The sequence below is a fragment of the Narcine bancroftii genome, chromosome 2 (genome assembly GCF_036971445.1).
Source record: "Narcine bancroftii isolate sNarBan1 chromosome 2, sNarBan1.hap1, whole genome shotgun sequence".
Classification (NCBI taxonomy): Eukaryota; Metazoa; Chordata; class Chondrichthyes; order Torpediniformes; family Narcinidae; genus Narcine; species Narcine bancroftii.
In genome coordinates, this window is record NC_091470.1 from 337,420,078 (window position 1) to 337,485,702 (window position 65,625).

At 42.0% G+C, this 65,625-nt stretch overlaps 1 protein-coding gene across 1 annotated transcript; it reads left to right on the forward strand.

Moving 5' to 3' along the window:
- The first annotated feature begins 30,073 nt into the window (after positions 1 to 30,073).
- On the forward strand, positions 30,074 to 58,901 carry LOC138755714 (xin actin-binding repeat-containing protein 1-like). Its single transcript, XM_069922171.1, has 4 exons — positions 30,074 to 30,234; positions 42,332 to 42,464; positions 47,554 to 47,595; positions 50,347 to 58,901. Exons 3-4 carry the CDS (start codon positions 47,578 to 47,580, stop codon positions 58,144 to 58,146), a joined length of 7,818 nt encoding a protein of 2,605 aa, XP_069778272.1. The 5' UTR covers positions 30,074 to 30,234; positions 42,332 to 42,464; positions 47,554 to 47,577; the 3' UTR covers positions 58,147 to 58,901.
- The last annotated feature ends 6,724 nt before the right edge of the window (positions 58,902 to 65,625 follow it).

Sequence of the window (65,625 nt, forward strand, 5' to 3'; positions counted from 1 at the left end):
GCGAGGAATCAGAGCTGGGAAATCAGAGGCGGGGAAACTGAGTTGGGGAATCAGAGGCGGGGATTCAGAGATGGGGAATCAAATGCTGGGTATCAGAAATGGGGAATCAGAGGTGGGGAATCAGAGGTGGGGCATCAGGGGCGGGGAATCAGAATTGGGGAATCAGAGATGGGGAATTAGAGATGGGGAATCAGAGGCGTTGAATCAGAGTTGGTGAATCAGACGCGGGGAATCAGAGGTGGGGAATCAGAGGCCGGGAATCAGAGGCGGTGAATCAGAGGCAGGGAATCAGAGGTGCGGAATCAGAGGTGGAGAATCTGAGGTGGGGAATCAGAGGCAGGGAATCAGAGGCGGGGAATCAGAGGCCTGGAATCAGAGGCAGGGAAACAGAGGCGGAGAATCAGAGTTGGGGAATCAGAGACAGGGAATCGGCGATGGGGAATCAGAGGCAGGGAATCAGATGAGGCGAATCCAAGATGGGGAATCAGAGGTGGGGAATTCGAGGCGGGCAATCAGAGGTGGGGAATCAGAGGCTGGGAATCAGAGGCCGGGAATCAGAGGCCGGGGATCAAAGGCCGGGAATCAGAGGTGGGGTATCAGAGGCGGGGAATCAGAGGCGGGGAATCAGAGCTGGGAATTCAGAGTCGGGGAATCTGAGTTGGGGAATCAGAGGCGGGGAATCAGAGATGGGGAATCAGATGCTGGGTATCAGAAATGGGGAATCAGAGGTGGGGAATCAGAGGTGGGGCATCAGAGGTGGGGAATCAGACTTGGGGAATCAGAGATGGGGAATTAGAGATGGGGAATCAGAGGCGTTCAATCCGAGTTGGTGAAACAGACGCGGGGAATCAGAGGTGGGGAATCAGAGGCCGGGAATCATAGGTGGGGAATCAAAGGCAGGGAATCAGAGGTGCGGAATCAGAGGCGGGGAATCAGAGGCGGGGAATCAGAGGCAGGGAATCAGAGGCGGGGAATCAGAGGCGGGGAATCAGAGGCCGGGAATCAGAGGCCAGAAATTAGAGACCGGGAATCAGAGGCGGGGAATCAGAGGCGGGGAATCAGAGGCCGGGAATCAGAGGCCAGAAATTAGAGACCGGGAATCAGAGGAAGGGAATCAGAGGCGGGGAATCAGAGGTGGCGAATCAGAGGTGGGGAATTAGAGGCTGGGAATCGGAGATGGGGAATCAGTGGTGGAGAATCAGAGATGGGGAATCAGAAGCAGGGAATCAGAGGCGGGGAATCAGACGCGGGGAATCAGAGGCGTGGAATCAGAGCTGGGGAATCAGAGGTGGGGAATCAGGGGCGGGGAATCAGAGGCAGGGAAACAGAGGCGGTGAATTTGATATGGGGAATCAGAGGTGGGGATTCAGAGGCCGGGAATCAGAGGCCGGGAGTTAGAATTGGGGAATAGGGGAATCAGAGATGGGAAATCATAGGCGGCGAATCAGAGATGGGGAATCAGACACGGGGAATCAGAGGTTGTGAATCAGAGATGGGGAATCACAGGCAGGGAATCAGAGGCGGGGATTCAGATGCGGGGAATCAGAATTGGGGAATCAGAGATGGGGAATTAGAGATGGGGAATCAGAGGCAGGGAATTAGAGGCGGGGAATCAGAGGACTGGAATCAGAGCTGGGAAATCAGAGGCGGGGAATCAGAGGCGGGGAATCAGAGGCAGGGAATCAGAGATGGGGAATCAGAGGCAGGGAATCAGAGGTGCGGAATCAGAGGCGGGGAATCAGAGGCAGGGAATCAGAGGCGGGGAATCAGAGGCAGGGAAACAGAGGCGGAGAATTAGATATGGGGAATCAGAGGTGGGAAATCAGAGGCGGGGAATCAGAGTTGGGGAATCAGAGACAGGGAATCGGAGATGGGGAATCAGATGCAGGGAATCAGATGAGGGGAATCCAAGATGGGGAATCAGAGGTGGGGAATTCGAGGCGGGCAATCAGAGGTGGGGAATCAGAGGCTGGGAATCAGAGGCCGGGAATCTGAGGCCGGGGATCAAAGGCTGGGAATCAGAGGTGGGGAATCAGATGCGGGGAATCAGAGGCGGGGATTCAGACAGGGAATCAGAGGCGAGGAATCAGAGCTGGGAAATCAGAGGCGGGGAATCTGAGTTGGGGAATCAAAGGCGTGGAATCAGAGATGGGGAATCAGATGCTGGGTATCAGAAATGGGGAATCAGAGGTGGGGAATCAGAGGTGGGGCATCAGAGGTGGGGAATCAGAATTGGCGAATCAGAGATGGGGAATTAGAGATGGGAAATCAGAGGCGTTGAATCAGAGTTGGTGAATCAGACGCGGGGAATCAGAGGTGGGGAATCATAGGTGGGGAATCATAGGCGGGGAATCAGATGCAGGGAATCAGATGAGGGGAATCCAAGATGGGGAATCAGAGGTGGGGAATTCGAGGCGGGCAATCAGAGGTGGGGAATCAGAGGCTGGGAATCAGAGGCCGGGAATCAGAGGCCGGGGATCAAAGGCTGGGAATCAGAGGTGGGGAATCAGATGCGGGGAATCAGAGGCGGGGAATCAGACAGGGAATCAGAGGCGAGGAATCAGAGCTGGGAAATCAGAGGCGGGGAATCTGAGTTGGGGAATCAGAGGCGGGGATTCAGAGATGGGGAATCAAATGCTGGGTATCAGAAATGGGGAATCAGAGGTGGGGAATCAGAATTGGCGAATCAGAGATGGGGAATTAGAGATGGGGAATCAGAGGCGTTGAATCAGAGTTGGTGAATCAGACGCGGGGAATCAGAGGCCGGGAATCATAGGCGGGGAATCAGAGGCGGGGAATCAGAGGCGGGGAATCAGAGGCAGGGAATCAGAGGCGGGGAATCAGAGGCCTGGAATCAGAGCTGGGAATCAGAGGCGGGGAATCAGAGGCGGGGAATCAGAGGCAGGGAATCAGAGATGGGGAATCAGAGGCAGGGAATCAGAGGTGCGGAATCAGAGGCGGGGAATCAGAGGCGGGGAATCAGAGGCAGGGAATCAGAGGCGGTGAATCAGAGGCCTGGAATCAGAGGCCTGGAATCAGAGCTGAGGAATCAGAGGCGGGGAATCAGAGGCGTGGAATCAGAGGCAGGGAAACAGAAGCGGAGAATTAGATATGGGGAATCAGAGGTGGGAAATCAGAGGCGGGGAATCTGAGTTGGGGAATCAGAGGCGGGGAATCAGAGATGGGGAATCAGATGCTGGGTATCAGAAATGGGGAATCAGAGGTGGGGAATCAGAGGTGGGGCATCAGAGGTGGGGAATCAGAATTGGGGAATCAGAGATGGGGAATTAGAGATGGGGAATCAGAGGCGTTCAATCAGAGTTGGTGAATCAGACGCGGGGAATCAGAGGTGGGGAATCAGAGGCCGGGAATCATAGGCGGGGAATAAGTGGCTGGGAATCAGAGGTGGGGAATCAGAGATATGGAATCAGAGGCAGGGAATCAGAGGTGCGGAATCAGAGGCGGGGAATCAGAGGCGGGGAATCAGAGGCCGGGAATCAGAGGCCAGAAATTAGAGACAGGGAATCAGAGGTGGGGAATCAGAGGCGGGGAATCAGAGCTGGGGTATCTGTGGCGGTGAATCAGAGGCAGGGAGTCAGAGGCGGGGAATCAGAGGCGGGGAATCAGAGGTGGGGAATTAGAGGCTGGGAATCGGAGATGGGGAATCAGTGGTGGTGAATCAGAGATTGGGAATCAGAAGCGGGGAATCAGAGGCGGGGAATCAGACGCGGGGAATCAGAGGCGGGGAATCAGAGCTGGGGATTAAGAGGTGGGGAATCAGAGGCGGGGAATCAGAGGCAGGGAAACAGAGGCGGGGAATTTGATATGGGGAATCAGAGGTGGGGATTCAGAGGCTGGGAATCAGAGGCCGGGAGTTAGAATTGGGGAATAGGGGAATCAGAGATGGGGAATCATAGGCGGCGAATCAGAGATGGGGAATCAGACGCGGGGAATCAGAGGTTGTGAATCAGAGATGGGGAATCACAGGCAGGGAATCAGAGGCGGGGATTCAGATGCGGGGAATCAGAGTTGGGCAATCAGAGGCCGGGAATCAGATATGGAGAATCAGAGGCAGGGAATCAGAGATGGGGAATCAGAGGCAGGGAATCAGAAGCGGGGAATCAGAGAAGGGGAATCAGAGGTGGGGAATTCGAGGCGGGCAATCAGAGGTGGGGAATCAGAGGCTGGGAATCAGAGGCCGGGAACCAGAGGCCGGGGATCAGAGGCCGGGAATCAGAGGTGGGGAATCAGAGGTGGGGAATCAGAGGCGGTGAATCAGACGCAGGGAATCAGAGGCGAGGGATCAGAGCTGGGAAATCAGAGGCGGGGAATCTGAGTTGGGGAATCATAGGCGGGGAATCAGAGATCGGGTATCAGATGCTGGGTATCAGAAATGGGGAATCAGAGGTGGGGAATCAGAGGTGGGGCATCAGAGGCGGGGAATCAGAATTGTGGAATCAGAGATGGGGAATTAGAGATGGGGAATCAGAGGCGTTGAATCAGAGTTGGTGAATCAGACGCGGGGAATCAGAGGTGGGGAATCAGAGGCGGGGAATCAGAGGACTGGAATCAGAGCTGGGGAATCAGAGGCAGGGAAACAGAGGCGGAGAATTAGATATGGGGAATCAGTGGTGGGAAATCAGAGGCGGGGATTCAGAGTTGGGGAATCAGAGGCAGGGAATCAGATATGGAGAATCAGAGGCAGGGAATCAGAGATGGGGAATCAGAGGCAGGGAATCTGATGCGGGGACTCAGAGATGAGGAATCAGAGGTGGGTAATTCGAGGCGGGCAATCAGAGGTGGGGAATCAGAGGCTGGGAATCAGAGGCCGGGAATCAGAGGCCGGGGATCAGAGGCCGGGAATCAGAGGTGGGGAATCAGACGCAGGGAATCAGAGGCGAGGAATCAGAGCTGGGAAATCAGAGGCGGGGAATCTGAGTTGGGGAATCAGAGATGGGGAATCAGATGCTGGGTATCAGAAATTGGGAATCAGAGGTGGGGAATCAGAGGTGGGGCATCAGAGGTGGGGAATCAGAATTGGTGAATCAGAGATGGGGAATTAGAGATGGGGAATTAGAGGCGTTGAATCAGAGTTGGTGAATCAGACGCGGGGAATCAGAGGTGGGGAATCAGATGTGGGGAATCAGAGATGGGGAATCAGAGGCAGGGAATCAGAGGCGGGGAATCAGAGGCCTGGAATCAGAGCTGGGTATTCAGAGGCGGGGAATCAGAGGCGGGGAATCTGAGGCAGGGAAACAGAGGCGGGGAATTAGATATGGGGATTCAGAGGTGAGAAATCAGAGGCCGGGTATCAGAGGCCCGGAATTAGAATTGGGGAATCGGGGAATCAGAGATGGGGATTCATAGGCGGCGAATCAGAGATGGGGAATCAGATGCTGGGTATCAGAAATTGGGAATCAGAGGTGGGGAATCAGAGGTGGGGCATCAGAGGTGGGGAATCAGAATTGGTGAATCAGAGATGGGGAATTAGAGATGGGGAATTAGAGGCGTTGAATCAGAGTTGGTGAATCAGACGCGGGGAATAAGAGGCTGGGAATCAGAGGTGGGGAATCAGAGATGGGGAATCAGAGGCAGGGAATCAGAGGCGGGGAATCAGAGGCGGGGAATCTGAGGCAGGGAAACAGAGGCGGGGAATTAGATATGGGGAATCAGAGGTTAGAAATCAGAGGCCGGGTATCAGAGGCCCGGAATTAGAATTGGGGAATCGGGGAATCAGAGATGGGGATTCATAGGCGGCGAATCAGAGATGGGGAATCAGACGCGCGGAATCAGAGGTTGTGAATCAGAGATGGGGAATCAGAGGCGGGGAATCAAAGGCGGTGATTCAGACGCGGGGAATCAGAGGTGGGGAATCAGAGCTGGGGAATCAGAGGCGGGGAATCAGAGTTGGGGAATCAGAGGCAGGGAATCAGAGGCGGGGAATCAGAGGCAAGGAATCAAATGCAGGGAATCCGACAAGCTGATGCTGACATCAGTAACACTGAATCAATGCAGACCATACCAACTTTCCAGAGCCATGATGGATGTCCAGGTAAACGGCCGGCCCACTACCTGCCTATTTGACAGTGGGAGCATGGTGAGCTTCATTCACCCGAACACTGTTCTGCATTACTCCATTGGGGTGCAGCCCGAGAGGGAAAGTGTCTCCTGAGCCTCCCAATTCAAAGTTCGTGGGAGTTGTACTGTGACACTGACTATCCGAAGCACGGTATACTATGACGTCAAGCTCCTAGTACTGCCACAGCTCTGTGCATCTGTCCTTCTGGGGTTAGACTTCCAGTGCAACTTAAAGAGCATCACCATGGAGTACGACGAGCTCCACCCTCACCTCACAGTCTGTAAGGAGCAACTTATAGACCGCCCACCCTTCCCTCACCATGTGGCTGACCAGCAGCCCAAAACCCAATCTCCGCATCCACGCTCTAGATCCCCTCTCCCCTTATTCGCTAACCTCATCCCAGACTGTAAGCCCGTCGGCACTAAAATTTGGTGATATAGTGCCAGAGAAAGGGCATTTATTGTCACCTCCTCGCCGAGGGGGTGATAGAGCAGAGTACGAGCCCATGGAGAGCCCAAGTCATTGTAGTGAAGAGTGGGGAGAAACATCGGATGGTCATAGACTATTCTAAGATCATCAACTGCTTCACCCTGCTTGACGCATACCCCCTACCCCGCATTTCCGACATGGTGAACCAGATCACTCATTACGGGGTGTTCTCCACCATAGACTTTAAATCTGTTTATCACCAGCTCCTCATCTGCCCCGAGGACCAGCAGTACACTGCTTTTGAGGTGGCTGGTCAACTGTACCACTTTCTGAGAGTCCCTTTTGGGGTCACGAATGGCGTATCTGTTTTTCAAAGGGAGATGGATCGGATGGTGGACAAACACGAGCTGAGAGCTACTTTCCCATACCTTGATAACGTCGCAATCTGTGGCCATGACCAGCAGGACCATGACAAGAACCTCCAAAAATTCCTCCACACTGCAAAATGCCTCAATCTGACGTACAACATAGGGTAGTGTGTCTTCAACACACGTTGCCTGTCTATACTAGGCTGCGTTGTGGAGCATGGAGTCATCAGCCCGACCCTGACTGCATGCACCTCCTGTTAGAACTTCGACACCCCACTGCCTCAAAGGCCTGAAAAGGCATCTGGGCTTTTCCTCATTATGCTCAGTGGGATTCCAGCTATGCGGAGAAGCCTGACACCTCATCAGGGCCACCATTTAGCCCTGTTGGCAGAAGCCTGTGAGGCATTCGACCGTATCAAAGCCGACATCACAAAGGACGTAATGCAAGCAGTGGATGAATCCATCCCATTCCAGGTGGAGAGTGATGCGTCCGACTGTGCCCTGGCCACCACACTTAACCAGGAGGGCAGGTCAGTGGAATTTTTTACTTGCACCCTCCAAGGCCCCAAGATCGAGAAAGAGGCCCAAGCTATCATTGAAGTGGTATGGCAGTTGAGGCATAACTTCACCAGTAAGAATTTTACCCTGTTGACTGACCAACTGGTAGTCGCCTTCATGTTTAATAATCAGCAGTGGGGTAAAATCAAAAATGATCAAATCCCGAGGTGAAGAATCGAGCTCTCCACTTACAATTGCAACATATTGTACCAACCTGAAAGCTCAATGAGCTCGCAGATGCCCTGTCTTTGGGGATCGCCTGCAGGCACTGCATGATGCCCTCTGCCACCCAGGGATCACCTATTTTTTTCACTTTATCAATGCCCATAATCTCCCCTATTCCATCGAGGACATCAGGACACTGACCAAAAATTGCCGTTTCTGTGCAGAGTGCAAACTGTACTTCTACCAGCCAAACCGGTCACACCTGATCATGGCCACTCACCCCTTTGAATGTCTAAGTATAGACCTCAAAGGACCCTTCCCTCCATGATCTGCAACATATACTTCATCAACATCATTGATGAGTACTCATTGTTCCCCCTCCCATCCCCTGCCCGGACATGAATGCAGCTACTGTCATAAAGGCTCTGAACAACCTGTTCACCATTTTTAGATACCCCTGCTATGTCCACAGTGATATGGGTTCATGCTTCATGAGAGACGAGTTACACCAAATCCTACTGTCCAAGATCATCGTCTCTAGCCGGACCACCAGCTACAACCCCAAAGGGAACGGCCAGGTGGAGTAGGAGAATGGCACGGTCTGGAAGGCAGTCCTACTGGCCTTAAAGTCCAAAGGCCTCCCCATCCCCCACTGGCAAGGTCCTCCTAAAGGCCCTCCACGCTACCAGTTCCTCCTGTGTACGGCCATCAATGAGACACCTCATGAGAGAATCTTTACATTCCCCAGGAGATTGGCGTCAGAGACTACCTTACCCTCCTGGCTGACATCCCCAAGGCTAGTTTTACTCCCTAGGCACATGAGGACACATAAGTCTGACCCTCTGGTTGAGAGGGTCCAGCTGCTCCACACTAACTCACAGAACACCTACATGGAATTCCTGGATGGATGCGAGGACACAGTATCCATTCGAGACCTGACACACATGGGAGCATCTGGACCTCCCCCCTCAACCAGCTGACATATACAACCCCCCCCCCCAGCTCTCCAGGACCTCAGGTCCCTACCCCCACCACCACAGCCAACCCGCCAGCAGACACACACAAGCCCACCCTCCCTGCAGCTCAACCAAACACCCCAGCAGGCCCAACCGAGATGGGGTAGCCAATAGAGACGACCACAGATCCCCTGAAGGGGGGACACCGACAGAATGAGAAGAAGACGAAATGAACTGACCTAGTATGTAAAAGTAGATGACACAATTTTCTTGTTTACTTTCATTGTGTGATGACATTGTTTAATGGGTTTAATGTATCATATATGTTGAACGTTGAGTGGGTGGGGAGGGGGGGTGAAAGAGGGAGGGAAGGGAGGTAGAAAAGGGGAGAAAATGACACTGTATATTCAAGAGGAAAATGTTTGTGTGTATTTTGGTCAATATGGTTCATAGTGTGAAAAATAAAAAAAATTAAAAAAATCTTTACAAAATACGCATTGTAATTAACCAGTGATAATGAAATAAACCGGATCTTCATGATCCACATCAAATCCAAGTTGGAATTGTTGAAGTGGAGTAGTATAAATCCCAAACCGACAACAGATTTGGATTTTGAATTCTGTCGGATCATTCCACTGCTGTTAACTGGATCCATTTTATAATATCTTCCAGCATTTAGGCGGGGGAATTGATTCTCAGAATCTGACGTCGAATCAATAATCTTCTTTATTTCATTAGGTACTGTAAGGCAGCGAATATGAAAGTCAAGAAGTAAATTCCTTTCTTTGTTTAAATCAGTTTTTAATTAATTATGAATGTTTTACTCTTTTTAAAGCTATTTTTATCCTTTACATAGATTTTTAAATGTTCATGTCAATTCAAAAATTCCATTTGTTTACTTCATGTCTAAAATGTTTTTGAATGACAGGGATTGACTAATGATTAAAAATTGTTGGAGCCTTGAGAGCTGGCAAAGCTGTGGTGATGTCATTTCCAGATAGTAAAGGTTTCAGGGTTAATTTGTCAGTGGGACACCTTCAATGAATGTTGGTTTCCCGCTATAATTCAAGTCAAATTTCTGGAAGCTATTCTGAGACCAAAACAAACTAACCAACTTAGGGGACATGGAAATATTACATATGTTGATATTACAATATACTTGGCCAAACTTTGACTTACATCCCTCACAACATTGTGTGACTGCTGGTTTTGATCTTTGACCCCACGAATATGCTTTGTTTTTGCTTATTTTGCCATACTTTGATAAAGGGCTCCAACACAAAACATTGGTTATATATTTCATCTTTGCTACATAAAGTACACTGTTTGACCTGCTGAATTTCTCCAGCAGTGTGTTTTTACCTCATTCACGGTGGCTGCAGTTTTCGTGTTTTATTCAATATACTTGACCAGCTTGCATTGTGAAGACACAATATTCAAATAGCATTCCCACATTGATTGACACATTTCTGGCATGAGGTACGGCCTCTGGAATAGTCTCTTGAAATGAACCCTGAGATTAATGCATCACTAGGCCTTTTCACTCTGTTGTGTAAAATGGGGATCCCAGGGAAATTTTCCTGGGAACCCTCCCATGAACCAGCGGTGTGAAAATATCAGCCTATGAAAATTACCCAGGCTATTTCCCCAGGCCACCCTCTCCCTGCGATGTAAAAAGGCAAATGGCTGAGTAGGGGAAGAGTTGTGATGTCAGTGCTTCAAATGCTAGGCTGGTGTTCATTGACTTCAGTTCGGCGTTTAATACAATCATTCCCTAGAGGGTGGTGGAGAAGCTGTCCTCACTGGGATGCAAAATTTCTCTACGTAATTGGATCTTAGACTTCCTGATGGAAACACCACAGTTTGTCCGGATCAATAGCAGAATGTTTTCATTTTAGGGGATGGAGGTCCTAGGCATGCTCTCTCCATATATGTTCCATATATGGTTCCCAAATTTGTTCAAACATTGTGACTTTGTTTTTTAAATTATATGTTATCTTTTCCATTGCTGTACTCTCAGGCTCTCTTCCATTTTCCAAGTTGACATTATACATTTTTTTGCTACTGCTAAGGCTATTATAATGAATTTTTTTTTAATGCTTTGTCCAATTTAAGGCCTAATTCTTTACTTCTTATGTTATTTAAAAGAAATATCTCTGTTTTTTTTGGTATGCTATTTTTTATAATTTTATTTAGTATCTGGTTTAGTTCTTCCCAAAACGTATTTACCTTCGCACATGTCCAAGTTGCATGTAATGTTGTTCCCATTTCCTTCCCACAGCGAAAACATCTATCTGATAATGTTGAGTCCCAGTTTTTTTTAATTTTCAAGGAGTAATACATACCCTGTGTAACCAATTATACTGTATCATACATAACCTTGTGTTTATTGTTTATTCATAGTTCCAGAACATAACTTTTCCCATACTTCATTTTTTATCTTTATGTTTAAATCCTTTTCCCACTTCAGCTTAGGTTTACAGTTTATTTCATCATTCTCCTTATCTTACAGCTTAATGTACATGTTCATTATAAATATTTTATCATTATGTCTGTAATCACATATTCAAAGTTGCTTCCTTCAGGTAATCTCAAGCTGTTTCCCAATTTATCCTTTAAATAAGCTTTCAATTGATGATATGCAAACATTGTACCATGAGTTATTCCATATTTATACTTCAACTGTTCAAACGTTAATAAATTATTTCCCAAAAAACAATTTTCTATTCTTTTGTTTCCTTTTCTCTCCCATTCTCTAAAGGAAAGAAAAGGAATTAGCAGATTTTGCATCAATAATAATTTTGGTATTTGGTAATTTGTCTTTTTCCTTTCTAAGTGGATCTTCTTCCATGTATTAAATAAATGATGCAATACTGGTGAATTTTTATATTGCACCAGTTTATCTTCTCACTTATAAAGTATATGTTCTGGTATCTTTTCCCCTATTCTATCTAGTTCTATCTTAGTCCAGTCTGGTTTTTCCCTCGTCTGGTAAAAATCTAATAAATACCTTAATTGGGTGGTTCAATAATAATTTCTAAAATTTGGTAACTGCAAACCACCTTGATTATACTTCTCTATTAATTTATCTAATGCTACCCTTGGTTTCTTCCCTTTTCACAAGAATTTCCTTATTGTTCTCTTTAGTTCATTAAAAGAAAATTCTGTTAAGGAAATTGGTAATATTTGAAATAAGTATTGTATCCTTGGGAACACGTTCATTTTAATTCAGTTCAATTCACCTTCCTGATCAATGTTAACAGCAGTTCTTTCCAATGTTTTAAGTCTTCCTGCAATTTCTTTATTAGTGGCTGATAATTTAGTTTGTACAAGTGGCTTAAATTATTATCTAACCTGATCCCTAGGTATCGGATTGCTTGTGCTTGCCATTTAAATGGTGACTCTTTTTTAAATTCTGTATAATCTGTATAATCTAAATAAACCATAAACCATAACCATTGGCATCACTTCACTTTTATTTGCGTTGATCTTGTACTTTGATATTTCTCCATATTCCTTCAATTTCTTATGTAATTATTTTATTGATATCTCTGGTTCTGTTAAGTATACTATAATGTCATCTGCAAATAAGTTAATTTTATATTCCTTCTCCTTTATTTTTATCCCTTTTATTTTATTTTCTATTCTTATCAGTTCTGCCAAAGGTTCTATTGCTAAGGCGAACAGGGATAGTGGACACCCCTGTCTCGCTGACCTACTTAATTTAAATTGATTCGATACATATCCATTTACTGCTACTTTCGCCAACGGTCCATTATAAAATGCTTTAATCCAATTTATATATTTTTCTGGTAGACTGAACTTCTGTAATTCTTTAAATAAGTAGTTCCACTCCACTCTGTCAAAAGCTTTTTCCGCCACTGTTGGTTTCTTATTTCCTTGAACTGCATGAATTGGATTAATAAATTTACAGACATTGTCCACTGTTTGTCTTTTCTTAATAAATCCAGTTTGATCTTGTTGTACCATTTTTGGTACACAATCAGCCAATCTGTTTGCTAATAATTTTGCTATTATCTTACAGTCTGAGTTAAGTAGAGATATTGGGCTATATGATGCTGGTGTTAATGGATCCTTCCCCGTCTTTGATATTTCTGTAATTATTGCTGTCTTACATGAATCTGGCAGGTTTTGTGTTTCTTCTACCTGCTTCATTACTTCCAGGAGAGGAGGAATTAATAACTCTTTAAATATTTTATAAAATTCTATTGGAAATCCATCCTCTCTTGGTGTTTTATTGTTCGGCAGCTTTTTTAATATATCTTGTACTTCCTCTATTTCAAATGGTTTTATTAGTTTGTTTTGTTCCTCTTTTGCAATGTCAGCAATTAATTTTTACCAAAAAATTTCTCTATTTTGTCATCTTTTCCCTCATTCTCAGTTTGGTGTAATTGTTCATAAAATTCCTTATAATTTTCATTAATCTCTGTTGGGTTATATGTAATTTGTGTGTCCTTTTTCCTTGATGTCAATACCGTTCTTTTACCTTGTTCTGTTTTAAGTTGCCAGGCTAATATTTTATGTTTTTTCTCCCAGTTCATAATACTTTTGCTTTGTTTTCATTATGTTCTTCTCCACCTTATACGTTTGTAATGTTTCGTATTTTATTTTTTTGTCCGCCAATTCTCTCCTTTTCATTATATCATCCCTTTTTACTAATTCCTTTTCTGTATTTACTATCTCCCTTTCCAACTGCTCTGTTTCCCAATTGTAATCCTTTTCAACTTAGTCACATAACTTATTATCTGCCCTCTAATGAAGGCTTTCATTGCATCCCATAACATAAATTTGTCTTGCACTGATCCTGTGTTTATTTCAAAATATTTTTTAATTTGGCATTCAATAAACTCCCTAAATTCCTGCCTTTTAAGTAGCATGGAGTTTAACCTCCATCTATATGTTTTTGGTGGGATGTCTTCTAGTTCTATTGCTAATAATAGGATGAATGATCTGATAGTAGTCTAGCTTTATACTCAGTTTTCCTAACTCTCCTTTGCATATGGGATGACAATAAAAACATTTCAATCCTTGAGTAAGTTTTGTGCCTACTCGAATAATATCTCTCTTGGGTGTTGCCTCCTCCACATATCCATGTTTTATTTCCTGCATTGATTTAATCATAAATTTGCCTATTTTATTCTTATTATTTGTCTTTTGTCCAGTTTTATCCAACATTGGGTCCAAATTAAGGTTAAAATCTCCTCCTATCAATATATTTCCTTGTGTGTCTGCAATCTTCAAAAAATATCTTGCATAACTTTTGATCCTCCTCGTTAGGCGCATATATATTGAGCAAATTCCAAAATTTTAAGTATATCTGACATTTTATCATTACATACCTCCCTGCCAGATCTAATATTTTCTCCTTTATTTTAATTGGTACATTTTTGTTAAATAGTATGGCTACAGATCTAGCTTTTGAATTATAAGATGCAGCCGCTATGTGTCCTACCCAGTCTCTCTTTCATTTGTTATGTTCCACTTCAGTTAGATGTGTTTCCTGCACAAATGCTATATCTATTTTTTTCCTTCTTCAATAAATTTAGTAGCCTCTTCCTTTTGATTTGGTTATGTATTCCATTAATGTTTATAGTCATATGGCCATCTTAAATCTTGCTTATATTTCTTTTCCACCTCTTCACCACCTCCATCCCCCTTTTCCCCATTTTCATCTCTTAGTTTTCTCTTATTAAACTTAATGTATAACAACACATTTAAGACATAAAGAACCCCTGTGGCTCCCACACCCACTAATACCTTAACTCCAAAAGTTTCCTCCCTCTCTGAGTTGCCCCTTATCCCTTGCTGGGCAACCACAACTCCCCTTTTCATTTGGTTTTCAATCTTACTCACAGCGCCAACTGATTTTGCAGTGAGGGTTCTTCCCTTTCCCCCCCAGAAAATACTTTTTTTTAAAAACACATATAACAAAGCTCTCTCCCTTTTTTCCCCACCCTTACTTCCTTCCTTCCCTTCTATTTTCCCTCTTCAGTTCTTTACATATACATTGTTTTTACATCTTTATATATACTTTATCGCCATTCTTCATTCTTATTACACCTCTTCATCTCTTCTTCTGTCCTGCAAACATTTTGCAAATTCTTGCGCTTTCTTTGGATCCAAGAACAGTCTGTCTTGCTCCCTGGGTATAAATATTTTAAGCACAGCTGGATGTCTTAACATGAATTTGTAACCTTTTTCCAATAAAATCGTTTTCACTGTATTAAACTTCTTCCTCCTCTTTAAGAGTTCAAAACATATGTCTGGGTAAAAAAATATTTTTGACCCTTTTATTCCAATGGTTTATTATCTTCTCTAACTTTATTCCTTGCCTGTTCCAGTATGTTTTCTGTTGTCGTGTATCTCAAAAATTTTACTAAGATGGATCTTGGTTTTTGATGTACCTGTGATTTCGGAGCTAGTGCTCTGTGAGCCCTTTCTATTTCCATTTCTTCCTGTATTTCTGTCGTTCCTAGCACCTTCAGGATCCATCCTTTTATAAATTCCTTCATGTCTCTGCTTTCTTCACCCTCCTTCAGGCCCACTATTTTTATGTTGTTTTGTCTACTATTATTTTTCAACATATCAATTTTCTGAGATAACAACTCTTGTCTCTTTAATTTTTTTTGTCACTTTCTTCCAATTTTTCTCTTAAGTCATTTACTTCCATTTCTACAGCTGTTTCCTGCTCTTCCACATTCTCTACTCTTTTCCCTATTTCTGTCATTACCAGTTCTAATCTTTGCATTTTATCTTCCGTTCTTTTCATTTTCCTTTTAACTGTATTAAATTCTAATGATAACCATTCTTTTAATTACCTCATTTGTTCTTAAAAAAAACCTTTATCTATATTCTGTCCATCAGTTTTTCCTTCTGTTTCTCTTTGTCCGTCAGTTTTACCTTCTATTTCTCTGGGAAGATCTTGGTCTTCTTCCTCCTCTTCTTCTGTGTCTGTACCTGTGTTTGTGTCTTCTTCTCTTCTTTGTGTCTGTGTCTCTTCTATTTTTCCTCTGGATCTGCTTGCATCTCTTTGTCGGGCCTCTTCTTGCTGGGCCTCCCCTCTTGGGCTACTCCTTTGTTGTGCCTCCTGCCATTGTTCTTCTTACCGGTCGTCTTTCCGTCTCTCTCCCACGTCGCTCCCTTCTCTGCTGCCTTTCTTGTCCTCCAGCTGAGCTCCCTGGTGTCGGGCATCCCTCAGCTGTTTGAACTGCGGTAGCCCACTCCTCTGCTGAGCCCCCTCCCACTGGTGTCCTCTTTTTCCCTTATTTCCATTGGTTGTGCACTGCGTACTTTTATTTGTCTCCGAGAGCCATTTTTTAAGTCCACCGGCAGGTGAGTCACGACTCCGCAGGGCAGGCACTGACCTCTGGGGTTGGGTGTTCTTCACCACCACAGCGTCCTGTTCCTTCGTGCAGGTAAGACCTTCTTCTTTCTTCTTCGGCGATTTTTCTACTTCTTTTATTCCAGTTGTTTTCATTTTCTCCTTCTTGGATACCATCCTCTTTCTCTTCTCTGTAACTTTATCTTCTATTTCTTATATTTTATTTTTGTTGTGCTTTGTCTTTTTCTAACTTTTTTCCTGTTTTCCTGGAGAGGCTGGTTTACCCAACTGGCCACTACACCATCACGTGACTCCTCGCGATATAATGTTATCTTTAAACTCAGCCATTGATAAATCATTTGTCCTGTTTGCTCAATTATGCCACTAATGCAATATTTCTTTGAAATTGTTGCCGCTAGTCTATAACGGTCTATAAATTTTCTCCTTACAGAGAGCTACCCTCTTCACCTATCGCTTCTCAGCTTTTTTCTGTTCTACCATTTGTATCCACCTCTGACCTCTTACCTGTTAGCCTATGCTCACCCCCTGCCCCTTCCTCCTTCCTTCCTCCACTTTTTATTCAGGGCCTTCCTGATTTTGCTTATACCTGATGGAAGGCCTCGGCTCAAAACATTGGTTATCCTTTGATTCCTTTGGATGATGTGTGAACTGCTGAGTTTCTCCAGCACAATTTTGTATTGCACACGATCCTAGCATCTGCAGACATTCTTGGTTAGGTGGTTATATCGACTTTCACAACCTTAGACCATGCCAAGGTACATAGGTAATGAAGTACAAAGGCCAAATTCAATATTTGAAGTGGAGAAATTTGTTCTGCTAATTGTGAGGGTGAAATTATGGAATCTATGGTCTCATATGGGTGAATGTCAAGATTGGTTAGATGCTTGAATATTTGAAAATCTGAATGAAAACCTTGTGCCAGTATTTGGATATAACAATAAGACTGTGCGAATCGTACTTAACTTCCATTTCAAACCTAACCTGGGCTTTACAAACCCCAAAGGGTAAAGGGAAAAAAGGGCTTTGGATACAGAAGGGAATTGCTTTTACTCTACCTATAGGATCTAGATTACTGGTTCATAAGGCCTCCTGAAATTGGACAACAAACAACCCAATTGCTCCATTCCAATTTCTCTCCAACAAATCTTCCTTGACAACATAGCAAGGACAACACCACTGGATCTCGCCCAGCTCTGTTCCCTGTTCTTCCAATCTGTTCTCTAGTCTCTGATCTCTCCTGCTCTCTTCTAACCTTTTAATATGAACTGTTCTTTTTGCTTCTAATGTGCTCCTATCTTACCCATTACAATCCCTTTCATTCTCCAGTGCTACTGTTCATTTTGGCAGAAAACCAATTTTGCTGCAGAGTTTGACCTCAAAATCATTCTCTGCCCCCTCCACAGTCAAGAAAGATTGAATATCTAGCTCTGTCAGTGATAAGCACTTCCGATTAGAGATCCAGCTTTAAGTTCTCGTGCACAAATCGACTCAGCAGGATTCTGATAAACCCATTCTTCTGGGTTTCTTAACATCAGGTTAAATTAGGAATTCATTTGAACAAGTTCAGATCTGCTTCCATTTATAACTGATGACATCATAAATGTGACCCTGTGTCATACTTTACTCACCAGTGACTAAATTTTGTAATTAGACATACAGCACTGTAACAGGCCAATTCGGCTCTATGAGTCCGTACAGACCATTTTACACCTGTAGCACGACAGAGAACACACAAGACCAGAGAGTACAACATGCTTTTATTCAGCAAGAATGGCCCACATGGTCTGTGGACTGAACTGGGGTTTTGGCGGGTGTCCAGTGTTTTTATGGGTATGTGCAGGGGTTGGAGTCAGGGGAGGATACAGTCCTTAGAGCATCGCACCAGTAGTCAATTCCCAGTTCTCTACATTCACCCCTTTCTTATGAATGAAGCCTGCAGGTGAAAACAGAGGACATGGTATAGTAAAAAAATATTTACAGTTCAACCTGTCAGGATGTCTGGAAATGCCGGCAGAGTGCAGCAGTGTCAGTGGCCCTGGGCTTCCTGACCCTCCTGTGGTTCCTGGGCCTTGGGGCGTGGGTGATCTGGCTCTAGTTGAGGGGTGGCTGGAGCCACTTCCTGCGACAGCTCACCTGAGCCCCTTGGCATTTCTTTGGAAATCCTGAGTAGGTCAGAGTCTTGGTCCCCTTGAGGTGATGGACACTCAGTTCCTGTGGATGCCATGTCCTTGATCGAGACAGTGTCCTTCCTGTCATATGGGTATGCCACGTAGGCATAAGTGGGGTTAGCATGGAGTTGGTGCACCTTCTCAACCAGGGGGTTGGATTTTCTCCTCATGTACTTTCGGAGCAGCACTGGACCTGGTGCTGTAAGCCAAACCAGGAGGATTGTCCCTGATGTTGACTTACTCTCGAAAGAAAACATCAGCTCGTGAGGAGTCACATTGGTCGCAGTGCAAAGTAGTGACCTAATGGAGTGGAGCACCATGGGTAGGGCATCATGCCAACATGAGTCTGGAAGTCCTTTGGGCTAGAGGGCCAATCTTTCTCAACCTGTTTGTTCCCCCAAGGGTTTTAGCTAGTCGTCCTGCTGGATACAATGCCTTTCACCAGCAGAAACTGGCATAGCTCTTCACTCATAAATGATGAGCCCAGGTCGGTGTGGATATAGCCAGAATACCTGAACAGGGCGAAAATAGAGTCTAGACCCTTAGTGACAAATGGCGTAGAATGGCGAACGGGAAATGAGAGTACTCGTCAATGACAGTGAGAAAGTACATGTTCCCATTCACCAACGGGAGGGGTCCCTTGAAATTGACGCTGAGCCTTTCAAAGGGCCTGGATGCCTTTATCAAGTGTGCCTTTCTGGGACAATAGAAGTGTGGCTTGCACTCCGCACAGACCTGACATGACCTGGTCATTTCCCTGACATCCTCAATCGAATAGGGTAAATTGTGTGCCTTGACAAAATGAGCCAGGAGTGTGAAGCGATAAATAGTTTGACTATAGTCAATTACTAGCCTGGACTTTTCTTCCCCTTTTATGACAACCACCTGTGCTCTCCATGGGCTTGTATGGCAGTTGTTTTGTCTCAGTCTTGATGAATGCCCGGTCCTCTGCGCTGTAGCGCCTGCTTTTTGTAGCAATTGGTCTGCAGTCGGTGCTCAGATTGGGGAATAGAGGAGGTGGATCCTTATTCAGCGTGGAGAGACAGCAAATAGCATCAGAATCTTGAGAGCTTCCATTTTGAACCATAATGGGAAGGAAATGACCAGAAAAGTCCAGGGTCACATTTTTAAAGTGACAGAAGAAGTCAAGACCCAGCAAAACTGGAGCACAGTTTGAACTTACAGAATTCCCGCTCCTGTAAAGATAAATGAACCATACAATGTTCTCGAATATTTACCGACTGCGAATGGGATGCTAAATAAATATGATAATTAGCGGGATACAATTTGAGATTGAGATCTTGGACTGTCTCTGCATCTGTGAAGCTCTCAGTTGAGCCAGAGTCACAAGATCACAAGAAAAAGGAACAGTAGCAGGCTATTTGGCCAATCAAGTCTGCTCCGTGAAACCACCCTGAGCTAAACCGTTCTTGCATCTAGTTCCAAGTTGTGGCCTTGTCCCCATATCCCATGATACCTTGACTAATTAGATACCTATCAATTTCTCCTTTAAATTCCCCCAATGACCCTGCCTCCACAGCTGCATGTGGCATTGTATTCCACAAATCCACTACCCTCTGGCTAAAGAAATTTCTCCTCATCTCTGTTGTAAATTAGTACTTTTAAATTCTAAGACAATTAAGCATTTCAGTTTATGCCCATTAACCCACACCTTTGTTGTGTTGTTTAGTTGGTGTGGTATCTCCTGGTCAAACACTATCGCTCCCAAGACTCTGGAGACACCATCAATCCTCTTGCTGGAGTCACTCCGCCCCATTTGGATCATCGTGCAGGCAAGATGGCAGGGGCTATAAGGCATGGCAAGATGGCCATCCTCCTCTTCCTTCTTCCACTGTTGTAGATGGTGTGGAATTTCAATGCCAGCAAGATAGCAGAGACCAAGATGGCCACATTCCTTCCTCATTGGTTGAAGGTGGCACCAGTTTCAAAATACAGCAGGATAACCACTGGGTTTTGCTATGTCGCTGCTCTCGCCGCATGGCCCCGGAGGAAGGCCATGGTGTACATCATTGGCACCAGGAGGCCAGGGGTTTGTGGTTTGGGCTCTTCTCAGTCAGCCCATCAGGGGTCATGCATGCATTGGATCTCTCAGCAGTCCTCCTCACCCTGCAGACCTTCACCCAGTGACCCTTCTTACCCTAACCAGAGAAGATGGAGTCTTTAGCTGGACATTGAGTGCTTGGGTACTGTTGCTGACCACAGAAGAAGCATCCCTTAACGCACAAGGCCACTGCCTTCAGGGCTGCTGTAGCATGTGGTGTCAATCCAGAACCCAGGTCTTCATGAAGGGTGCTGCTGCCTGCCAAATTGTCAGCCCCCAGTTGTGCCATGTCCAGCAATTTGGTCAGTAGTACATTGTCAGGCAGTGTCACCCTGCCTTTCTCCAGCAATCGCTGCCAAATGTATTTGGACCACACCCTAGTGACCAGTGCATTCTGGATCTGCTCATCCTCCCGTTCTCGGGCCGTGCTGTCCTCATACCCGCAGTTCTTCGTGAGTGCTGATTGGATGAGGACATAGACCTCAATGGACTCTCGAGGCCACTGCTTCCATTCCCGAGAGTTGATGCCTCACTCGGACAATGTTTTGGGGCCTCATGTAGTGGGCCTTCAGCTTCTCAACAGCTGCTACATAAGTTGTACAGTCCCTGATGATTGGGAATCCTCTAGGTCTGATGCGAGAGAAGAGCACCATCCTCGTGAGTTCATCCATTGAGTAGACCTCTTGCGAGGCCAACAGGTACATTTGGAAGAACTCCAACCAGTCCAAAAACTCTTCCAGAGCCTCTGGAGACAGAGGGTCAATGAGGAGCATTGTGTGCTTCCATCCCATTCTTTATTGAATAAAATTGTAGTGTGACAGAGAGCACTCAAGATGAGAGAGAGTACAACACACTTTTATTCAATAAAAGTGGCACACATGGTCTATGGACTGAACTGGGGTCTTGGTGGGGATCCAGGGTTTTTATCTGGATATACAGAGGGCGGAGTCAGGGGAGGAGCCAATCCTTAGAGCATCGCACCAGTAATGAATACCCAGTTCATTAAACACCCAATGAACCTACAACCCCGGTAAGTTTTTGAATGGTGAGAGGAAACCAGAGCCACTGGAGAAAACTCATGCAGACACAGGGAAAATGTAAAAAATCCTTACAGAGAGCACGGGATTCGAACCCTGGTCTGGTCCCAATCGCTGGCGTTGTTACAAAGTTGCGCTAACTGCTATGCCAAATAGTTCCAAATAACCTGAGTAATCACCTGGACTCTATTCTCAAAGACTTTTAATTTGCCTGATTAAACCTTTAGGCATTTTGATTTAATCTATTGAATGCTAACTTTCTAAAAACCAGATTGACAGAGAAATCCTAAAACATTTTTTTAATTGGGTTACACACTTTGTTCATGCATTTGGGACCCACAATATCAAGTAGGAAAGGACTGAACCCACTGTAATTCACTTACCGCCGGCACAATCACTCCACAGCAGACTCAATATCACTGGCTCATCACTCAGCTCTGAAACACCTAGACAACAACTCATAAATGTAACAGACTACAGCTGAGCCTTCAACACCATCATTCCCTCAGCACTGGTCAACAAGTTCCAAACCCTTGGGTCATACACCTCCCTCTGCAACTAGATCCTTGACTTCCTCATCAGAAGACTACCGTCAATACGAATTGGAAGCAACAACTCCTCCACACTGATGATCAACAAGGATGCATGCTTAGCCCACTGCTCTACTCACTATACATTCATGACTGTGTGACCAGGCACAATTCCAATTCTATCTACATATTTGCTGATGACACAACGGTTGTTGGCAAAATCACAAACGGCAATGAGGAACCATCCAGGAGGGAGAAAGATCAGCTCATTGAATAGGGTCACGATAACAATGTTGCGCCCAAGATTAGAAAAAACAAGGAGATGATTGTGGACTTCAGGAGGAAGTCAGAAGAACATGACTCAGTCCTCATCGAGGACTCAGCAGTGGAGAGGATCAAGATCTTCAAATTCCTGGGTGTCAATATCTCCGAGGATCTGTCCTGGAGCCTACATGTTGATGCAATCATGAAGAAGGCTCACCAGCAGCTATACTTTGTGAGGTGTTTGAGGAGATTCAGTCTGTCACCAAAAACTCTCAGAAACTTCTACAGGTGTATTGTGGAGTGCATTCTGGCTGGTTGCATCACTGTCTGATATGGAGGTGCCAGTGCTCAGGAAAAGAAAAAAACTCTAGAGGTGCTATGGACCTTGGACAATTTTATTTTTATCTGTGGACAGGACTGAACCTACTGCCTACTGCGGGGGATTTGACAGCAGCTAGGAGCTAAAATATCACTGGGCTACCACTAGGGAACTTTGACAGCCGTCAAAGCTGGAAGTCCGTAGGCTCGCAGGAGAGCGAGCCTGAGACTGTTAACCTCTCTCCACCAATAGGGAGAGCTGGAGGCACATGCTGGGCAATTTAAAAGCTCAGCATGCTGGTTTTGAAGAGGTTAGTTGGTGGATTGGACTGCAGGTAGTCAGACAATGTGTGCTCACCCAACAGTTTCAGCAAGCCACATGCTGAGGTGCTTTATTCATGGGTCCTAGTACTGCTGTCTGGAGCTGTACGTCAGCATGCTCACCCAGTAGTTTCAGTGGGAAAAGGAAGACTGAGCTATTTTGTCGACAGGTGTCAGCACTGTTTTCCTGACAGCAGTGTGTGTGGGACTGACCAGGGCCTCTCCTGTCCCCTTTCAAGAGGAGGACTTTGTGTGACAGGAGTCATGGGATTACTCAAGCCAGGGTGTCCAAAGGAGAGGACTTGTGTGACAGAAGATCACTTGTTAACCCTAATGAGGGCTTCAGAGGAGTGAACCTCATATGGTGACTAGGAGGTCACTGTGAAAATTCTCAGTTGAAGGAAGTAAAGGTTGCCACATTCAAAACTCAAGCAAGTTTCATGTTCCCCTGACAGGGTTGAATGTCTATGGCCATCTGGATACAGCCTCAAATTAAAGACCAGTGGGCAAGGAAATAAATAATCCCAAGCCTGGAGACCAGATCCTTGAGTTGTTCCTTCTTGAGTGACAGACTTGATGTGACTGACTTGGTTTTATTTTGGGAATTTTATTGAATTTTCAGGGTATTTGAGCTTGGACTGCAATAGTCTCTTTTCCACATACACCATATAATAATCTGCTGTTCATGTTGAGTTGTCATTAAGGCTGGTGTTCGGGTGTTAAATTTATTGGGTTAATTCTATTATTGTTAGTTTCTCAATACATTTTGTGTTAAACTTAACCCATTCATTTATGTGTCTCTCAATTGCTGCTGGGGAGCTTAACAGTTAACTTGGCCTGCGACATCAGGGACATCAGTCTTCACTCCGTGGAGGACATCTACAAGAGGCGGTGACTGAAGAAGGAAATCTCTATCCTCAAGGATCCTCCCCATCCTGGTCATGCCCTCTTCACTCTGCTAACATCGAGAAAAAGGTACAGGAGCCTCAAGACAAGCACTTGGCAGCTCAAGGATGGCTTTTTCCCCATCTGCCATCAGATTCCTGAATGAAGAATGAACTATAGGACACTGCCTTACTTTGTCTTTTTCTTGCACTATTGTATTTATTTTGTAAGTTGGTTCATATAAATGTTTGCACTGTGGTGGTTCTGCAAAACAACTAATTTTGTGACATGCTTATGACAATAAATGCTGATACGGGCTTGGAATCTTGTTGGTCTGAATTCTAAAGCACTTAAAAATCTAAATTTAGTAACTTTTGACCTAATGACTGTCCAGGAAATATACATAAAAATAAGTAGTTTTTACTCCCATTTTGCTTACCTTTTCCATTGTTTTGCGATGTACTTGATGGCTGGCATGGACATAATGAGTTAAAGGGCTTATTTCGGTGATGTATGAATCTAAAGCTGCCCCAAAGGCTCATTTATACATCACTTTCTCAGTTATTCTCCTTAAACAGAGCCGACGAGTCTGGAACATATTACCCTCTCACATTTGTCATGAAGTTTACTTAAATTTAGAATTTCTTGCTGATCACTTCCCTACTGCCTTCTTGTTCATTAGTCTGTCAAACGGATCAAAGGTGAATCAATGGGCATATGTGAGAGCATATATATCGAAGGGCTGCAGGGGAAATAAAGAGATAAAGAACAGAGCTGAAGGGGTTGCTTTTCTGAGAACCAGTATAGACTGGGCAGACTCTATTCCCTTCTTCTGAAGGTGAAAACGTCACAGCTGGTCTTTCTCCCAATAAACATAGCTTATTTATTTGCTTTTCCGATCTTCAGGTCTTCCGAAAGCACTTCGAAGCTGTTCATATGCTTTAAAAGATGGCCCCTCTGTGATGAAGGAAATTAATACAGGATATCCTTCCTTTCAACATCTCGTTACCTCGTTAAATTTGAGAGCTTGAAAAAGAAAGTCCTTCCCTTTTTTAGTAGCATTGTACTTGCTGGCTCTGATATGAAACATTAACTCACGGATCTAAATGAAGTCACTAATCCACGACTGAAGAGATGGATGCTGAACTATAAAATCTGATAGCCCTTGGTGTCTGTATCCAATTTGCTTCCAACTGTAAAGCAACCTACTCTGCTGCTTACTCCATTATGTGGAATTTTGATCAGATGTCACATCGTATTAGAGGAAGCTATTTCTCTCTACTGGTTAACTGGGCAGCTATCGCATGAGAATATACCAGGTTTCTGCCATTATATTATATTGAAGGAAATTGGGTGCTTTTTTTTTGTGGGTTTGCAAACTTAATGACAAAAAAATTATGATCCTCATTGCATGTGCAATATTTAATTACAAATGCATTATATAACATTGCCAAGTTCCAATCTCATGATGGGAGCATCAGTGACAAGACTGGCATTTATTCCTCTTGAGAAAGTGATGGTTACAGAAACCTGCCGTTGTGAAAGCAACACTCTTAGTTGTAGTTCCTGCTCTGAAGGCATTCCTGCAATGATGTTCAATAAGGAATTCAATCCAGTGACAATACACGCTTTAGATCTAAGTTTGGAGGATTTCTGACGTGAAGCTGATGACGTTCTGCATGGCTGCAGAAACGACTTCCTTTGTTTACCCCCATTACATGAGCTTGTCCACAAATTATCCATGGCAAGAGCAGGGGAGTGCTATGTTTAATTTTCTGATCCTGTGGTCTTTACCAGAGAATATTATCCTCTTTCCTACTGCTTAGTGAGCATAAATTGTGTTTTACCTCCAAGTTCTAAAGTTGTCTTTTTATGACACAGTTAAATCCACACCCCCAGGATGATAGGTCAGTGTAAGACTGAACAAAAGCAACATTTTTGCAGGTGCCATCTTCTGGATGAGGCAGATTAAGCCAGTTCACTTCTGGCCTCGAACATAGACACAATAAAATCTTTAACTGAATTTAAGAAGGCTGTGCTCTCTCAGTGGTGTGATCAATATTTGTCCCTCAGTCTTCATTGCTATGGTTGTATTACTGCTTGATGTTAACAGACTGTTTCATTCACCTGTATTATCATATATTATAGGACTTCTTTGGTGATGTATTTGTAGTGTGGTTTATGGAAGGTCATGTGGCCTCTCCGTCTGGAACCTGGTGGGAATGTGGATTGTTGAGGGTCATGTGACCTCTCCATCTGGAACCTAGTTGGAGGTCGCCTCACCTGCCAATCAAGCATGGACTCTGCCCACCCATTAGTGCACACCTGATCACTGGCCCCTTTAATCACCTAGTGATTACCTGGGCCGGACCCTCCACCTTATTATACTATAAAGGCCACCACATGGAGGAGCTCAGTCTCTTTTGCTTGTCGGCCCTGAGATGAGCCCTGCTGAGGAGTTGCTGCCAAGGTGTGCATTACATAGGGATTGGGGCTGTTGTATACTATGGTCATTGTAGATAGTATCTGAGCCATTCCCACATTAGACAAGGAACGGCAGGTATTGTAGTCCTTGGTTGTGTTAAGTCCATATAATCAATTGCTAGTATTGGTAGTATTAAGTCTGATGTGACTGGGTTGGACTGTGTAGTATGATTGAGAATACATGCATGTGTTATCCCTGTTGTGACCCCCTTACATGTGTTTCAATAAAGTTTATTTCTGCATTTAGCCTATGTCCAGACCCGCTAATCTTTGAACCCACCGAACTTTTCCCTTCCATCACAACATGTATAATACTAGATTAACTTCTCTGTGTGTTATAAATTAAGATATTTACTTGCAGTTTCATACCAATCACTCCCTCTAACAGCCTAACCATGTTAGGGTTGACTCATTTTTATCTCCATTTAATGACAAACCTATTTTTTCACAATAATATGCCAGCATAATCTAAGTCAGATACTTGGCTTGTGTGTGGAATCATCCTTAATCCAACTGAAAATGTTCTTTCATTCACCCCACCCCTTAATTTCCCATTGGCAGCCTTCAGATGTCTTGTATCTATAGTCTGGAATTATTTTCCTAAAATCTCTGGAACATACTTTACAGTTTGCTATTTTGACCATGCTTTCAGTTATTACTCCAGATATCTCTTCATTCTCCAGGCCTGCATTTCTGTGAAGCAGTTTGTAATAGATTTTTAGAGTAAGGTATTAAGCGCAGTAGTATCGATTCTGTTGTTGCTGTAATATTCTAGGATACCATGGCACCTCAACCGCCTTGAGCAGCTCTGCAACTTTCTTCCTAAATGTTTTCACTTCACAACTTCTATTTCCTCTGTAAAGGTGTTCCTTCAAACCTACCTACATTGCTTATTCTTCCCCTTGTCAGTTTAATATTAAATTGTGTTTGATAATGCTGCTAAACTTTGTAAAGTTTTATGATCTAAAAGCTGTAATAAAAATACAAGTTGTAAAAACCTCCAAATTGGCAAAAAAAAGGTACAATGTGAGTGGGGAAATCCAGCAGAATTCATTTTGATTTGCAACATTATTTGTTAGTGGATCTGTCCTGTCAGCGATGACACAGCTATTTATTTGATTTTCTTGTACCGTTAGTTAGACAGTGAGTGTGAAGCTATTTTGGGACGTCTTAAGTGACTGTTGTTTGATCATGTTGAAATGTGCCAGAATTATCTCGTACGTCCATGCAGTTTAATATCTTGATATTTAGTTTCCTCATCAGTTATCCTACTTTTTGGTGTGGACACTATAATGTTATTAAAACTATGCAGATGTGTGTGGCCCATCAATTGGTACATTTTAGAGTCATAAATCAGGGAAACAGACCCTTTGGCATAACTTTCCCACTCTGACCAAAATGTCCCAAGCACATAAGTCCACCATCTTATGTCTTCCGGTTACCTATTCCCCTAATTGGGGCAAAAGACTCTCTGCGTTCACTGGATCTATACCCTTCATGATTAGTACACCTTAACAAAATCAACCCTCATCTTCCTGCACTCCAAGAAATAAAGCCCCCAGCCTCTTCCTATTTTCCCTGTGGCTCAGGTCCCCGAGTCCTGGCAACATCCTTGTATTTTCAGAGTTTTACTGACCATAGCCCATGGATGACAACATTAAAACATCTCCCATTATATTTCCCCTTCCCTTTTATAGCCACTCATTAAGTTGATAAGTAATGATGGCCCAGGTGCTCACTCTCTTCAGCCTTTTCTGAGTTATTCTAACTTTTATGAATATTATCAAACTATAAAAATATTACAATTAAGTACACAAAAATGCTGGAGAGACTTTGCAAGTGATGAGAAGGTAATGAACCTGGATGAATCAATCAGGTTACTAGTGTCAGACAACACAAGAGATGATGAGTCCTGGATAATCAGATTATGCTAATAGCTTTATTCCAGTTGATGCATCTCGCACTAGGATCCATTGGTTTGTAGAGACCAGGGTGACTGTTCCACCAGCTCTTCTCACCACAACTATCATTTCGGCTGCAGTGCTTCAATGGTGATGATCTGCTGTACCGGGTTCAGGCCAAAGGTTTTTGGAGGAAAGAAAAAAATCAAATGTTCATAAAGGAACAGATTAAAATTCAATAATAAACATATATAATGATTTTTTTTTCCCTAATGTCTCTGACATAAATGGATTATACTGAACAACAAAGATTTTGCTTCCCGAGCACTTTTGGGTGTGACTGTGGGCTGATGATCCTGAGAGTCACCTTAAAATTTTCCTATCACATACCGATTTTTTAGATATAACCTACTTTTGTGATTTCCTGTCATATTTTAAGTCTACTTCAAGCATAAAAAGCTATGAACGGCAACAAATAATTGAAAATCAATTTTCTGCATTCTCACTTGGACTTCTTCCCTGCTGACTTGGTGTAGTTGGGACAGATTTCAGATTCAAGTTTCAGATTTATTGTCAAGAGTACATATACATGTCATCGCATACGAACCTGAGATTCTTTTTCCTGTGGGCCAGGTAGAATTACCACTTATTGGCAGTGGAAAAAATACTACACACAATGTACACATGTAAACAAATAAATAAATGTCAACAACTGACTGTGCAATACAGAGAAAATGAAACAATGAAGTGTTAAAGTAAGAGTCCTTAAATGAATCCTTGATTGAGTTTGTCAGCGAGTCCGATGGTGGAGGGGTAGCAGCTGTTCCTGAACCTGGTGGTGCAAGTCTTGTGGCATTTATACCTATTTCCCGATGGCTGCAATGAAAACTGAGCATGTGCTGGGTGCTGTGGATCCTTGATGATTGCCACAGCAGTGTTTTCCATAGATATTCTCGATGGTGGGAAGGGATTTGCCTGTGTACACTGCCTTTTGGAGAGCTTTACACTCGGGGTTATTGGTGTCTTCATATCAGACTGTGAGGTAACTTGTCAGCACACTTTCCACTGTACATTTGTAAAGATTTGCCAGGGTTTCCAATCTCTTACCAAACCTCTGCAAATTCCTGAGGAAGTAGAGGTACTGACATGCTTTCTTCACAATGCCAGGGACCAACATAATGAAAAATTACACCAGGACTTTGCGACAATGTCCTGGTATCAGGGCAACTGGAATCCATCAACGCTAGATGACTATTGTTGGACACTGACACCAGAGGCATCTGATACTGAGTATAAATGACAAACAGCAGCAAAACATTTTCAAGGCGGTTGAACTAACGCAACGTGTCACCATCATTATGCGATTAAACAAGCTAAATTCAACAAAGGTTAATTTAATGTTTCTCCAACTTTCTATGTGATAGAGTAAATCTGAAATTACCTTTGTGTTCAGCTTGAAGTTGTCTATCTTGATCCCCATTTTCTTTTCAGGAAGCAGACCTTGTGAAATAATTTGTGGCCTGTATTGGAGAACCTACCTGACATTTGGAGTCATTGATTGTGTTAGTGCAGAGAGACCCCTGCCCAGTGTTAAAGAACAAAAATATTCACATCGTGACTTAGAATAATTGAGTGGTTCAATACTTCTCCAAAGATATAAATGAATATGAGGAAGTGAGTTAGACTAAAAGTTAATCAAAATGTTCAAATTCTTTTTAGATAACATGATAGACTGCTGGTAGAGGGATCTGTGGGTCCAGAAAATAAAACATCAGTTTTATTGGATTTAGTCTCTGTTTTTCCTCATCGGCAGCCAGTGATGTGGTGATAATTTGTTGACCAGGAGATTCCCCATCATTGGGAAAAAACATATCCACAAGAAACCTTAGTGCCTGTGACGTCATTGTCACTTGTTTCTCGGGCCATCATTAACATCTGAAAGAGGAGTTGCAAGTGGGCTAGGTTCCTGCCAGCAGGGTGGCCGAGAACTCATGCTCTCATTGTGTCTATGAGCTCAGCGTGGTGAGCAGGTGCCATTAGCATGCTTGGCTCGCAGAGATGTCAACAGCATGAGTGTTCCAATGACTTTTGGAAGCAGTGATTGACTCAGCCTGATGGAGTGGCCATGCTCCTGTGCCCTATAAATAGAGCTAGCTTATCCTGCCAAACATAGAACAGCGAGGAATCAGCTGTCAGCATTTTCCCCGAGCCTGAGAAAGACACAGACGCGGCTGGGAACAGGTCTCTTTCCACCTATCAATAAAACCATCCAGATCTCTAACCTCTCAACTGGAATTCAGTGTTTATAAAGTCAAAGAAGACTCAACAGCGAAGAAAAGAATTTTGGTAAGTTCTATATCTCTGGTGAATTTTAAAGGATTTTTAAAATTCATATTTCATATCAATTAAGAAAGATAAGAGAATAAAGGATGTAATCGAAGCAATACAAGCATTCTATAGATGTGTTATCTGCTGACTGAAACTTATTGCACTTGAAATGAATGATTGTTAATCAATAGTTCATATCATGTCCAGACAATTTTCTAAACCATTAACATAATAATAAGCCATATTTGTGATATTGACATGGACCATAACCAAATTGCATCAGAAAGAATAGATCTGGTGTTACTTCAGTTCTTGATCTGAGACAGGTGTCCACCAGCTGGCTGAAGACTCAGCCGATTCTTGCTATTCTGTGGACTATACAGACTCTGTCGAGGCTTGAAACAACTTCCAGTCACTGCCCTAGTAGCTGAGCACAGAAAGCTGTTTTCAAGTTACGAATTCAACCATTCCCAGCTAAAGATTTTGAACGTTGCCTGGAGGTTAAGAAGCTTATTTAAATGACTTGAGCTGTAATACAGGTATGAGAATTGGTCAGATCTTCCTCCTGCTATTTTCTTCTAAAGATTTTTCTCTTATTTTACACCAATTCATTTTTTAGAATTCTTTAGTTTATCCATAATTTACAATTGCATTTTACCACATAATTATAGATGTTGATAGTATTAGTACAGAAAGGTACAAGGAAAGAACCACAGCACATGATAATTATAGCCAGTTTCAGCCGTAGCTGGTCTTTTCTCAGTAGCGGAGTGAGAAACTATTCCTTTGTGACCACTCTTCTCATTTTTACACCTCCTCTGAAATATACCTTTGACTCCTGCCTTAATGCTTTGAATTTTTCCTCATTATGAGGTTTTCTGTTTAATACTAAATGCCTTACTTGAATAATGCGGTTGCGCGCTATAGATACAGAGTCAATCAGGGTTAAATAACACCTGCAGTGCCAACAACTCAGCTAGACAGCAGTCAACCATGTCAATGATAAAAAGTAATTGAACAAATATTGTTGTAACCCAATCATGAAGTTTAGGAAGCTTATTGACTGTTTCTTTTGACCTGGAAATGTTGTGATGGACAGCTGCTTGGTGTATGCTAAAATTCTGGAGGAATACAAAACGTACGTTTTTAGCTCTGGAGTCTTTTCTGGTTCATTTCTACGAGAATAAAACAAATGATGCATCCCACCGTGAACTCCCACTGCCTGTCAACTTAACAATTTACTGTGTAACTTACTTTGCGTTAAGATTCTTGGGGCATGTAGGACATTCTTAATGTGATCAGAGCTTCAAATTCTGTTGACTATCAACTAAAATGAACAAGAAAGCACAAAGTATCATTATGACCAAAAATGAACCTCATTAACAGAGGAGTCAAAGGTACATTTCACAAGAGGTGGAAAAGTTTGTGGGAAAGGAACTGTCTTAGTGAGACATTACAGAGTAACTCCTGAAATCTGGACAGTGGATGAGTCAGAAAATTTTGCAATGGACTAAATTTAAAGATGATTATTTTAAAGGTTGTAGCGCGCGTCAGAAGAACCAAACACTTATTGATCCAAACCAAGGCTTTTACTAACTAAAAGACTGGAGCCTATCACAAGTAGGTCGACCAGTCCAGAATGACCTGGTCTGGCTAGGAACAATCCTTTAAGACCTGCCAGTAGATGTGGCTACACTCTCAGCCAATCAAAGTCATCCTGCACTACCATCTGTACATAGACACATTGGTGATAGAATCTGTACTATCACAAAGGTTTGGGGAGCTTCCAGACTAAGGTATTGGTGGAATCCACAGAATCTTCCCTTGAAATTATTGTACTGGGAAGGGAGAAGTTTACAGCAAAAAGAGAAATGATGTGAGCCAGATTAACATGGAAGAGTGCACGCATGGTTGAGTTCTACAGAGTAGCCAGAGGAATGGTCAGATGTAATTTGACTGGTTATGATAGAGAAGAATGATGAATAAAGAAATGTGGGGGAAGGACTGATATCTTGTTTCAAAGCAGGGCCTTTTACAGTCTTGGCACAGGAATTAAAATGTTGACTCACCACTTGTTTTAAACAGAAATTATCTCAATAAGTAGAGACACAAGAAACTGCAGATGCTGGAATCTGGAGCAAAAGAAAAATTCCACTGAAGGAACCCATCCTGTCAAGTGGCATCAGCGGGATAAAAATAATTGCCAATGTTTCAGGTCTTCGAGATTGGTGACACAAGAGACTGCAGATGTTGGTATCTGGAGCAATTAAAAAATTTTAATGAAAAATGTAACCATTCTTTTTCTCCCACTGATCCCTGCTGAAACTGTTGAGTTCCTCCAATGCATTGTGGTTTTTAAAAATCACTATGAGTTCTTTCTTCACTGTCCAAACTTCTCTCTACAATTATCTTGCTCCTTTTCTAAAGAACCAGTTCCACTAGTGACAGTGCACCTCCAGTACTTGTTTGATGTTTGTCAAGTGTGAGTTAAAAAAAAAGCAATTTGACCACCGGCCTCAGAACTATCTGCAGAAACTGAGGACTTGATTTGATGACTTATCCAAAGTTTCTGATTGACCCTAGAACCACCTTTTGTGTATAGTTGAAGATCTGTAGATTCTACCCTGAGGTGCAATTAATAAAGAAACTCTAATTCCTTAATAGCCTCACTTTACCACATTCTTAACAATCAATTGAAATAACTTTACATCTAAATTTATTGAAGTGAGTAAATGAAGTGCATCAGAGGCGAATCGAATTTCATGAATTGTTCATGGCAATAAATTCTGATTCTGAATAAGAAACAGACGAGAAAATGGATGAATGAATATAACATGTCATCTCTGCTACATTGGACCTCAAATTACCAATTTTTAAAAAGAAAATCCCATTACTAATTTTTGTCCCTCCTTCCAACTTTTGAACCTTCTGTTGCTTTGCAATCCTCCAAGAAGTCTGGATTGCTCCATCTCAGAAATCCTCTGCATGCCCAAAGTCCCTACATTAATGCAGCCAAAGGTCAGTTGCTCCCTCCCTGAATCTCTTCATCTCCTTTACTGCTTTAACCTGGTCTTGATCACCTAATCCTTAAATCTCCTTTTGCTTCATTGTCAATTTTGTTTTACACTTCTATGAGATTCTTGGAGATGTTTCTCTATATGAAAAACACGGCAGATGATGTTTGTTGTTACAACAGTAATAGATTAATTGGTGTGTCTTCAATAAACCACATTGTCAAGAATAGAAAAAGAAAAATCATTCAGAAAATTTGTTTATAATGTTTCTCATATATTTACTACAAATTAGATTCCACATGTTTGGAAGGTGACATCAGCTACCTCCTTAAATGCTTGATAAAGACCAACATCCTTTATTGATTTATCCTTTAGGAACGTGCATTTTGTTTACAGAGCATATTGTCTACCGTTGTAGGGGCAGGGAAAGATCAAGCCACTGATGTTCATAGCATCTACACATAGACTAAATCAAATAAAGAAAGCACCTTTAATAATTCTGTAAGATGACCCACAGAGAATGAAGTACTTTTAAATGTAGCCATAGTTGTAATGTAAGAAATATAACAGTCAATTTAAACTATTACAAGATGATAAAACAGTGAAATAATTTATCTGCTTTAGTCCGTTCAAGGAATGTGTGTAGCATTTCTTACCTGAATGGGATGGATTGCTGAGCCATTTCAGAGGTAGTTAAAAGTCAGTCACATTGTTATGGGTCTGAAAATTCATGGAGGCTTGTCTACGTAAGCATGGGAGATTTCCTTACCTAAAAGATACTAATGAAGCAGATGATTTAGTTAGGGGCAACCTAATGGTTTCATGATCACATTAATACATTTAATCCAGATTGGTTCAGTTAGCGGTACAGGTCACTGGGTAGACCTCAATGGCCGTCCATCAAATAATGCCATAGAACATTATATAATAACCATATAACCATATAACAGTTTACAGCATGGAAACAGGCCATGTCACCCCTTTGAGTCCGTGCTGGTTCACTTGAACAATTCCACTAATTCCCCCCTCCCACTTTCCACCCATAACCCTCCAACCCCCTCATATCCATGTACACATCCAACCTTCTCTTAAGTGACAGAAAGGACCCTGCTGCAACTATCTCTGCTGGAAGATCATTCCGTTCTGCCACCACTCTCTGAGTGAAGAAGCATCCTCTAACATTTCTCTTAACATTTTGCCCCCTTACCCTTAACTTATGCCCTCTTGTTCCAACCTCCCCTGCCCTCAGGGGAAAGAGTCTACTCACGTCTAGTCTATCTATTCCCTTCATAATTTTAAATACCACTATCAAATCCCCTCTCAGCCATCTACGTTCCATGAATAAAGTCCCAGTCTCCTTAATCTTTCTCTGTACTCTAGATGCTGTAAGCCAGGCAACATTTTTGTAAATCTTTTCTGCACCCTCTTCACCTTATCTATATCCTTCCTATAATTTGGAGATCAGAACTGAACACAATACTCTAAACCTGGCCTCACCAATGCCTTAAACAGCCACAGCATCACTTCCCATCTCCTATACTCTATTCTATGATTTAAGAAGGCCAGCATACCATATGCCTTCTTAACCACCCAGTCTACATGGAAATCCACCTTCAAGGAACTCTGTTCCTTTGCATTCCTCAATGCCCTCCCCTTAATTGCATATGTCCTATTTTGGTTATTTTTTTCCGAAATGCAGCACCTCACTCTTGTCTACATTAAATTCCATCTGTCATCTTTCAGCCATCTTATCCGAACAAACCAAATCCCTCTGTAATCCAAGAAAACCTTCCTCATTATCCATCACTTTCCCTATTTTCATATCGTCTGCATATTTGCTTACCCAGTCAACCACCCCCTCGTCCAAATCATTAATATAAATGATAAACAAGAGGGGACTCAGCACCGATCCCTGAGGCACCCCGCTCGTCACAGACTTCCAATCTGACAGACAGTTGTCCACCATGACTCTCTGCTGTCTATCTTCCAGCCACCTCTGAACTAATCTCACAATCTCTCTATTAATCCCTAGTGACTGAACCTTCCTTATTAACCTTCCATGCAAAAGCCTTACTAAAATCCAAATTGATCACGTCAACAGCCCTACCAATATAGAGGTAAACAGAGCTTTAGATTAATGCCATATCAGTATAGATCTCCTAAACTGCAGCATGGTCTATTGCATTGCAGTGTCAACCTGAAATTTGTGGTTTAAACACACATTTTGATCTGGAGGCAATTTTTCCTGTCTTCATTTGGATCTGTCCGCATTACATTTTGGTGCTAGTTTTGTCAAAACCCAGGAATATAACCGGGAGAGAGAAAGCTTGGACATACAGAGCACTGAACAATTTCTGTAAAAATGACTTTGAGGAATGAAGGCGTGTGTTGCAATTGTTTGGAACCTAAATAATTGCTTCATGGCCTGAACCGGCCCTCTTACAACTGGAGCCCACAACTCTTGAAACAGCTGGTGATCAGGAAAACCTCATTTAGATTCCTCTCCAGGAATAGTAACTCCACATTCCTGCAATTCCTTACAATTGGCAAAAGCTTTGATTTGTAACCTACTTATCTCATGGTCTGAAATTAGTATTTAATTTAAAACCTGCAGTTTTATGGAACATAAAGTCGAGGCTAGCTGGGGAAATTACTTATTAATTTTAAATCACTGTCTAGGCTTTGCCATATTTCCGAAGGGAGAAATAACCAATACCAGAGAACATATTTAAAGTGAGTGGAGGAAAGTTTAGGGGAGATGTCAGAGGTAGGTTTTTTACACGGAGTGCTGGGTGCCTGAAATGCATTGTTGGGCACGGTTGTGGAGTCTGACACATGAGAGATTGAAAAGATTCTTCGGGACATGAATGTAAGAAAAATGGAGGGTTGTAGCCTAAGTGGGAGGGAAGGGCTGATTGATGATGAGAAGATTTATATAGCGCAGCACAAAATCATGGGCTGAAGTAGTGTGCTGTAAGGTCCAATGTTCGATGATACAGAGCCAAGGTTCATTACGTAGGTCCAGGATACATGATACAGAGATGATGCAGAATAATGCTGTGAATGTTTGAGCTCTGGGATGTAATTATAAGACTTCCTTTGGGAATCATCCTATCCCAAACCATTTACTTTGTCACTGCTTTCCCTTTATCATAAGTTCAGCAATGGGAATACTGACTGACGGATGGAGTATCGGATTATTTCCAATTACATGAAAACAAAACCTTTCACACTAATCAGGTATGGGCTGATTAGAGGCAACTAATATTCATGCTATAAAGAAGTCATGGAAAAGACCAACTCCAACAAGAGAAATTCTAACAACCTCTTGTTGCCTCACTATCATCAACTCCCCCCTCCTCTCCACCATCCCAGCCCTCCCCATCTTCTCACCTTCCAACCATCAGCAAGTCAGCAGTAACCCTTGAGAAGAAAGTTAACCAATGCAAAAATGTATATATGGAGTTCCCTAGAAAAATGTCAGGGCAAGGAACACTGGAGCAAGAACCTGATTTCCCAATTTTGCAAAGCCTTTCCATTATTTATTTATTTCTACATGAAATAAATAAGGGATGTTCTCCACCTGACTCCAGTTGAATAGCTTGACATTAGCCAGGGCAAAAAAAAAAACAGCCATTGAATTGACATCTCATCTACCACTGTAAACACTTTACTCGTGTATCATGACTGTTTATTTGCTTATCGAAATTTCGTAGACAGTACCTTACAAAGCCACAAACTCTACCACAAAGCCAAAGGCAGCTGGCCCATGGAGACACTACCATTTGCAAGTTCCCTTTCAAGTCACACACCATCATGATCTAGGAGATGTATCACTTTTGCTTCATCACTGCTGATCTAAATCTTGGAACTCCAGATCTGATAGGTGATTGGGATGATCCACACCACATAGACCACTATATTCAAGAAAGTGCCTCACTACCACCTCCTCAGGGACAATCGGAGATGGGTCACGCCAGCAAGGCCTGCATTGCAAGAATGAGTGAAGAGAAACAGGACAAAGGTTATAACCATGAGCACTATTTGTAACATGGGATCCAAGGCGAATAATGTGGGAATAAAGTCCATGATGCTAAACCAAAGCATACTCATGATGCAGCAATAAGAATAAATCCCATGTGGCAATAGAATTTTAAAAAAGACCACAAAAAGAAATAAGTTGCTAAATTTTAATTTTTAAAAGCATAAAAAATTCCATAGAAAGAAAAATGTATGCCAGTCCATTTAATTGTTTGTCTCTTTCCATCTTGCATATCATTGCTGAATGCTTAACGGAAACTTAGTTCCTAAGATGGTCAGAATCACATCAGCAGCTAAAACAAGATGATATGGGAAGGAACTAAATTTGCTTTAAGTTCAGAACAAAAAGCAAACTGCTGGAGGAACTCAGCAATTAAGGCAAGAACTTTGGAGGCAAAGGGATAGTCAATCTTTTGGGTCAGAGCCTGAACTGATGCTTTAGGTTCACACATTATGAGTGGGAGGAGGGTGATCTGGAGAGACTGCTCACCTTCATTTAAACAGTCCTATATTGAACCACAGGTAGATGTGTTTCAAAAATTTTGGAAAACTAAGCAGCCAAAAAGAAGCTAACGGTGCAGAATCTATGAGGATTAAGGTTAGGTACCTTCAAAGTACTTTCCTGGGCCCTGTAGATGTAATTCTGGACAATTTCAAGACAGGTCTATGGGTACCAGGCCCTCGGGCAAAGACCCTCCTGGTTACTTGAATGATGACAGAGGCAGTAATATTACCAGAGTTCTCAAAATAACCAAAGCCATGTGTTTAATCAATTTAAAAAAAAATTCACTCTGTGTGTGCAGGGCACACAGAGAGTTACTGTTAAACACAAATATTTTCCAACCCAGTAGACAGCTAGACAGGATTATCCACAGTAAGAGCGGTGATCATACATTTGGTTGTTGAGCATGCTGCAGGCTCTGGCAACAGCTCAATTTATTGTTGAGTACACAGTAAATGTGTATAAATTAGTTAGTTTTCCATTTATTTTTGATGCTTGTGATGTAAAGGTATCAGATATTAAATCCAGTCTGGATCATTTTGTCCAATCATCTCAGAGCTGTGAGACTGACGGGTGCATCGGAAATGGTCCCTGCAGAGTCATTGATGTTTTGGTCACAGATTCTAGAACAACTGCACGTCAACGCTGCAACCTTATCCACAGGAATCACTGACCAAAATCATAGCCTCTCTGTATTTTGTAACCAATAACAAGGTGTGATTATGGGCTGCTGGGATATTCCAAAACCTCACAGTGGTTTGGGATCCTCACTGCAGGATGGCCTATCAATTCACAGCTGCAGGCCAGATTGCAAAGCTGCAAGTACCCACTCCTCCCAACTCTTTACCTCACCTGCATGATAGCCTTGATGCTAATACACTGTGGCTTTCATGGCATGTCACCTTTAAGAGCTAACTAATTTCCTAGGTGTCAATGAGGGAACAAGGCTATGAGCTTTGCAACCTGCCACGAAAGGGGAATTTGCAGCCAACATTACAACAAATAAAGGTGGGTTAAAATCACCCTGTCAATTTTTCTACTGGGATTTCCCCAAACTAAAAGGTACTTTCTCCATTTACTTGAATTGGACCAAATTTGGGTGAAGTCTAATTTTTCAGCCGTACAAATCTTGTGTGTAAAGTGGCTGCTAAAATGTCCAAGATGTCATCAGAATAGGAATCAGAATGAGAATTTTATTGTCATGAACAAGTCATGAAATTCAATGTTTTTGTGGCAGCATCTTGTAACCATCTCACAACATGATTATAAATAAAAAATAAAAATAGAGGGGCACAGAATGTAAGGCAGTTTCTTTGTTTCACTGATCATTCAGCAGGAACAAAGCTACCCTTGTGCTGTTGAGTGCTCGTCTTTAGTCTCCTGTACTTTTTTACTGATGATAGCATTCATTGTTCTTTGTAAAAATATTTTACCATACATTAAAATACAACATAAATGTAAACTAGATCCCAGAATCCAATTTACACCGTTTCAATATTTTGCCCAAACTCTGTCCACCTGCCTATTTCTTTCAACTCTCTGGAATTAACAAGGTTGGATGGATTTCTTTTAATTTAGTTTGGAAAATCTTTGGAGTGCAGTGTCAGGTCAATATCCTGGTCAGACATTTAACTGGCTAGACAATAAGAGATTACCATTGGGACAGCAGGCCATGATGTGATTGTGCAGTAGATCCTGTGATTATTTATTCTTAGTAACCTAAGGCCCTAAAGCCTGTAGACAGTGAGTCCTGTAGAGATGGATCACTGCCTCTTCCTGTCCTTGTTCAACACAATGGATGGGACAGCATTCTCTTTGCTTGAGGTCGTTATTTATTTAGCATAGAAGCCCTGAATTGTGTTGGCTGAAAATTCAGAGCTGCTTTATGCTGATGCTGCAGCTGTGTGTGTGTGTGTGTGTGTGTGTGTGTGTGTGTGTGTGTGTGTGTGTGTGTTGGGGTGGGGGGGGGGGGGAAGGAGCAATTACATCATTTAAGACAGGAAAGTCCTTTCTCAAAAAGCTGCAAAAGATGAGGAGACACTGAGAGGTGTGCAGCCTGCATTTAATGTGACTGACCTTTGGTGAATGTACACAATGTTTTTACTTAGACTTAAAAAGAGAAAAGTAAAGAAAGTGCCTTATAATCACTATACATGTTCTTGAAAATTATGAATATTGTAAGGAAACTTCAAGGAGTTTCAAGATGAAAAACTGGGGTTCCCACTGACAAAAATGTGAGAGGTTACAAGATAACTGTAGAATTTGTGGCTTGAATTTGTGTTGGGATTGTGGTGTAAGTCTAAACACTCTCTCAGTCACAAGCAAACCCAGAATTTATAACCTCCTCTGAACACGCAGATATTGATGACTTGACCATTGTTGATCCAAACTCCAAACTGAAATCTCCAGTGTTCTGAAAGCAGGATTTCTCCAGCATGTTGGAGGAGTCTAAGCAGACAGAATACTATCAGGCCATCCATGAATCAATAGAGAGATACAATACAGGAGCAATATATTGGTGTTGGAGAAGAAGGCAGTGAGCAAAATGGTTAAGATGGGTTCTTGAGGCACTGGAGAGGACATTAGCTGCTAGCCGAGAGAAATCAAATACATTTGAAGATGCAGGCTATGGGTCATTCTGGCTTGTGGAAATGAACATCAAAATATTCTATCTGAAAGTTGCCCAATGGGATTCTAATTGAAATAGTAACAGTATTATGCTGTAAATATCAGCAGAAATAGTATATCATGAGAGGATTTGTGTACACATCTCACTTCAATAATACAAGGCCTTGGTAATTTCACACCTGGAGCATTATTCAGAGACTCAGGCTCCTTATCTTAAAAAGGAAATGTTTATGATAGGAAGGGCCCCTTGTCGATTGATTGGTCTGGTTCTAAAGATAGTGGGCTTACTTTAGGGGGAGAGATTGAATAGACGAGATTTGCATTCTCTAGAGTTTAGAAGAATGTCACAAAGTTTCTTAAAATTAAAAAATAAAACTCTTGCAGAACTCAACAGGGTGGATGTGGGGAGGTTATTTCCCTTGGCTGAGGATTCACAGTTTCAGAAAGGTAGCATATAGGCTGAGTTGAAGCGAAATGTCACCATGCAAAATGTGTAGGATCTTTGGAATTTTCTACCCAGAAGCACAGTGGAAGTTTGATCACTTGGTTCACTTAAATACAGATCAATAGATATGTGGATACGAAAGTAATTGAGGAATATGGGAATAGTGCATGAAAATGGTGTTGAGATACAGCTCTGATCACATCTGATGCAATAATGGTCTTGCATCCATAAACGCTCTTCGAATATGTTAGATCAGTGGTTCTCAATGGAAAGTAAAAGTTGAGAACCACCTTGTTAGATGGTCAAAGTGAACTAGGAGATAAGGACTTACCTCAAGGAGGTGCACACTCCATAAGAGTATGTGGAACATGGGTTAATTCAGTTTTATGGAGAGCGTGGTGCTCAAATATGCTGAAGAAACTCACCAGGTCATGCAGCATCAATGTAAGTAATAAGGAGTCGATGTTTCGGGTCTGAGCTCTTCTTCAGGTACGAGAGTGAGCAGTTTACCTATCAATGTCCTGCACCATCTACCATCTTTTCATTTGTTTGTGAATTCTCCAACAAGGAATACCCCACAAAATCTTCCCTTTCTGGTGTTGCTATGGATCACTCCCCCCCCCCCCCCCCCCACCCCTTCCTTTTGATTACAGTCTCCATCTGACTTTCTTTGCTTTAAACACTGTGGGAAGAGGAGATACCCCACTAGAAAAAAAGGTGCTGTGAGTTGTGCAGTTGGGAGCAGAGCAGGACGATACCAGGGGATATGGACAATATGTGTGAGTGGATTGAACTGTAGCAGATGGTGTTTAATGTGGGAAGTGTAAAGTCATCCATTTGAAGCTGAGGAAGGCAAACTGAAATATTTTCTTAATGATAAGGAACCAGCTGCTTTGGGCAAGAGGAATGACGTTGGTATTGATGTACACACATCTCTCAGAGTTCACATCACTGTTACAAAAATGCCCATGGTATGTCACCCTTTATCTAATAGCCCAAATAACAGCACCTAATAGCCTGAATGCGCCTGGGATTGTCTGATCTCAGAAGCGAAGCCGGCACAAGACTGGTCAGTACTTGGAGGGGAGACTGCCCAGGAACACCAGGTGCTGTAGGTTTCTGCGACGGGCGCTGGACAAAGTGGCAACTCTATGTCTGCCTTATGGCTGACAAAGAATTTCATGTATGTTACATTCTAAAATGAAGTATTATGTGACAATAATGGAATCTTAACACCTCTACCTTTTATCTCAAAGGATTGGAATGCAAGGAAGTTGTGCCTCAGATTAATCTTTAATTGCTGGAAACTTCATTGACCTTGTCTCAAAATGGTTGGGGATCCCACCATGATCTTTAAGTTGGACTGGTTTGGGCCTTTGAATCAGTGGGATAAGAAATCAGGAACACGTTAATGTTAACATTTTAGGAGAAATTCTTGAGCAAAAAATTTTGAAAGTTAATGATAAGGATCTTTTCCCTTTGCAGAAGAAGAGACATTATTGTACGTGATAAACCAAAAGGAAATTATCAGCCATTGTTCCAACAAGAGGTTGTCTCTATCAGAGAGAGGTCAGTCGTCTATCTGTCTAAATCTGAAGCAAACCCCACAGTGAAGTATGTGAGTATTCAACATTCCATTCATTCTCTCTCCTTGTCATAGCTATGGAGGTCAAGGGAACATTGTGAGCAGTTCTGGCACCATTAGGTTGCTTGTGAAGGCAGAACTATTCATAAAAGGGCACTAGCTTCATAATAAAAAATGTCTGCTGGATTTCTTTGACTTATATGCTAACAGCAAACTTGCAATGGTTCTAGATTTTTTGAACCCTAAATTGGAAAAGTTAAAGTGTTTAGGAATTGTGTTTTGGAAAAGAATAGACTTCAGATACTTCATTAAAGATGTGGAAATGCTGCAAGGTTCTAAGAAACATATAGGTGGAGGTTCAATCGAGCAACAATTAAGCCCTTTCTTTATTACTTACAGAGTTGAAAATATAAATAATCGCTTTAAATTTACCAATTCAGTTAGAGATTTTTAACTCAATTTTAAAAATCTGAATAAAGAAATTGGGTTGGTTGACATTCAGGATATGGTAGGATGAGAACTAGAGGAGGTTATTCAGCCCATTGAACCCATCCTGAGATTCAATGACAGAGTTATGGGTGGCATGGTTAGTGCAACACTATTACAAAGGCAGTGACCCGAGGTCAAACCCAGCAATGTCTGGAAGGAGTTTGTGCATTCTCCTCGTGACTGCGTTGGTTTCCTTCCAGTGCTCAATTTTCCTCCCACGTTCCACAGACTTGTGGGTTAGTAGGTTGATTGGTCACATGCGTGACATGGGCCAACTTGAGTTTCTGGTCAATGATCACTCCCAGGTTATTGAGTAGGGAAGTGCGGTGATGGCAATGCATTCTGAATGGAAAGTTTGATAGAAAGACTGTCCTTTGTTGGAGATTACAATTGCCCAGGTCTTTTGTGGACCAAATGTCATTTCTCACTTATCAGCCTATGCATGATCATTGAGCAACAAACCAACAGTTGGAGGAATTCAATGGGTCAAGTAGTTGGGAGTGTGGCAGAAACCTTCATCAAGTGCTCAGCTGAAATTTTGACATTCTTTTTATCCCTTCGATACTGCTCAACCCATTGAGTTACTCCAGCAGATTGGTGTTGCTCCAGATTTCAGCATCTGCAGTCACTTGTGTGATTGTGTGGCTGAATGTTGCCTCGGTCGGTCTTGCTGTTTACATACATGGGTTGCTTAGTTTTGTGAAGAAATTTGATCTATATCCTTTGAAGTTTGGAAAAGTGAGGAGTGTTTTTTTTATAAATAAAACATTTAGATCCTTTGGTTGCATGACAGAGTTAAATATGTTTTCCCTAGTTTAGAATAGTGAATGAGGAAACAGTCACCAGCTTATGCTGCGGTTATTTAAAATGGACCAACACTGAAAATTTATGCAGAGGGAAATTTTTGTTCCAGTTGATTATAGAGACCATGTTATTGGAGGCCTTTAAAAGGGAAGTAGATACATTTTTGAAATATCAACAAATTGAGGGTTTTGAGGAGCTGGCACAGAAGAGGGGGGAAAATCCAACAGGAGATCAGCCAGAACCATATTGAATGGTGAGAAAGGATTGAAGGGCTGAATGGCCTACTCTCATGCACATTTTCTTATACTTATGTAGTAGTTGTGATCGTCCACATCTGGCATTACCGGAGAAAGCTTCCCAATTTATCGATTTCTGTCAAAATTCCAACATGAAATCACCCTTAAAGTTTAGGGGTAATATATGTATAATACAATATATGCATGATATACGTAATCCTTCTTCATAATTCAATCCTTGCAACGCTGTCTAAAGTAGTGATTCTCAACCTTCCCTTCCCACTCAATCCCTTACTAAACACAGAGCACCTATAGTATAGGAAATGTATGTGAGTGGAAAGAAAAAGGTTGAGAACCATTGGTCTAAAGTGGACATATCTTAGCATGTGACCCAACTAGAGATTTTTTGATCTGTAGCAAGACTTCGGACTTTCTGATATTTTTTGTCCACGACCACAACATTTCATTGATTAGTGTGCACAGACACAAAACTTCTAAGAATCTTCAAAGCTCCTAGGATGACATTTAATTAAAAGAAAATGGAATTTATCCATTTTAGCTCCAAGATTTCATCACACACACCTATGATGAATCTGTCTGCTGGAGTTTAGTCCTCTCCCTTAATCTATCAAAGTTTTTTTTCATAATTAATTCTACACTCCTGTCTCCACTTCCAATCAAATAGCACGATGCACCACAGAAATTAGGATACATACCTCAAAATTAATTCATTGTTTACAAAGTATTTTGAGTCATCCTAATGTTTATGAAAGACGCTAAAGATTGCAAGTTTTTTTTACATTGTACTTCCACTGAGGCAGAAATGGTTTCATCAGAGAGAGTGGTAAATTTTACATCGGGGATGAGCAATACATAATTCAGCAGGACTGGACTTGGGAGAAAAATCCAGTAGCAAACTGGTTAACAAGGAGAACTTGTACTGCTTTAAAGAATGCATTCAATGGCATTTATTGAACTCAGCAACTTGAGAAGGTACATTCATACCATGCTATTTTTATCATCATCTGTTATTTCTTTCATGAATCTGAAGTGGTTGCTCCATCTTCCACTTCTAACATGGTACATTCCTGCCACCTGTTGGAAAGAGTGATGCACTGCAGAATTCTTGCACCACACACCCTCAACTTCAACACTTATCTCAGAGAATCTCAGTTTTTCAGACTGAATGTGAAACAAAATGTTATTGCTCATGAGTAAAACCACTGTTCCTTTTGATACAATGGATGCAGGAGTAGGTAAAAAAAATGGAAATAGTGTGACCAGGTGGAAATGGGGGTGACCTAAAATGTGAAAATCAATCTTCATAACATTGGGTTTGAGATTGTTCAGCAGGAGTATGATGTGTTGTTCAACAAGTTTACATTTGGCCCCACCATGACAATGGATGAGGTCAAAGACAGGCATATCTGTGTAAGAATGGTTGTGAAAGGTGATTGTGTACCAGGAGGGTTTGCAGATTCTGGAATGGACTGAAGCAGGGCTCCAGATACGGGGAGAACATCCCCATTGAGGAGAAGCCTGGGAGATGGCCCTACAGGGAAGGTGACCATGGTAAATATATCAATGAGGAATTCAGCGGGTGAAGGACCAACACAGGCTGCAGGCTGCTTGGAGACTGGTCCATGGGAATCAGGTATCAGATCTGAGATTTGAGAGGGTGTTGAGGGCCAGCCAGTCTCCCAAAGGACCTCAAGCATTGAAGGCTTCCCGATTGTATCGGAGATTTAAATCTGGAGCTTGGGTTGCCAATAATTTTGACTGAAGTCTGTAGCTGCAGAGGCTGCGGTAGTGCTAGAGGCAAATGCATGGACACTCGGTGTCTCTGAAGGGACTCCTTTGATTCTCTTTCTTTTATTGTTAGGACAACAGGCAATGCTCAGGGCAACTCTTCATTTGCCTTACAGCAGACAAAACGAAATACATCATGCATATTACATTCTGTAATGTATTATTACATGACAATAAAAAGAACCTGAAACCACCTAAAGGGATGGAAGAGGAGGAAAGAGCAGCTTAGGGAGTCTTGGAGAAACTGATCCTTGCAGAAACTGTCTGGGGAGGGGAAGATGTGGCTTGTAGTGAGATTGTGTTGAAGTTGGCAGTAGAGAATAATGTATCTGATACAGAGGTTGATGGGAGGAAAACAAGGACCAAAGGAACTCTGTTGTTTGCCAGGACTGACCTGGTGATTGACTCTCCAAGAAAATCTGTCCTCTTTGAATATGGTCACTTGCTTATTTGCATTAACATGGGTAAACCCAATAGGAGCAGCTTCCATGCACAGTTCCCAATTAGACAGTCAGCACCACATCGGATTGTACATTGTAGCAAAAGCCTATACTGGGTTTACAGAGACTTTCCGAGCATCCATGGCCTAGTTGGCCATGCTCAGCACACTGGGCCTGGTTGTGAAATGGAGCAAAGGATGGACAGAGGGATGTCCAATTTCTGATTCTATACCTCAGCAGGGCTTGTTTTCTGATCTAAAAATTCAAATAAAGTAAAAATGTCCAATGCTAAATTTTAAAAACTTATTTGACAGTCAGGAAAATGAAGAGAATCCAGAGGATTAACAAGTTGTGTTGGGCTTGAATGGCAGGCAGGGCTTGAAAGAGGAAACAGTGGGTCAGCATATGAAAACAAATCCACATAATGTTGGGCTTATTTATGACAAAGTACTGTTCGATATTGTAAAAATATGTATATTTTTGATTAACTGGGCACCTTTGCAGTCTGGAAAAGAATATTTAATGACCAGGAAATCCTTTTTTAATGTTGGTAATTTTTTTGTGTGTGGTGCTCTGTGCACGGTTTCGCTTTAGATTTGAAATCAACAGGGGATATACAGACTTGGTCAAAAACCATTTGCTTCTGAGATAAACTTCTCTGTTCCCTTTATAAACTCATCATAGCTTGTCACCTCTCATGTAAATCTCAAAGGAGAACAACTCCCAAGTTTAATCAAATTCTGAAGTAGCTGATATTCCCTTGCCTCTGGAACTATTAGAGTATTCCTTTTCTGCACCATTGTAAAAACCTTTTACTATATTTATGGAACGGAATCCAGTAAAGAAAATAATGGAACTGATCAGCATATCAGGCAGCATCCGTGGAGTAAAAAATTATTGACATTTCTGGTTCCGTAACCCTTTGACAGGTCAGCAGTTAGCGTAGCAGCTAGCACAACACTGTTGCAGCGCCAGTGATTGGGACAGGGCTTCAAATCCTGCACTGTCTGTAAGGAATTGGTACATTCTCCCCATGTCTGTGTGGGTTTTCCCCAGGGGACTCCAGTTTCCTCCCTCTGTTCAAAACGTATGGGGTGTGTAGGTTAATTGGCTGTAACTGTGTGGCATGGGTTCATGGGCTGAAATGGCCTGTTTCCGTGCTGAATGTCTAAAACTTTAAAATTTAAAAACTGAATGCAGTTCTCCATTTATGGTCTCACCATTGTTTCATGAAAAGGAGAATCTTTGCTGTTAGTTAGATCTGTATAAGCTTCCTACATCAACATGTTTGTCGAAAAAGTTGCTATCTAAATTTTGATTCATCTTTGACCATTTCTTCTCAAGACAGAGCTCCAGAAGTAGCAAAGAATGTCTCAACAGATAGCGGTAAGAGATAGGAGCATGCTTGATGCCACTAAAATTGATTGCTTTGTGACTTGAGTGTTTTAGTTATTTCCTGCCTAATTTTAACTTCCACTGGTTCCCACTTTTCACGCTGCCCTTAGGCAACTATTTGTCACGCTTCTGCTTTTGCAGTAACATAGAAAAGCACCGACAGCATTGCACAACATTTTCCGATAGCTGATCATTCTCCTCCTCCAGTGGTCCTCTATGATATTTCTATTCGCTCTTATTGGGGAACAAATGAAGCAGCCTTTGCCCAGAGCTTCAGGCAGGAAGGTTAATGAAATTCACCGCATCAATCTGCTTTCTTCCATTTCCCGTAACCATTGGGACATCAAAGCAATTCAATAAGGATGAATATTTTCTGTCTTGAGAGTTTAATATCCCCTGTAGGAAGCATGACTGAAGAAATTAGATTATATATCAGTATAGGTCCTTAAGAACATTAGTTTAGAATACCTCAGGGAACTATAATTCCAGCCGTCAATGACTAATAGGCACTACAGGAAATTAATTTGTCAGTTCTGAGTACGTACTAGATTGCCACTAAAATTTTATTTAAAATCTACCACAATTCCACTTTAACCTCCACTAAAAATTGTAACCATTCTTAATTTTTAGTATTGGTTAATGCAGTAAATTGACAATCACTGGAGCTATTCAATAGTTAATAAAGATGTGTTGTACAATGCTCTTAGTGCAATATTAGCAGAATGAATTATCTCTCAGTACTAAACTTGCATCACCAGATCCTCGTCTTAGTCACGTTCCTATGGTGATATTTGATAGAAAGAAGGCTGTGAAGGCTCTGTGGCCTGTCCTTTTGATATTATCTAAGCATGATAATATCACATACTGACAAATAATGCAAAGGTTCATGTGGTCTTAGCGCAAACTGATGTGTGAACTTTAGTACACTTTGATTTTGAAGTAGCAACATTTTGTGTGGGTGTGTGTTTTGTGTGCGGCATTTGTAGTGACTTAACTATTTTAAAGGCAGGGAGATTATTGCGTTTGAAGTGCGATTCACACCAGCTTTAATTGTGAGCTAACAACTACCAAAACATGCTGGGAAGAAGAAAATCTCTCATTGAACAGCAAAGCTTTCAAGCTCACTGGTTACCTTCCCTTGAAATGTACTCTTTGACATGGTATTTCACTGGGAGACCTGCTCCTAGCTGGTTGGAGACCTACACCGTGCAGAATCTCTCAAGCCTAGATTCCCAGCTTGATCCCAGAGTAGAGTTAAAACTCTTATGGCTCACTTCCCCAGTTATCAGATCGTTCTCCCCAAATCACTCAGGTACAAGTGAAAAGTAAAAGAATTAGGGGGCGCCAATTTCAAACATTTATATTTTTTTTTACCTATTAATTTTTCTCAACTTTTTTTGCTGGTTGCTTGATTTCCAGATAACAGGGAATTTACTGTATACACAATCCAGATATCACATCCACTGAGGATGAAAGCTGCTGATCACACACCCATGCATTTGTTACTTCCATATATAATGATTCCAGGGCATTGCTTGCCAATCATCCTCATTCCAACCTCCATAAGCATGGTCATTTAAAATCCCATTGCTGCAGCTCTCGCTCACACCAACAACTTTTCACCAATTGGCTGATCTGCAACAGCTTCCAGTTCTAAAATTCTTATTCTGGTTTTCACTTCCCAACACAACCTTACCTTGCAGACTCGGTGATCTCCTCCAACTCTATTTGGCTGCAAGATATCTTCAATCTAATACTTGCTCCTCCTCTTATTCACCTTTGAATCACATTATTCCACCATTGAGGCCCCCCCCCAGGCATTATTACTCCCTAAAATTCCCATCCTCACTTCTTTGCCTCACACTTGTTTCAAGCCACGTATTAACATTTACTTCCTACACGTTTCATGAGGCCAATATTTTATTTGATATGCTTTGTTAAAGGCAAAATGTAAATGAAAATTCTTGTTGATAGTTTTTGCTTAATCCTATAACCTCTCCTGGCTCACTAGTCCCCGAATCTTCCAGGAACCTGCTTTGTTCTCTTAACTTTCTCAATGCATTCACATCATTCTGAGGGCTAGATCCACAAATACACTTGAAAAATCACCAGGCCCACAGTTTCTACAAAACCTCATTTAAACATGAGTAACATTATTGAGAATGTGTCATTTTTTGCTTTTTTTTTGCACCTTGTTTCTAGAGGAAAATCTAATCTAGCTGCAGGCTCACTGTTTAATGATCTAGTTTTCATCCTGACCTTGAGGATTGTCTTTGTGTGTTCTCAAGATTACCATGTGGGCTTCCTCTGAATATTCCTGGCTTCTTCCCAACATGCAGGTTCCTCGGTAAATTGGCTCTTGCATGTTGGCAAGTGGGGTAGTTGAGACTTTTGGGAGAATAAAATGGGATGAGTTGACTGTCAAGATGGACTTCGTAGGTTCATAGACCCACTTCTGTGTTGTCTGACTCTATGTCTAATGTAACTGTGCTGCTTTCCAATAATACAAGGATGTCCTAGAGAGCCTTGACAAAGCCAAGGAATTTGCAGTGCATTGATACTCACCTTGCATGCTCTGTCCCAATACCACTGATGAAAGGTAGAATCTTTTTCTTTTGCAAATCTATGTTTTTTTTAAAAACTTGTAATGAACCATTTGGCTTCATTTGATTACCAATATATGTTGCATGCTGCACGTACATCTTCCAAGGAATCCTGACTTGTAACCTTGTTTTACTAAAGATTGCTCAGAACTTGGACAGGAGCCAACCATCAGACACGTCCCGGACTCCGGAAGATGTGTTTTTACCACCACCACCTCCTGATTTGCTGGAAGCTTCCACTGAGCCAAAAATACTGACAGAAAATCAGCCTCAAAGGATCCCACCCCCTCCACATCAGACCTTTGTTAAGTTACAGCAGCAGCGACAGATCAATGAATTGAAGAGGCTTTATAAGCACATGCACCCGGAGCTGAGGAAACATTTGCAGGAGGTGGTCACTGAGGATTGGGCTGAAGTGCTGGATGCTGAACGCACAGCTGCTGCCTTGGCAACTGGAAGCCAGGGAAACAGTGAGGCAGTGCTTCAGACCGAGGTCCAGTCTATGCGGTGGATATTTGACAACTGGCCATTGGACACAATTGGAGATCACCAAGCAACGAAGAAGATGACAGAAGAAGAGGCTATCCTCAGTGGAGACGTGCAGAGCACATCACGCAAATTTGAAAACCAAACACTGAATGAAATCAGTTCCCAGTACTCAGAATATTCTTATAATTCTAGCATCAGAAAAGAGCAAACAAAGGGTGATGTCCGTACTGCTCTATGGTTGTTTGAAACTCAGCCTATGGATTCTCTGAATAAAATCTACTCCAAGGAAAATGATCTCCAAGAAGCAGTCTTGAAGGAACCTGTACAAAAAGGGGACGTCAGAGGTACAAAACTATTATTTGAGACGCATCCGTTGTGTGATTTAGGACGCAGCAACTCGATGGAAGAGAGCAGCTTATTGCAACTGCGTTCAGAAGTGCAAGAGCTGAAAGGCGATGTCAATAGGACCATAAAGCTCTTTGAGACAGAACCACTGTGCGCCATTCGTGATACTGTCGGCAACATCCACCAAATCAAGTCCATTTGCAGAGAAGAAATCCAACAGAGTGAGAGTGTCCAAAGCACTCGGTGGCTGTTCGAAACTCAACCCCTCGGCAGCATCAACAAGAATCTCGCAGACGTGAAAATCATTCGGGGCATCTCGCTGGAAGAGACCCAGCAGAGTGGTTGTGTTGGCAAAAAACGATGGCTCTTCGAAACACAGGCCTTGGATGCTCTCAACGAGCAATCTGAGGATGCAGGAAGCACTGTCAACATCAGGGTAATAGAAGGAGGAGATGTGAATAAGAAATGCTGGCTTTTTGAAACTCAGCCTCTGGACTCATTAAAAGAAAGTCACCCTGAAGAGGTTGCCAAGGAACAGGTCACTGGAGTCAATGTGCACTCGTCTCTTTGGTTGTTTGAAACTCAGCCAATGGAAATATTGAAAGACAGCTTTGAAGTGGGTCACTTGAAAAGAGTTATGACAGAAGAAGAAAGGGGAGATGTAAAGAACAAGGCTCATTTGTTTGAAAGCTGCTCCCTCGACAATATCAACAAGGGACACGGTGAGGCTTCCTGTAGCACTGGCAAAACAGAGATGCAGAAGGGCGATGTCGAGACATACAAACATCTCTTTGAAACCCTTCCCCTTGACGGCATTAAAAATTCAGATGAAATATCAACTGAGAATCATGTTGAAATCTTAGCTGGAAATGTAAATGAAATCAGAGCTCTCTTTGAAACGGTCCCCCTTTATGCGATTATGGATGGCGCCGGCCACTGCCATCAAGTCAAGACAGTAAGCCGGGAGCAAGTCGTTAGGGGTGACATCAAACACTACAGGTGGATGTTCGAGACCCGCCGCCTGGATCAGTTTGGTGAAGGCACACAAAATGTGGAGTTGGTTAAAGGCATCACCAAAGAGGAGATCCAAGCCAATGACATGAAGACAACAAGATGGCTGTTTGAAACCCAGCCACTTGATGTCATACATGCCAATGTCAACAAAACAGAAATTCAGACTTCTGAAAAGGAAGATATCCTGAAAGGTGATGTGAAGAAATGTAGGTGGCTGTTTGAAACCCAACCAATGGATGCTTTGTATGAAAGAGCAGAAGATAAGCAAGATTGTGAAGTCCAACAAAAAGGTGCCGTCAAATCATACACTTGGATATTTGAGACACAACCAATGGATAGCATTAATGAGAATGAAGAACGACACCTGAAAGTCTGCAGCAGGCAAATGGATGACATTATAGGAGCCGACGTAAAGACCAAAAAACATCTGTTTGAAACAGAGCAATGTGGAAATATTGGTGGAGAATTAGATGAGACTCAGAATATGAGGTACACAAGTGAGGTAGACGTCCAGTCAGGGAATGTATCAAGAGTGAAAGAAATATATCAGAGTAACTCACTGAATGAAATAGCTGATGTGGAAGAAAAGAGAAAGAGCTTCACGTCCACACAAGTGGATGCCATGCAACCAGAAGCAGGTTGTGTACATAAGTTCACTTGGCTCTTTGAAAATTGCCCCATTGGCTCCATTAAAGAAATGCCAGAGGAGGTCACACCCATGAATACAATTACTGATGTAAAGGGGGGTGATGTCGGCGGCAAAAGATTTGTTTTTGAGACCTATTCACTGGACCAAATAAAAGAGGAAACACAGGTAAAGAACTTCACTTCAAGAAAGGAAGAAAGTGTCAAAGGCGATGTGAAGTCATGCACCATGCTGTTTGAAACGCAACCCCTCTATGCACTCCGAGACAAGGAGGGCCAATATCACGAAGTTACTACAGCAAAGAAGGAAGAAATCATGAGGGGAGATGTAAGAGGAACGAGGTGGCTCTTTGAAACCAAACCATTGGACACAATTAAGCCACTGGACGAAGTATTTGTGATCAGAGCTGTAACCCAGGAGGATGTGCAGGCAGGAGATGTGACAGCAGCTCGATGGAAATTTGAGACCCAGCCTTTGGATTCAATCAGAGATGAGGCGGGGCCAGGAGTGAAAATGGTGGATGAAGTCCAGGGAGGTGATGTCCAAGCGAGCAAGCAACTCTTTGAAGGACAGCAGGGAAGCCAGAGGTATGTGAGGATGGTGAGTGTCAGTGATGTTCAGAGGGGAGATGTCAGGACTTCGACTTGGCTGTTTGAAAACCAACCCATTGACTCTTTGAAAGGTGAAAGGGCAGAAAGCGCAGGTGTAACCACAGTTCAACGAGAAGATGTACAGAAAGGAGACGTGAAAAGATGTACTTGGTTGTTCGAGTCCCAACCATTGGACAGTCTCAAAAATTCAGACAGTTCAATTGGGAAAGAAACCAAGGAAGAGGTGGCGTGTACAGATGTAAAAACCACAACGTGGCTGTTTGAAACGACACCCTTGGACACATTCATTCATACTCAAGGTAACACAGAAAGTGCCAATGTGAAAAAGCAAAGTATCCATACAAGCTTGGAAATCCTCATTAATTGTGGAGCCATCAAGTCAAGGGGACTTATTATTGAATCAAGTGAGAAAGGAATTCTAAAAATGGCCAAATATCAACTGACAACTCAGAATGATCCACACGTTGTAAAAGAAGAAGTTATTGGTGGCAACTTGCAGAGAATTCTGATGCAGTTACTTCAAAGGAAGGAATCCCTTCATTCTGAAGGTATTGTGCTGAAGGAAGATGAAAGTGGAAGGATTTCTACAAGAACGATTCAGCTGTTCTCCCAGTCCAAAGTTAATATTAATGAAGAATGTGTGAAAGAAGACAGCACTTGTGCAATTTATAGCTTTCTTATGGAAGTTAGTGAAATCAAACAGGGGATTTTGATTCAGGAAACTGAAAAAGGAATTGTTCAGATTACCATATATTCTCTAATTAACCATCCCCAAAATGGGGATGAGAAAGAGACGATCAAAGGAGATGTAAAGTCTACAATTAATAGTCTTCTTGCTTCAACTCAGCAGCAAGCAACCTCAACAGTGAAACGTGATGAAAAGGAAAGAGGAAATGTACAACTTTACACAACATGCATTGAATCAGGGACATTGGACTGTCTCAAGGACAATCAGGAAGACTCTGATGACCCTGTAGTTTCCACTCAGAGAGAAGAGATTGTACGTGGTGATGTCGAAGGTGCCATTAGGAATTTGACAGAGAGCAGAGGCCAAATTGAAAAGTCAGTTGATGACATTATTCCGGGTGACGTCAAAGGAACCAAGAAATATTTCTTGACAGAAGCACAGAGAGGCCAAGGTATCACTCAAAAAGATGGTGGTGACATCAGTCCTGCTTATCAATCCTTGGGGCAAGCTGTAAACGTTGGGGTGAAAAAAGACACATTGCCTGGTGATGTTAAGGCCAAGCCAGAGAATGCAAAGTACCAAACAAGGAAGTTGGATAAGGAAGATGCTCTTTGTGGCAACACGAAGGACACTTTGACTGTGTTGCAGGAACACACTTTTGATCCGAAGGAAGCCAGTTTAAGAGAGAGCGCAGAATCTTCTTTTTGCTCATTCGGTAAATCCTCCTCTTCAGTTTCCGACATTGAGGCAGCAAATGCAAAAGGCCAGGACCTTCAGGCAGCAATGCAGAACCTCAGAGAAGTGACTGCTGAAGCAAATAATATACAACAGAAATCAAGCATGCAAGAACATTTCAGGAGTCATGCGCAAAGCACAGCAAGTACTCAGCAACATCATCATCAAAGCACCCAGCGGAACAAAACACTGAAGAAAGAGTTGAAGAAAACAACACAAATCTCCTCACAGCAGCAAAGCAGCGCAGATTCAAGACATCAAGCCAGTGCCCGAGTGACTGTCACTCAGTACCAGCAACCAAAGACACAACAGAGCATTCATCAGGTCAGTGCCTCTGAGGGAACGCAAGGACTTCAGGCATTTATGGCCAGCCCTAATGAAAGTCAGAGATGTGGACATTTTACTGGAATAGTTCAGGAGAGTGGAGATAAGATGAGAGCTGCCCCAGACCAAGTGCAAGTTCATGGTCAGCACCTGTCCACGAACTTAGAGAAGGAAAATCAGGCAGTGGCAGATCAGGTAATTGTTAAGGGAGATGTTAACTCAACTCCAAAGGCTTTAAAGGATTCAGTAACAGAGCAGGAATCTGTTGAGAAAGAGGAGGTGGTCCGAGGTAACTTGCAAGCAGCTCTCCAATCCTTAGGAAAAGCTAACATGAACATATCCAAAGGTGATTTTAAAGCTGCCATGATATATAGAACAGCAGGCCAGTCACATTCATGTAACCAAAGGAAGAGTGGTGTTAGAACTGTTGATAATCAGATTTCACAACCACAGTCTGATGCTGAGTTTCCTTCTCCAGTTCCAGTGACCAGGTCCTCTGCACCATCGATTGAAGCTTGTGGCCATCAGCCCGCAGAAGGCACCCCCTCTCGCTTAAATCAGCCAAGTTCATCCACAGTGAGAAAACCACCACCTTCTCAGTTTCCTCCATTACTTCCACCCAAGATGCAGGAAAGAAACATCTCATCTAAACCATCTATTGCACCAAGGCCACAGGCAATCCCTGCCAGGCACTTGCCAACGGAGAGTGGGAAACCAGCTCTACCTCCAAAGCCTGAACACTTGCAAGCAATCTATTCTGTTCCAAGTCCACCCATTCCACCAAGAAACTATGCATCACTCATGTCAAAATCAAGCCCATTGTCTCCAGCTGGGTGCAAATTGTGTCGAGTAAAACTGATTAGGGGATCTCTTCCTGCAGAAACTACCAATTTGTCAGCGTATCAGAACATGCAACTAGAAAGGAAACATGAACAGCTTTCACTGGAAGAAAAATCCACTACAATAGCTTCTTATACCAAAGGAATGAAAACTCCCTTGCAGTTGGCAGAGGAGAAATATAAGCAAGGAAAGGAAGAACTCAGTCAGTTAAATGCAGTAGTAATCAATCCAACACCAGATACATCATCAGATCAGGGGCACCAGAGAAGAACAAGCTTCTCTGACAGTCCCAGTGACACCAGCGACTCAATGATGAGACAACCAGAAATGTTAGCACACAAAATGAATGCAACAGAGGTGGTCCAGGGGTCAATGCGGTCTTATTCAAAAGAAAGCTCAGCAAGAACTGAAGTGGGCCAGGAAAGCAAGTCTGTTCTTCAAACCTTCAATGCTCAAAACAAATCAAATTCTCCCCAAATAAGCCAGCCTAACAAAAGAGAATTGCCATTATCAGATTCGGAAGATAGATTAACTTTACCAAAGAAAGTTAAAACCATGTCACCAAAGACCTCTGACAGGATTACTGCACCAAACAGTTACCAACAGCCTCAATCAAGTCCAGAATCACACTACCAACAACCAGTTAAAACGCCTTTTGAACAGGCAGAGTGTCAAACTGCTCAGTATCATAAATTCGCCAGTCAGCACGGGTTAGATGCAAATGACTGTCAAGGGTTGTTAGACAAAGGCCAGCTGGGGACCCCGGAATCTGATGCAGTTCTAATGCGTGGAGACCGACAGCAATGTAAAGAGACAGAAGATGATCGCAGGAAAAGGTTATCAGTTCACAAGGAAGAAATAATGCAAGGAAACGTGAAGGCAGCAATGGAGATCTTTGAAAACCTAAAGAAACGAGAAGAATTGCAGCAAATATTAACAAGAGTTAAAGAATTTGAAGAGGAGACTTTCAAAGTTGATGTCAAAGGTCTGAAGAGTTTATTCGAGAATGTGCCTGAGTGGGTGGTGTCCAAGAACAATGTGGTTAAGCAACTTAAACCAATTGACAGTCGCAAAGACGAGATGCAGAATCAACCCAGAGTGGTCCAAGGTGAAGTAGAAAGTTTGTCTTCAGTGGAACTTGTGTTTGAGGATCTTGAAAGGGCAAGTGCGGAGATAATCTATCTGAAAGAGCAGACATTGGCAAAGCTGTTACACATTGAAGAATCCATTAAAAAAGCTCTCTACTCTGTTTCGAATCTGAAATCAGAGTCTGATATTGCAGGACTCTCTGGTCTATTTGGAGAGTCACTGGGAGCCTCTTCAAACTCTCCGTCTGGCAACATCAAGAAAATCAGTCTGGTCTCCAGCAAATCAAACTTAGAAAAAGCCAAGCAGTTGAAAGAAAGTCAAATTCACAAAGAATGGACAGAAATGTCAGAGAAGCAAGCTCAGCCATCATTAGAAATTCCATCGCTATCTACTCGTGTGAACTCCCCATCATCTCCTTCCTACATTTCCATCGAGTCGGCAGTGAGAAAACCTGCAGATCCTTTGAATAAAAATGTGTCTGGTCCACAACTGGAGGTGGAGCACATTTCACCTTCTCCTCAGAATCAAGTTGTCATCCCCTGTTCCTCAAAAGTGAAACCCTTTGATGACTCTGAAGATTCAATTGTTTGCAATGGTTGCAAGAATGCCGACAAACCCACAGAGGCAGAAAAACAACACTCTGTTCCAAGAAAGGAGTTTGTGCAAAGAGATATGAACAATGAGTTCATTCAAACAAACAGAAAGGAAAGCAATGTTGTTAATGCCAGAGACAAGAGAACCAACTCACCTTCAGGTTGCATCTCATTAAGTGGATTTAAAAGCAATGTGGCTGACAGAACTCAGAGCCCAATCCCTCAGAGAACCAAAAGTGTAGTGGAGTTCAAGACAGGACCCGATGGAGGTGAAATAGTTGGTACAAAGACCATCATGGAAAAATACGAAGAAATTGATTGTTTTGGGAACAAAATTATCACATCAAAAACCTCAACCACTGTCACAAAGCAATCTGAGTCAACAACTTCATCAACATATGAAGTAGTTCAAGCACCACCCAGGTATGATGTTGCAACTTCACCTCTTCTTAATAGACATCTGCAGAGTCAGGCAGGGCCAGCTGAAGATTCACTGCAGAACAGCAAGGACAATGGAGTAGTGTTTCTTTCTTTTGGAAATTCCAATTCAGCAAAGAGATCTTAGCCATGCTGGGATCTTTTAAAGTACAACTATCAACAATCTGTTTAAGAAACATAGATGATGACACTAAAAGAAATGAAGTTGAACATCAAAAATAAACAAAATGCACAGGAACAGTTTCCATGGAGATAGGACATCGTGTTGAGCTTAGGCCCCTCCCAGAGCTGGCAAAAGCAAAATCACTGCTAACAGAGGATCCACATTTAGTGTCAACTTTTCAGAACTGTCAGATTAAAACAAAATAAAAATTGTTATCTCAGCATCTGACTAAGTAATGATCAAGACCCAGAGGCATGGATATAACACAGAAGATTATGTCTTCAGAGGCACATTTGATACTGTATTGGAATTTGAATCTATGGCATGGAATTTGAACTTTGACAAATGGATAAAATGGATTCTGTTGATTTAGACACTCACCACCAATCTTTTTTTCTCTCAATGAGAAAATGGGTTGGGTGGAGATCTGTTGGCCAATTCAATAACACCTGTTTTATAGCATTAGTAAAAGTTTAAATGACCATGTATATGTTATATAACTAATATTTCCTGTTTTTACGAAGACTTGTAGTGTTGTGTTCTGAAGTAGATGACAATTTTTCAATCACAGTTCAATTTTTCTACTTAGTTCTTCCTTAAGTTTCTTTTGTACTTTAGTTCCTCCAGGAACCTCAAAAGTCATTTCTTGCCTGCAAGTTGTTATTTCCCTTTGCTTTTTTTTATTGCTTCTTGCTTTAATAAACATTTTTAATATTGTTCAGATTTATCTTGTTTTTGCTTATTATCTGTTTTATGGTCTTATTATGGGTTCTTTTCAATATCAGGGATCTATAGACAAGAGTAAGAGTTGGCTTGTAAATATGGTTAAACCAATCCTTTAGATCAGTGGTGCTCAAACTTTTTTTCCCACTCACATACCACCTTAAGAAATCCCTTATTAACCATGGAACACCTATGCCATAATAAGTAGGTAAGGGTGAGTGGAAAAATAAGGTTGAGAACCACCTCTTTAGATAATGAACATCAACCAATGGAGAAAACTGAACAATGCTTGCCTTCTGTGAGTACTATGAGGGTAGTGGGGGGGGGGGGGGGGAGAAAGAAATCAACAAGGACTCGATCTTCTCATTGCTATCCCGTGACATGTGTCATTGATGATACGCTGGCACCCTCCATCTCTCCTCTTCATCCAATGTCCAGGCTTTCCTGTGAGGAAGGGTGTATGATTTGAGGGCACTGTGATACAACATTCTCCTGAAATACTATTTGCCATACTTGCATGTGGAGCAAATATTTCAATTAGTAAATTGAATTGATTGTTATCATGTGCAAAGAATCAGTGAAAAGCTTTCTTTTGCATACACTCCAGTGCAGTCAACCCATATTTAAGTGCCACAGATAGTGTAATAATAAAACAAAGTGCAGGACATGGTGTCATAGAAAGTCTAAAAAGTGCAGAATACCGTGCTACTGCACAAAGAGTAGGATATAGAGGAATTCTCAGTCAAACAATGCATCACTATCTATAAATTAATTTCTGGTAAATTTCAAAAATACCTACAAAGTTTAAAGCTTATGTATTTTTAACATATTTGAATTAAACTCCATATGCAGCAGAAGGATGTGAAACTTTCAGGGTCAGGAATCAATGCTCCACATATATTCACTTCTTTGAAATCCCCAAACACACACAGACTCATTGCAATACTACTTGTTTTGTCCTCTATTTAAAAATAAATAAAGAGCCATATACTCTCAGAATAATGGCAGAGATTTCTAGCATTTGCAAAATTTTGCATTGGAACCAATAATTTAAAATCCGGCCTTTTATTTGTAATAACATCAAATTACCATTGAAAGTCCATTCATTGGCCTTTATTATTTGCCAGTCATTTCAAAAGGCACTTTGTAAAATGTTTCTTGAAAAGAATCCAATTTGCATTCGAGCGATTTAATACATTGTGAAATGATTTTCTTTCCCTTAAGAGAGAAGTGCCATTAAATGTGGAGGTCTGATTTCTTGCATTTAATTTGGCACTTAGCGCATGAAATTCAATTTAAATGTGTACATTTAAAGCAGTACTTAACAACAGAATTATATAGATTGACAAAGCATTACAATTCCAATCTCAATACCTGAAGTAATCTTCACCAATTGTATGGTCTGATGCATTTATCCTATTCTTTCCAAGTGAAAAACCTGCATTGTGTAATTATGCAAAATTAAATATAACTTTAGTTAAGTTGAAATTACCAGCACATTATATTTCCACATTTACCAAGCAACACCTATTGCTTTGCCAGTTCTGTATAATTCATATTATGCCAAATTAAAATTATAACTTAATTTCTGTACTTTTTGAAAAATCCTTAATTTTCATTTTCTCTAATCTAAACTCATTTCCACAATAAAGACATTACAAATACTCGGGGTAGATTATGTGACTGCTGCAATTTAACAAAATCATGGGGTGGCACTGTTAGCGCAGCGGTTAGTGCAAAGCTGTTATAGCGCAAGCAACCCAGGCTTGAATCTGCCGCTGTCCGGAAGGAGTTTGTACATTCTCCCAGTATCTGCATGGGTTTCCTCTGGGTGCTCCAGTTTCTTCCCACCATAATTGGGTGTACTTGGGCGGCACATGCTCTTGGGCCAGAAGGGCCTATTTCTGTGATGTATATCTAAATTTATATCTCAACAGTCAACACTTGATAGAAAGTGTTCTAGCCCAATTGCCATTCGTCACGTTCCCTGAATTCCAAAAATCTATTGATCTCTTAAATAAACAATAACCCTTCTGAAATTGAATTTAAAACCAAAATCACAACCCTGCTCATGTGGAAAGTATACTTACGGTTGGATCAAAGACTAATTTGGTAATTTGAGTGTCCTGGACACAGAAAGCTGCAGAAAGTAGCAAACCTAACCATGTCCATCACATGCTCTGGTCTTCCATCCACTGAACTCATCTCTGTGAACCACTGCCGATAGAAGGCAGCCAACGTCATAAAGGTCCCCTAACAACTTGGTACCTGGTCACAACTTTTTCTCACTGCTACCTTCGAGAATAAGGTACAGAAACCTGAAGCTCAGCAGCTTTTGGTTCAAGCATAATCTTTTTTTTTCCCCCTCAACAGCTATCAAGCTCTTAAACCTCCTCTTTAGACCTTAAGCATAAACTACTCAGGGACCACTGTTTGAAATATTTCATTTAATGAATTTCTTTCTCTCACTAACTGTTATCTATGAATATTTATTATCTATCCTTTCTATTAAATTTTATTTCCATACTGTACTATTTTAGCTGATTTTATTTAAACAAAATTTACCTGTTTGGCTGCAAGAATTTTGGTGCATATATAAGTTGTACTTATATGTACGACAATAAATTCATTGCCATTAAACTAATTCCTTACTAATCTTAAATATCTGATTCCTATTCTAAGATTATGCCCTCCATTCAAAGACTACTTAGCCAAAGTAAATTCTTTCAGCATCCATTCTGTCAAACCTCTTTGGGATCTTAAATTCTTCAGTGGGATCAGTTTATTTTGTTTAAACTGAATAATTGCAGGTCTATTCTTGTCAACCTTTCCTTATAACTCAGTATATAATAGTACACCGCAGGCAATGTCTCACAGCCCTGTTTATTTGGAGAAAAGATAAACATACATAGCCAACATTTCGGGATTGGGCCGTTCATCAAGATAGGAGTAAAATGTAGGGGCAGGGGGAGCACAGTCCCAGAGGCAGGAGGTAATAGGTGGATACAGGAGGGAGAGCACAACAGTAAACATCAGGGGAGGGGGATATCTTTAATACACTAGTTTTCAGCTAGATCCTATCTTGGTCAAATTTAAATTTGAAATTTAGACTTACAGCCCGGTAACAGACTATCAAGCCCCAGTAGGTTTTGAAAGGTGGAGTGAAACTGTAGCCCCTGTGGAAACCCCACACAGACACGGGGAGAACATACAAACTCCTTACAGACAGCGTCCAATTTGAACACCTGTTCCGATTGCTGGCACTCTAAGAGCCTTGCACTAACTCCACCCATCAAGTAGAAAAGATTTGAAACTTCTTCCTCTGAATCAGGCATCAGCTCTGAATTTATACTCAGTCCAATGAGCATAATGTGCATATATTGAAATTTTTGATTCTACCCAACACCCCTCAGCATGGAGGAGGACTTAACTCCTCTCTTATTCTGTGGGATTTGATGGGGCACGTAGGTGAATGGTTTGTAAGGTGGAGCATTCCTTTTGCCAAGGTTCAGTCTATTTCTGCTATGCTGGCTCAAGGCCAAATAGATTATCGTTCAGTAATTCCAGGGAGTTGTTGGAATGTTGCACTGTTTTGCTTTAGAAACCTCCTATCTTATCAACCAACCTAAAAGGGTAGCAAGGTATTTTTGAGAAATTGCCAGAAATATAACAATTAGAGTGAGCTTCAGATCACCCAAATCTTTTTCTTCCAAACAGTATCAGCATCTACCAACATTCAAATGGGTGAATCTTAAGGACTGATCCATTTGTTTACCAAAATACATCTGTAGATTAATTGTGAGTTCATCCCTCTTCAAACCAAATGTCTTTGATTATATAGGTATGGATAAATTGGCATGAACTCATCTAATCTCATTTTGCTATACAAGGAAGAGTTTGAATGTCTGCCATAGATCACTTAGCTTCTTATATGGAAACTATCCCCTACCTCCACCCCTTTAGCCCGATGTAGTCTTACCTCGTGAAATTGTCAATTCTAATGGCTAAAATATTTTCATAAATTTGAATATTTTCAGACTTATTTACTAACTTTGTCTTGAAAATGTCAGGGAGATGAAAATACAAGACTCCTACAATAAACTTAATGAATCACCTAGCATCGTACCAAGTTGCCAATACTAAATTTTGATCTGCATTGAGCAAGTTAGCCAAACTCAGCCATGTTAGGGGTAAGAACACCTCTAGCCATTCAATAATCCTGTTCCTGATTACTAGACAGTGATCATTCTGGGAACCTATATACTTCAGTTGAAAATGGTCAAGTTTAAGCATGTTTATATCTAAGATTCCAATGGAGCCACTTAGTTTGATTATAACAATTGTTCTGGCTCAAGATGTAAATTTACAACCAATGGGGCTGCAATAGGTACAAAATCCTCCAAGCAGAGAGAAGTAAATTGGATGAAAAGAACTTCTTAACATATAGTTATGGTACGGGAAATTATAGCTTTATATAGCAATGTGATTCCCAGTCCTTTGGCAAACTGAAACTACAATTCTGCATGAGTCGGGAATGCTCTGCAGCATGTCAAGACCTAGTTTATCACTAAGAACACCTAGCAACAGACGGACTTGTCTTCTACACTTCCTGCTTCTGTTGCAAGCATTGTGGACTCGTTAAGGTGAGTGCTTTTTTTTTTAACCATTCACCTGCAATGTATTGTAATCATTTAATTTCAAACCAGTCCAATAAAAATTAGTTTAATTGTCTTGATCTTAAAATAAATAATTTAAATGTCCTCTATCTCTAAGTTTGTAAGATCGTGATTAACATTTGATTATATACCAAATATTTCTTACACATTCAATGGTATCCTGTGAGAGGACTTAAAAGTATCACCAATCTAACAATGAAACTTGTAAAACAAAAATATTGTCTGTTGGTTGATGGAACACAGATAATAAACCAAATGGAGACTGCTTGTATGTTGTAGCGGAGAAGCACTGGCCTTTAGGTGTAATGGAAAAGACAGCAGTTCAACTTTATTACTTCTGTGCCCTTGAGAGAGACACGAGAGATTGGAATTTCTTTCAATATTTAAATCGAAGTTGGATAGTTTATCAGTGGAAACAGGTGTAAAAGAAAAAAGGCAATGAAGTCCTTTTTCAATTTTCTGCACTAAAAACAACATACCTTGACTAAAAAGGACACCAGTTATCTCTTCCTCATCTACTGCGTGTGTGGTGTCAATAACAAGGATCTTGTAACTGCTGTTGTCTGCATTAACTATCTGGACAATGCCTGATGTCTCTCTTACACATCTCAAGTTCAATTATTTTTGATATTCCAGATCTGATTTTAACCCATACTGCTTAGTTGGTAGAATAAGATTTGAAGGATAAAATTAGATTGTGTGTTAATTGGGCTTCAACTCTGAATTACATCCTTAAAGCCAGGTAGAACCATTGGATCCAACTCCAAAAAGCATCATACCTTCTTGCTACGATGCAAGTATTTGTTTTTCTTTTACAGCCTCCTTAACTTTGCGGCCATGCAAACTAAATTTTCTTGCAGGGCTCACGATGACAGGCAGTGCAATATGTAAGGCTATTACTGTGAAGACTGACTTCATCTCTGTGAAGTTATGGTACATGTAGGTATCAACCACATAGGGAGGAAGAGAGAAGAGGTCCTGAAAAGTGAGTACAGGGAGCTAGGTAGAGAGTTAAAAAGAAGGACCTCCAAGGGAGTAATCTTGGGATTATTGCTTGCGCCTCGTGACAGTAAGAGCAGGACTAGAATGAGATAGAGGATGAATGTGTGGCTGAAGGGGTGGAGCAAAAGGCAGGGATTCAAGTTTGTGGATCACTGCTGCAGCAACTCTGAGTGAAGCCTCGGGAGGCTGGCTCAGGCTTATATCCTGGAGGGTGATTGACACCCAACCGGGTGGGGTTTGATCCAATCAGGCCGACTGATTGACAGCCGGCCAGGTGTTGTCCTGTCCCCTTACACTCCTGCAGGTACAGAGGTTTCCCCCTGCAGTAGGCTGGTGGTGTACCACACCACAGTGGGCCATGGTTTGATGATAATAGGCAAACCATTTAGGACCGAGATGAAGAGGAATTTCTTTACCCAGAGGGTGGTGAATCTGTGGAATTCATTGCCACAGAGGGCAGTAGAGGCAGGTTCATTAAATATATTTAAGAGGGAATTAGATATATTTCTTCAGTATAAGGGTATTAAAGGTTACGGAGAGAAGGTGGGGACGGGGTACTGAACTTTAAGATCAGCCATGATCTCGTTGAATGGCGGAGCAGGCTCGAAGGGTCGAATTACCTACTCCTGCTCCTATCTTCTATGTTTATGTACAAAAAGGACGAGTTGCATTTGAACCCCAGGGGGACCAGGATTCTGGCCGGGATGTTTGCTAGGGTAACTCAGGAGACTTTAAACTAGAATGGCTGGGGGGGTGGGGGGGAGGGAACCTAATGAAGGAGAACAGCAAGGAAAAGGTTAGAGTGCAATCAGAGAAAGCTTGTAGACAGTGTTGGGGGGTGGAGGAAGGCAGGTGATAGAAAAGGGGGATACTCTATATGAAGATGGACAGAGGTCGATTGCAAAAGATCATAAGAGAGGTGTTGGTAAAGATAGGGGCATAAAGGAAGTAAAAAGTGGGAATTCTCTAAAATGCATATATTTTAATGCCAGGAGCATTGTAAGGAAGGTGGATGAGCTGAAGGTATGGATTGACACTTGGA